The 72,089-nt window shown below is 38.4% G+C and overlaps 2 protein-coding genes and 1 long non-coding RNA gene across 4 annotated transcripts in view; 1 reads left to right on the forward strand and 2 right to left on the reverse strand.

Moving 5' to 3' along the window:
- Positions 1 to 2,288: 2,288 nt before the first annotated feature.
- LOC146655393 (uncharacterized) lies at positions 2,289 to 47,095 on the reverse strand. Of its 2 annotated transcripts, XR_014914299.1 has the most exons (6): positions 46,809 to 47,095; positions 36,393 to 36,564; positions 31,489 to 31,600; positions 29,513 to 29,655; positions 9,855 to 10,074; positions 2,289 to 6,248 (listed from the first exon to the last, which is right to left on the reverse strand). It is a non-coding gene; the product is annotated as an uncharacterized LOC146655393 (long non-coding RNA). The 2 variants fall into 2 exon arrangements; XR_014914298.1 differs by lacking the exon at positions 31,489 to 31,600.
- A 629-nt stretch (positions 47,096 to 47,724) lies between these two features.
- On the forward strand, positions 47,725 to 51,538 carry six2a (SIX homeobox 2a). The gene is made up of 2 exons (XM_085427700.1): positions 47,725 to 48,824; positions 50,230 to 51,538. The coding sequence occupies exons 1-2, from the start codon at positions 48,265 to 48,267 to the stop codon at positions 50,540 to 50,542; spliced, it is 873 nt and encodes a 290-aa protein (XP_085283826.1). The 5' UTR covers positions 47,725 to 48,264; the 3' UTR covers positions 50,543 to 51,538.
- Positions 51,539 to 69,937: 18,399 nt separating this feature from the next.
- Positions 69,938 to 72,089, reverse strand: part of six3a (SIX homeobox 3a) — a 3,121-nt gene continuing 969 nt past the window's right edge. The window contains exon 2 of the mRNA XM_085427558.1: positions 69,938 to 70,474. Within this exon, the coding sequence (XP_085283684.1) occupies positions 70,282 to 70,474 (193 nt within the window). The 3' untranslated portion in view covers positions 69,938 to 70,281. The remainder of the gene's footprint in view (positions 70,475 to 72,089) is intronic.

A 72,089-nucleotide genomic window follows, 5' to 3' on the forward strand; every position in this document is an offset into this window, starting at 1 on the left:
TGATAGTAGTCATACACAGTGATGCTTTTCTTTCAGTAAATACAAGAAATGTTGCACATCGTTTTCAAACGGTGGTGCAAAACAGCTATAGAGTCAACTAAAGGCTTGAAAACATTAATGTTCATAACTGCAAACCCGTGCAGGGAAATTAACAGATTAGAGGTATTATTCACTTGCATGTGCAAGTTTTGCATGAACTTGTTAGCAGCTAGCTCTTCAGCTACGTTTGCACTTGACCTGCAACTGACTATGTCACTGAACTTTGATGCTTTTCTAGTGCAACCAACTTGCAGTAGATGACTCTCTGTATAGCTAATAGCTATAGCTAATGAAACTACGTGTCTGGGTTTGCAGACAAATATTACCTTGTTTTGTTTTATGCGGTCATGATTATATTGCTGTATATGGATTATGTGAATGTGGGTGCTTAAATACTCTAAACCTTATGCAAGTATTTAGGTAAAGAACCATTTTAAACCTTGTTGATAAAGAATAATTTTTTTGTTGTTTCCAGAAAAATTACTGTAGTAGTTTTTGGTGGGAGGAGTTTCAGGTTTTGTCCTGTAGAGGGCAATAGGAATGTCTTGGGTGATTTGACCTTGCAGAGAAGGCCAACCAGGAAGAGTTAAAGAAATCTAACTAACTTACATGACATATTGTACCATTAATGACTGCTACTGAAGTACTATTATGCTGGTTATGTCTGATAAGCATTGTAACCATTGACAATTGAACTGACTGGGTGTTTGTGTAGCAAGTGTCTAACTACATTTCATCATAGCTTGCACATGTTTTGCGTATGTGTGGATCGATGTGGCAGAAGGTGATCTGGACAGTGTCCCAATGGTCAGAGAGGGATGTAAGTAATTACCAATTCTCCAAACACTACTTTGCTCTATTTAAACACATTACATGCCTCTCATGGTCACTGCAGACTGCTCTACTTTCACTACAACCTGTGAACAACTAACGCACACGAAAGGTGTAAAAGTTGAAAAAAATCAGAACTTTTGAAATGTAGGTCTGCTTTTTATATATCTATATCTATATCTATATATAGATATAGATCTATCTATCTATCTATCTATCTATCTATCTATCTATCTATCTATCTATCTATCTATCTATCTATCTATCTATCTATCTATCTATCTATCTATCTATCTATCTATCTGTTTCATCTGCAGTTGATGGTTTGAAGTTAAAATATTATACATATCTATCTATCTATCTATCTATCTATCTATCTATCTATCTATCTATCTATCTATCTATCTATCTATCTATCTATCTATCTATATATATATATATATATATATATATATAGTATATATATAGCAGTAGTTATATATATATATATATATATATATATATATATATATATATATATATATATATATATATATATATATATATATATATATATATATATATATAACTACTGTGTAAGAGTGTCCAAATAAGGAGGATAAGTGTCCTGTCCCCGTGCAGAGGGGAGTGATTCAATACTTTAACTGAGTGATTTCCTATATGGGTCCTTATTACAATAGTTTTGAAGGAGCCTGCTGCTGAAAACCCTCTGCTGTTTGAGCAGTACGTCATGACGAGGAAAGCAAGGTGTTGTCTATTTTGGTCAACAGTGTGGCCAACACCCTTTGCTCATTAAATAACTCTAAAGGCTCCAGGATAGTCCTCACACAACCTTCTTTCCGCTTTTCTGTCTTTCTAGTCTAATTTTCATATAGCTGAACCATATTAGAAATATTGATGTCTTGCTCACTTGCATTTGATATCATTATGATACCATACACATCATTCTGTTTGTTTTATGTTATAGTTTAAATTATCTTGCACTACAATGAGCTCAGAGAATTTGAGCTTTACACTAACTAGAGTGTATCTTTTAAGTGTTGTGATTAATGAATATTAATTATTTTACTACTTGATCTTATTTAGGAATTATTATTTTTTGCTAAATACAGTTCTGTAAAGATGCATGCTCCCTTCAAAGATCCATGTGGTACAAAATGGCAGAACTATGAGTGTTTGTATCACCACCAAACAGTAAAAATGATCTCCTTTGTTAAGCACATCTGAAATGTAATTTCACTTTTACAGCTTAGTTCATTCTTTACAAAAATAGCTTCTAATTTTTTTTATATTGTACAATATGAGAGTAATGGCTGTCATATGTCATAATTTTTTAAAGGGTTAACAATTACTAAGCAAAAATCAACTGGAAATTTTAAATTCGATTAATTTCAATATCTAGAATACAATAACTGAATGTTTATGAATTTTATATAGGCAGGTTTACTGATCTGAACAGGGAATGATCTTACTACATTTGACAATTTGTGATTTATGTCATACTGAAAGCACTAAAACCTCTAGAATTAAAAAATGTTTCCATTTGATTTATAGAAATTGATGTCAAAAAGAAATTTCAGTGCCATATATACTAAAATATGTGAAACAATAAAAAAATGCACCTAAACACCTTATTTAAAATCACAAAATACATAAGAATTTACATAATAAACAGTTTTAAAGGACAGATTAATGTAATGTAAATACTGCAAGAAAATAGATAATTCATGAGACTCTTAGATTAAAATCATATTACACACAGTAGTCCCAAAAATAAACAATTGTTTTGGAATTAAACAACAACAAACCAAACTTTCTGACCTCCATACTATTGCAGCTCTAAGCCTGCTGGTTCTTCCTGAAGACATACTTGGTATATCTTTATAACAAATTGCTGTTTACGCCCTATCTAGCATGTAGCCGAAGCCCCGATCAGGAATGCGGCAGATAGAATTCTTCCAAGATTCACGAATCTTCAGAGAGCAAAGGATCAAATCTTAGATTCTCAGATGTACATGTCAGGAACTGTCATCCGTGGAGTAGACATGTGGCAGCACAGCGTGAAAGCCTTGAGTCATCTGCAGCCTTCTATTTTAAGAGATGAGAACAAATGGATAAATGTGTATAATAAGTTGCAGAAAAATGAGATGAAATCGGCATCGGCTTAAGAATGCTTAACTGGCTGGAGGAATTAATCCATGACCACTTCACGAAAAAAGATTGCCAAAATTTACAGCCGAGAGCAGGTGAGTCACCCCAGTAAGATTATTATCATGAAATCAGTCTTTATCTTATTTCTTCTTTTGTTTCTGTTATTCTTTTGTGCTGTTTTAACATGATAATGTTTTACTCTGTTCTCTTCTTTACAACTTTTGCTTTTTTCGTGCAGTGACTTGAGCTGAAACTGCAGACATGGCTCACTCCTGACAAACACAGAGAGAGCATTAAAACATGCTTGGATTCCTTTCAGGAGGGTTATAACTAAGTGTTCAAACTAATGACAAAAGTTTTCTAGAGACAGTCATTATTACCAGAAGATAAACTGCAATACTTTTAGCAGTACCCTCAGGTCAACATTTGATTTATGACTAAACACCTGCAAAACTAATGACTCTTCAACCTCAGCTGTGGGGCTATGGTGTTTAGTAGTTGATTAAAAAATATTGAATCGACTATCAAATAAGCTAACACACTGAACTAAGAGTGTACGAGTTCATCTTCAACATGGGTGCTAAAATGTTTGCTTTTACCTCCAAAATAGTGTCTAAAAAATTTTATTTAATTATAAAGGGAAGTTTTAAACCTTCAGCCAACAACAGCAGGCTCATGTTTAATGAAATAAATATTTATTTTTCTAATATATGTAAGAAAATATTGTAAACAGTCATCAAAGGCGTCAAAGTTTAATCTGGTTAAATTTTGTAAAAAAAACAACAACAAAAAAACAGAGTTTGTGAACAAAAGCACAGGGCAACCTACACATGACATCTACAAGAACTGCTCTACCATGGAAACCCATGTCACGAAGTCCCACACTGTAAAACATCACATGGTCTGTCACTTTGTGAGTTCCTGTGGTTCCTAAATGCTTCCACTTTCCAATAATACCACTTACAGTTCATCATGAAATATCTAGAAGGGAAAAGATTATACAAACGTAGTTGGTGTACCAGTGGCATCCTTTTTGAGTATCATCCATTCTTTTACAAATGTTTGTTAAAGCAGACTGTGTGGCTTTTACTTTATGCAAATGTGGCAATGGAATTGAACTGAAAACACCTAGATAATTCAAAGGTGTGACCAAGTAATTTTGTCCATATAAATGGTAATGGTAAATGGCCTGTATTTATATAGCGCTTTACTAGTCCCTAAGGACCCCAAAGCACTTTACATATCCAGTCATCCACCCATTCACACACACATTCACACACTCACACACTCAAATGTTAAAGCCTATGGTGATCCATATGGTTGCAGCTGTAATTAGACTTAAAAAAATTGGTCCATTTCCAATAAAATTCATTTATTTTGAGCTGAATGTTGGTATAACATATGTACCAATGAACAAAGTTTAAATTAGTAGTATTTACAGTAAAATACTCTATCTACTAACCCCAGCCTATATATGATCTTCAGTGCTAATGCACACATCTTTTCTGAGTCTGGATCATTCAACTCAAAACATTTCCTTTCACCGGTGCCCATATTGCCATTACCATTGTCTCGGTTTGGAGTATTACATGACCAGGCTTGTATTCAGGAAGCAGACAAAATGTATAAAATATTGAGACATTTATTATGACACATCAGCTTGATATCAAGGACAAGTGGTGAACACTTATTACTGCTGGCAAGGTCATATAATTTTAAAGTTCTAAATTCACACAAAATTAAACAATAACTCTGCAGAAAAGGCTATATAGTTCTGCACAGTAATAAGCTAGACTGATCAGAAAACCTCACTCAACAGAATCAGAAAAAAGACAACCACTGCAATATTTCCCCTTAGTTGATGTCAAATCAGTGCTAAATTATGATATTTCACAATTAATTAATCAATAACAATAATATAAAAGCAGTGTCAGTATTGAGTGCTACTGTAGCCAGCATGGCAGCAGAACATTAGCTCAGGATTAGTGTTCACTGATTGGTTAGGCTTTGTTCTGTTCAATTGAGTTAACATCCATTCATCCAGTTGATCACGGTGGTAGTCAACAAGGCCCCTCTGCCATTCCATGAAGATCAAATGTTAAAGGTTTTCCATCCAGACTTCATGTTCATTCTAGTATATTATTTACATATGTACATTTATATACTCTGATTGCATTAAACATGTAAAAGGTGTTTTAAGAGTTTTATCTCTTATTGTCGTTGTGTTGTCACAGTTTCATTTTTGTTTGTCTGTTCAAGATCAGGCACGTAGTCTGTGGCAGACATATAAAACTGAATGTCTCCATTATACTCTATAAAAAACTGTTGCATGCAAACAAATGCAGAAGCAAAAACAAATGTACTAAATATGTAAAATTTGCGAGGGATGCCTCCAGCATCCTGGACAAGCAGTCATTTCCTGAAAATAACAAAAGGTTAGTTTGTGCATAGATATGAACAACAGCGTATAACTTATAACCTATAACGAGACCCTGATAAGGATAAGCGGAAGAGAATGGGTGGATGGACGTTTTTCATGGAATTTTCTTTTTTTTAATGGAAAAAAAAGAAAATTCCATTTGTTTTGTATACTCTGGTACTGATAGGAAGAAAGAAAAGAAAGATCAAAATGGCCTTCAAACAAATATATAATGTGAAACTCAATTTTTAATTTGTTATATTAGAAACACTGTAACTCTTATTGTCAATATTTAATAATTTGTGTTCAACTTTTTTACCCATTTTCTGGCTTTTTTTCTGTCACAACATGAAAAACCGAAGCTGTTTGTTTGAATTAAAAAATAAATAATCATTTATTGCTTCGATTCATAATTGTTTTGGTTTTTCTTTACACCAAAATACCACACAGAGGTGTATATTAAAAAAGTGTTAACTAGAGTTAATGTACATTCCAAGTTGCAATTTTTACTCCAACCGACATGCACATCATTTTTTAAATCCCTTCAGATATCATCGGTATAACTGTTGGCAGCAAAGTTGAGCTGCATTGCCCTAAAATGTTGCGCATGTATCATCACCTCCAGCGCGACAAGAAACAGCAGCTGGGGGTTGGAATGAAGGAGCTGACTGACTGATTGATAAGCAGACTGCATGCTGATGTGTTAGGCAAGAATGGCAGGGAATGTGTGCCACGCAAGCCGAAGGCCAAAAGGCAGACGCTGTGCTTCACCGTGCTGTCCTGCCCACGGCCTTGACAACTGATCTATCTGCAAAGAGAGAGAGAGAGGCTGATTAGCTTAAGAGGGCCTGAGGGTTTCATTACAATATCACAACAAACAATTATCATGTCTCTAAAGGGATAGAAACACATGTGCATACACACTAGTGGCCGCGCACACCAATGTTTTATGGCGAATATTGTAAATCAAACCTGGCTACGGTGTGGGAAAATTAAAAGGCATACTATCAGTATTTCAATTCTTTCAGTGTCAGTGCGTCACCCCATTTATATTTATTGATTTCATAACTTTGTTATTGTTTTGCTCTCAAGCAACAGGTGGTTTAAAAATCGTTGTAAATGTCAGAGCAGAAACCAAAACAGGTGAGAGGTTTCCTGGTCTTAACCTTTATATCCTGTTATTTTCACGGACTGTGTATAGCTCATTAAACCTGTGAATTTTATTGTTAGTGATAAAATATATTTAGCACCTTAAGCTCTGCTTTGCATTAACATTGAATTGACTTTGAGCGAGATTTACTATTAACTCATCGGATAAATTAATATATAAACATTTAAATTAAATGATAGGAATAAAAATCGAATTAGATTTTATTTAATTATCCACCATAAAGAAGCAAATGAAGCTCATGTAATTTTACCAGGCTATGGCCATTTAAAACTTACATTGTATACACTATTAAAGAGCTGAATGTGGAAAAAAGTGAGGCACTCTGGTTAGCAGCCTGTGGGGCTCAGACAAAGAGATGGTGTTGGGTTGCATTGCAGTGGCCTTTGCTCAATACTCACTGTGCACATAAATACACACACACGCACTGCAGTAACCTTCTGCACGGTCCCCAAGCAAAGGTTATGTCCCACACGCCACTTAAGTCTCATTTGTGGGAGCCAGACCAGAACAGCTCATTCATAAATTTATGTAGCTGATACAAACCTTCATAAATAACGTACTGAGTAATAAAACAATGTTGAGTGAGAATGTATTCTCACGTTACTATTTTTTCCCAAAGTATTTTAAAAGTAAAATGTTGCAGTGAGTGTTTTCTTTAAACAAGCAATGTTTAAATTTAACAGGAAATTAATGGGGGAAAAGTAGCTGCTGGTACAAAATCTGCTCAGAAGACGTGGAAGCCAACAAATGTCTACACTGTAAAACTGAAACAAAACTCCTGCCTTTTATTCCACCCCTCAATTCAGTAATGACACATAATCACCAGAATTGATGGCACACAGAATACATTTGTACCATCGTCAGTGTGTACTAATTATCCAGCTGACTAACAGCAGCCCAAATGTATTAAAGGTTAGTAACACACTCATTACTCGTCAACAATGTCCAGAGCTCTTGTCAGCCTGATGATTAATGACCATCTCACTTAGACAATATTGCTTTAGCATGATTTCTAATAGAGCAACTTGAACTGCCACCAACACATAGAACAAATTGGAGTATAATCTTTGGATAAAACACAGAGCATCGGCACTTTTGTTACATAAACTAAACTGCAGTGGACAAAACACAGACGCAGACAGACGAGCTTTGAGTGGGGGTGGTGGTGAATTATTGCCTGATATGTATGCCGTTTCATTTTTGGGGTATTCTTTTACTTATTGCATATTAGGAATTGGTTTTAGTTGCCTGTGAGATGATTTAAGCTGTAATTAAAATAAAATGCACCCCGACTTTGATTTGACACTAATACTTTGATTTTCTCTTGAATACATATATAAAATCATTGGAATATATTGATGATAATATGGCAATAAAATTTGTATTTTAGATATATGGTAAGGTTTCATACCAAAATATGTCAATTGAAAAAAAATAAGATCAAGACTATTCAATAATTTTATTTTATTTCTATATTTTGGGAGGGGGGAGAGTCCCGGTCAATTTAACTAACCACTTAAAAAGGGCACTGAAAATCCTGGGACTGTAGCTGACAAGAACTATCGGCATGATTATGAACACTGAAATAAAGTCTTTACAGTTACCGAGTTTTGAGGCTTATCTGGCCTCAACATATAGCACTCAAAAATCATTCGTTATTACTGATTCAAATATATGTATACATTTAATATTGGTGTTAGTGTCAATGCCTATGTATACATTCATGTAAAAGGTCTGAATCAATATGTGTGTGTGTTCTGCAGAAGTGTATGGTGTTAAAAGCGCCAGTTGGGGGGATCATAGCAGGGACTGCAGCATGCGGTCTTAATTCAATTTAAAGCTCTGTGTTTTGACAGGAGTTAAGAGTTAGATGTAGTGGCAAGAAAGCTCAGCAGTCTGCACTAAAAAGATCAAAAACACATACATTTACTCACGTATACATACAGGAATTCACTCAATGCATCACAGTTGAACTTGTATCTCACATTAAATCTGTTAAAATGTAATTTCATTAATTCCTTGCCATAAGAAGCCGTGAGATGTGTAGCATGAGTGTTGCATTATAGGTACATAATAAAAGTCTCCATTATTCTCATTGTATTATCAGTGTTGGTTTCATAACTCTGTAAGGATCTAATACTGCATAATTAAATAACTGTCAAATACTTATTCAGCTAATGAGCGCCTCGAGGAGTGAGCAGCGGTGTTGTCCACCATAAAAATGATGGCAATAAACGGTAATAAAAATACCACAAATTAATAAAGTCGAACCAGACAGCCACTCCGTCTCTCTGTCCTGATTACACATATCTTCACTGGGGTTTGTGTGTGTGTTTGTGTGCCTCTCACATGCCCGTGTGTGGGAATTTATGGGCCCCTGGAGAAAGTAAGCAATATGTTTGAGATTTGCATACGGCTGGAAGTAAAGTATATTCAAATTGTGTATATTATTAGTAATGTTCCCATAAGGCACAGGTAAATATAAGCCGTTCACCCTGTTGTGTGTGTGTGTGTATGTATGTTGGCATATCAGTCTAAAGCTACGTGCTGCTGTGTGTTTCTTTTTTTTTTGCAGCATGTTTGTGGTCAGATGCATGTTTGTATGTGTAGTGTCTTGGCTGTTTTTCCACAGGGCTACGTGGGTGTGCGTGGGTGTGCGTTTTTGTGTATTACAGATAGGAACACAGAAGGGAGCAAGAAAAAGATGGAGAGAGAGATGTGATTGCGGTATTCTGGTAGGTAGGTAGGTTATGGGGCCTATCTGTTTCACGTCTTCCCTTCCCATCGTCTGGTTTCCTGCCATTGATCAGAACAGCCCACCTCCTCCCCTTTTTTCTCCTCTCCCTCTGCACTGATGGACGGAGAGAAACCTGATCGCCAAGCAAGGAACTGGAGGTGGGTGGGGTGGGGGGACACAACAGCGAGGGAGCAAGGAGAAGAAAAGGGTGAAGGCATCAGTGCCGTCTGCAACCTCCTCTGTCAACCATGCAGAGAACCCTGCAAAGAGCCACATCATAAATGGAGTATCTTATTCTGCCCTAATCTAATTTCTCCATTCCTCTCGGCTTTACTGTAAAATGAAAAGATCATCTAACTCTGTGTGTGTGTGTGTCTGTGTGTGTGTGTAGACGAGACACAGTGAAACAACAGAGACCGAGCCAAGGAGATCGTTAGCGGAGAACTGAGAGTGAGGAAGAGAGCGTGTGTTTTCCATGGAACAGATGTTAGAGGAGTGTCACTCACTCGTATGGGGACCCCTCTTGCTGTAGCACCCTCAGAGCCATAACACAACCTCCCATCGTCCTCTGACACACAAATCTCCACTCACACATGTCCACATGCTGGGATTTTGAGTGGCAGTTTCGCTGTTGCTCTCGCATGCCGGGGGGGGTCATCACCTTTTCCATCTGTTCCTGATTGGCCCCCCGATGTGGAAAGTAGTCGCCTTACAAAGTCCTGTCCCCTGAACACAAAAAAGGAAGAAAAAAAAACGTGAGGTAGAAATCATTTTTTGAATTTTTTTAACCTTTTGAGGCAATTTAAAGTCTCCGAACGAAAATGTAAAACATTATATTGCAGAAACTCTACTTTGACATGAGCCAGAAGAGCTTACCCAGTGCAGGGGGAAAACCTGCCCGAGTAGACATCAGAAACAGTCTGAATTTGAAGAAATGGAAGGAGCAAGTAGATATAATCTGTCACCTGTCCCTCGCACGTGTAGTTCGACTCTCACAAATGATAGCAAGTGTCTACAGAAAAACAGAGCGAGTCCATCACCACTTTGACGAAACCAGAATTCTGTCACGCTAGGTATTTTGCACATAGGTTAGAAGTTATGTGTACGTGTTTCATTGTGTGTGATCACCTATTTTGCACCACATTCTTGCAGCAGTTATAAAAAATCTAAAGGACATCGGGCTACAGTGCTATACATCTATCAGACATACACCAACTCTTCTGAAACTAAATGTGAAGTTGTGGAAACAAGTTCTGTTTTCAGCTAAATAATAAAACCTATTTGATGGCATTACACTAAGAATATATATCACCCTAAAAATATCAAAAGGAATTTATTGCAATTGGAATATCAGTTGGATATGGAGGATGTCTACATTTTGTATTTACTTCCGAAGAAGTATCCCTTCAGGACAATGATGAACTTTTAATCTGATTCAGTGGCTTTTCATTTGGCTGATGAATATTAATGCCCAACTGTCTTGTTTATTGCCAGCTTCCCTTTGTAAGAAGAGCATTTAAAACTGTTAGAAGTGGTCTCGATTTCATATAATGCAGAAGTATTTATGATAGAATAATTGCTAGTACCAAAAAATTGTAATCTGAGAATTGTTAGGTGTTTGTTTTTCTTCAACAGACTCATGTTGCACACAGATTTAGAAATAACAAATTATTGCTTCTTATTAATTGATTAGGTAACATGTTGTTGTTTTGTATTCACTCAAATATAGCTGAGGATTTTTATATATTGATTCATGTTTTTAGATTTCTGCCCTCACACAGAGACTGCTTTTCCTTCATTTTATGGATTTCGTTCTCGTTCTGATCTCACAAGTCAGACTTCGGGTCAATACTGCAACCCGATAGGACCACACAGTCTGGTCCCTAAACCCCAGTAGGCTCCTACCTCCACTGTCACAGCATTACTGACAAATTATTCACCTCCGCAGTACAGTCACAGGGAATGATGGGGGGGAGGAAAAAAAGAGCAGACACGTTGATGAGGTTAAATTAAGCATGGTAATGCCTCTTTCCCATATCACATTTGCAGCTGGCGTATGTTTTAGAGATAAGAATTGTAGACTGTTGTCTGTGTTAAACGGCTGGGTAACCTTTAGTAGTTCCAAGAGCCATAACAAAACAATCTCAATGCAAGAAGTGTTTTGTTAAAGGTCTAGCTTTTAGTTTGTTGGCATCTACCTGGAACTGTTGTTGAAGTGCAGTGTGCTCTAAGTTTCAGTTCCTAGATCCGTGTTTTTAGAAGCCACTGATTCTGGTCACTGTTAGTGCCTTTAACACAGTTTCCTGGAAGACTGAAACAAGACTGTGGCCTGTCTATGTGTTTCTCTCTTAATATTTTGGAGGTTTAGTAATTCTCAAACAACCCCGATTCCCAACACCATCAAAAAAATAACTCGGTTCAGATACATATTTAACACACAGCGGCAGGAAATGTGGAAGAAAAGAAAAAACAGCTTAAAACAGTAAGAGTTCATTTTATCTACAGTGAAAATCTCCCGCAGATGTGTCCGCATTTATCAAACTGACTGATCTCCTCTGCTCGCCTGTACATCCTGCTGCGCTGCCATTGTGTTTCTGCTCTAAGACTTGGGAAACAGACACAGAGAGGCTTTTGGGAGGATTATTATGGGTTGAAGGAAAAACAGGCTGGTGGATGGAGAGAACTCACTAAAGTGGTGGGAGATGAGTGGTTGGACGGAAGCTGAAATGAGCTTTGTGTTAATCCAAGCAGGATGGGAGGATGGAGAAGATGAGCCGAGGTCTGTCTGCTTCCCTCAATTTAAATGACTGTATATGTATGTGTGTATAATAAAGGATCATCGAAGGTCACACCGTTATATACGGAAATTTGGTGACGCCTTCCTTTTACTAAGCTTTCTTTTAAAACCTCCCGTATTAGGATTAGAATTTGGTTTAAATAAATAAAAATGAAAAAGAAAATATTGCAGTCATCATCTCAGCTTTAAAAAACACAAAACAAAAGCTATCTGGTTTCACATTGCAGTGAAAGGAAAGCCACTGCTGAGGAAAATGACACCAGTCAATCTGAGAAGACTTATTTGTGAGCTATGATAAAAAGCAAGACTCGCATGCACAAATACATTTTCCTGAGGCATTTTGTGGCTCCTCCTTAGTAGTTTATTCCCAATCTGCTGTGCTAATAGAGTCAGAAAATGAATTTACTCCCAGTCACCAAAGCAGTTTTTAATAAAAGGCAAATTCCCTCTCTGCGAGAGTTATTGCCAGCAGTGTCCTTACCACCTCAGAGACCAGCAATTATACCCTAATGGCATTACACTGTCTCGCTAACAGTTATTAGCATTAAAACTTCTCATACAATATATGCAAAGTTATTATTTGCAATTCTTGAAATAAACAAATACATTGATATAATTTATGTATGTGTTATAGAGAAAATTCATATTATGCACAAGTTCTCCAAAGAAATAAAAGTTAAATATGAGGAAAGTGAGAACTCTACATGGTCAGAAACATGAAGCTGATTTATTTTAACCAATCTAATTTGCTTTAAATTAAACCCTTAACCCCTTGCCCATGTATTAACTGACTGTATAAATGGATTACAGTGTGTTAAAGCACCTACGCTGTGTTGGTCACTGCTGGAAACGGGCATTTTACTGTGTAAATAAATGATTTAATGCATTGAAACTTTTCCGTTAATTCACCCTGAGGAACTTCACAAAAAACTAAGGTTATGCAAAGGAAATTAGATGATTTCATTTTCCGTGCCTTGAGAGAAAAAAGCACCAGCTGTCGTATTTGTAGGAGTTAATAAATGTCATGGCCAGAAACTGAAGTTTATGCCCATGACCGGTGTACACACCCTGAGTGAAGCTGCTGTACGGCTGCAGAGAATATACTGTGCTTACTGTACTCTCAAGCCTTCCTGATGAACGTTATGCTCACTCTGAAAACTCTGCTGACTACTAAACAAGCTAGTTACACTTTCACCTCTGTATTCTACATAGAAATATTTTGTGACTATTTAAAATACCGCATGCATTTGTATAATATATATTTACTACACCTCTTATTACATGATGATCTAAAGCACCTCGATCCTAATGGTTTCATGTCTGAAAAAAATATTTTTCAAGCTTCTGTAACCATGTTGTGGGATATAAATGACATTTTTAAAAGTGGTAAATATTTAATTTGGCAAGTTCTTTATTGTACTAGATACACATTACACTTTTCTAACTATTAATGAGCCATTTTAGAATTGCTTAAATAAAGTAATTAATCTTGCGTTTATTAAATTCACCTACAGTGCATGATGTCATCCTTCCAATATTTAAATACAAAGTAAAAATGTATATGTCAGAACTACATATATGTCAGAACTTCCTTCAAACAAGGAAACACTCCAATCACTAATCTAATAAATACAACCTGCAATAAATCACTAATTATTTACAGAAGAGCCCTTTAACAGCTTTGGACTGTGCATCTCTCAGACCCACAGGTCCCCATTCTCCATACCCTCTGCGCTAATGCAGCACTAATGCAGTGAATGGGGGGCTTGTTTTTATTAGCCAGTGTCCCACTGTTTGGATAATCTCTCGATTTACCAAAGCCCCTCGTTGACAGCCCTCCTCGTTGAGTCCCGAGCCCCTGCAGGTGTCCAAACACCAGCTAATGGAGCCAGCACGCTCTTTAGGCAGAGAGATATATGGACTCCATTTTGTCAATGTAAGATTTTTCTCTGCTGGGCAGCATATGTGTCAAAGTCCCAGATTTATCATGGAGATAGCTTTGGCAACTCTCGTTCTGGCACAGACTCGGAAAGACACCATGTTAAATAAAATAATGTGCAAAAATAGGACACTCAAATGCTTCCGGCGAGTTCTTCTCCAACGCTAGCTGTCCAGCAATCAACACATGTCAAACATAATAGGCATCAGTTGTACTGTGTTTATAAATGCCATGTGACTACATATCTCGGCCAAAGAAGAAAACAAGAGCAACACTGCCACGTTACCTTTGATTCCACAGGAAATACACAACCTAAACCGCTGATGGTATTAAAGTGGGATTTGAACATTTGTTTATGGCGATTTCATCATGTCAGAAAAGCCCAAATAGAAATATTTAGCTGTAAATTTCTTTTTTTTTTTTGGTACTTTTTCCAATGACAGAGGAGTTGAAAGAGCTTTAAAGTCTTATAAACAGAAGGAAAAATGTTGCTTCAGGGAGTTTAAAAGATATGCATGAGCTTTGTAGAATAATAACTTTTTTTAAGTTCATCTTTTTAGGAATGCGCACTAGGCTTCTATAATTTTTTGCCACAGGTTGAACCTCCATCTATTAAATTCCATGAAGGCATTGGAAACTATCATTTTGATCTCGATTAATATTTCCTACTCTCATATTTGCAGAGCAGCAGAAACAGGGAATGCAATAAGAGAGTTGTGTATATGATGGTTTTTCATGTCAACCCATCAGAATGGATGATGACTTCACACCAAGCCGGGTAGGGTGATGACGGGATAGACCCTAATGTAGACAGCCATAAACACAGCAAGCCATCTCTAATCCTGAGAGGCTCCTTTGTGTACCTCACACTGCACAAACTGTTTTGATGAATCTCCCGACCCCTGACCCTCCGATGACGGATGACGCTCTGAGGGGAAATGTAACCAGAAGGCAGCAGATCACCCCGGCCATCCTGTTTGGGAAATGAAATGCACTGTTGCTTCATCATCCAGAGTTTTTACTCTACACGCTGTGGAGAGAGGCATGAATGCAGTATAGATTTAGTTTCGCTTGCATTAACGTGAATTACAATTGTTGTAATTTACAGGATAACTCACTTTTTCCATTCTGTTTACATTTATATAAACTGTATCTTGAATATTTTACTCAAATTATTTACTTGACGTAACCGAACGGGCTGAAAAATGCACTTCAGAATAAAAACTGATCCGGTTCGGTATTGAAGTGGTTTAACATCTGGGGCCCAGACACAATCACTTGTCATGAAGTCTAAACTACATTTCTACCACATCATACAAAGGCTCCCACAGGATTAAACTGTGCATCAGTCATAGCTTGTTAAACTCAGTATTATCGATGACATGTTGACAATAGCTAATAACAGCTTAATAAATGTCATTACATTGAAAGAGTATATGTTGAAATAGGTAAATTGTTTAATTTGTTGTGTTTGTGATTTGTCTTTCCAAATCAAATTATTATTAGTTTTAAATTACGAAATAATGCTTTGATGATTATTTGCAAGAGTAATATTTACGCGTTTTAGATGCAGTTTAAACAGAATGAACTGTACTGTTTTCGCGGACATGAAAATCAACACAAGGGCACTCTTAACACACACACAGCGCACAGATCCACAAACACACACACACAGGTCATGTCTCCTCGCACAGAGCCTGTTTGTAAGAGAAACGCATTTGTGAACCTGACAGTGGAAAATCTGAGCTGCTCCTTCAGCCTCCGTTTGGTCTTGGCGTTTTGATTTGTTTGACAGGGAAGAAAATTATAACAGCAGGGGGAAAGAAATTTGAAAATATGACTGGTAATACTTTCAAAACACAGATATTTTCCCTGCTGTCTTCACAGAATCCATAGTGGGAGTCTGCATGTGTCTGTGTGCTTGGACCGTTTGGGCTTGTACTCTGCTCTTGTGTTTGTATGCTTGTTTACATATACTGTGCATGTGCGCACACATGTGTGCACTTCAGGATGCAACGCTACAACAATGAATCATCTTTACTGATGACATGGTACGCTAATCGTTTGTCTATATATTGCAGGTTTGTTTCCATATCTCAAGGGTTTCTTGCGGTCTCCTCAACATTTCTCTGACTCGATTCCATGATCTTCATTTCATTCATGTATTTATTTATCCAGTTTGCTTTATTGCTTTGATTCTCTGAGCCCGGGGTTATTTTGTTTTAATGAACGCGTTATACTTCTCCTTTGTTAGACTCAGTAACTGAACTTTTCAGAGTAAACTTTTCTCATTGGATCTGATGGTTCAGTTGAGGAGAGCAAACAGACTGTTCTTTGATTATTCATAAATATGGCATATTCACCAAGAAAATGACCCAGGGAGTAAACTGAGAAAATTACACCGCAAAGAGAAAAAAAGTCGACTTTGTCAGCGTAACATCTTTGCATCCCGATTTCAGACCATGTTCCTCCACTGTTTATATTGCTAAACATTATTACTTTTCACTTTGGGAAAACACCTCATGCTGCCAAAACAACACTTTATGCTACTGTTGACCTCTTGACCCTTCAGCCTTATCCTAACCACAGCCACGTTCCCACTCTCTAATAAACTCAGCAGCCACTTAAATACAGCCATGCCTGAAAAACTGCATAATAATATTTTCTATTGATTATTAATGTAACTCTACAATTTAGTGTGCCACAGTTGAAGCTGTTGATAAGACAGAAAGCTGAATATTGTTTTAGGGTAAAATGAGAAGAGCTACGGTTTAGCTGTGTTTGTGTTTAAATCCAGACTAATCACTCATCAGCTCCTGTGTATGTGCTACAGCTACTGTGCACATAACAACTCACCTCCCCAGAGAATGCAAGATACCGCCATCATCAAAAATCTGTCTAATTGGCTTCCAGCATTAATACAATGGCCACTGTCACCAACCAGTAGCAGACTAAATGTAATTTTGCTATTTGCTGAGGTAAAACTGCTGCCCTGTTTCAAAGTAAATCTTTTTTTGATACAAAACTGTTCAGTATATATATTTTTTTTCAAGTCGACCTGTTGTTTTTGCCCTTACGGTGTATTTCACACACTTACTGAGTGGACCTAATCCTTATTGGATGAGGCATGCAGCATAGCTAATATATCAGACAAGCTTGTGGTGCAGCAAGTCGCACAGATTAAATGACTTCAGTGTTTGGGTTGCGAGGGCTGAGTGTTGGTCATCGGTCCATGCCAGAAATGAACCTAAATCATTCAGAGGCAAAAAACAGACACAGAAAACACTGATGCTATTGTGCGGTGTGTGCAAACCTAGTAAAGCTGTTAGTGAAGTGGAGAAAGGCAGTAAGGAAAGAAGAGGAAGACAGATGAAGCAACTGAAATAGCAGAGACTAAAAAGTGAAGAAGGAAAAAAGTGATAATTAAATGAAAACAAAGGAGGTGTGAACTTAATCCAAGAAAGACAAAGAAGGACATAAATGATAGAAGAAGAACAGGATAAAAAGAGAAACAGGAGGAAAGTGAGGGAGTTTTAGGAGAATCAATGCAGCGTCTCTCCACTGGGACCGAGCTAACAGCACAGCAGACCGTGGATCTCAGGTGTCCAGTCGATGGCTGATGCATTAGGCTGCTGATACCCGCTGCTTTGGGTTCAAACACACATTTTCTTAATACAACATGAGCCCATTTCCCCCCCTCATTAATCATGTAACCTGATTAGGGCTAGAGGTCTGGCCCGTACTGAACCCTTCTCCACTCGCCGCCTTTCATTTTGTCAGGCACACACATGTGAGAATATACATGTGTGTTTATGCAGAGATATTAACCCATGGTTTCCCATATGTTTAAAGGAGGACGTGTCAGTGCAATCAAACTAAAGCTTATGCATATGTCTTTATACACTCACACAGTTCTATACATAAGGTTTAGTAAACTGGGACTGTTGCCTTTGTTGCTGTATTTACCGAAATTGTCCTTTCAAATAGACATTTATTTAGCAATGATCCATCTGTATCAAAAATCAGTATTAAAAGTATAATAATTTCTTCTTAAAACAGCTGGAGAATATCATTTTTAGTAAAGTTTTATCAAACTTGAGCAAACTATTGGTTACATCAGTGAGGAGCAATTTTCAGAAAAGTTAATTATACTTTTCCTAATTCTTTTGTACTATTTTATAAACTAGGTCAAAGTACCATCACATAGATACACTAAACATTGAACTGGGGTGAGACAGCACTGGGAGGCTATAGGAGAGTGGGGAAAAATGTTCCATACCTTTATAAAAACTTTAAAAAAAATGTAGACCTAAGAGTATTATGATTATGACTAATTTAAACCGCGCATCAGGGTGAAGAGTGTGAAAGATAGGCTGACAGATAGAGTTAAACCTAATACCACTGAACTGAATGCCTCTCTGGTATTCATCAACATATGACCGGTCTAATCATTGATTGGCTCAGGTTCATTGCCATGCAGTAGAAGTGAACTGTGACAGATAACCCAACGCACTTTAATTCTAGAGAAGGGTCACATAATGGTGTTCTGTCGTTTGGCCCGCATAACCTAAAACCAAAGCAAATTTTCCCCTTTTTTTCATTTTCTTATAAAGATCCGTAAGACATGTATTTAGTGACAGTAAATATTCGCACGATTCTTATTCTTTCGCCTTGCTCACCTAATGTTTGTTGTGTCTTGTTCTTACCAAGTCAGATGCTCGCAAATACAGAGACTGTTTGGGGAAAAGCTACCAGACCTTCATTTTAATTTGATTCAAGTATGCACACAAGCAACAGTCACTGGACTGTTCATGTAGATTCTTTTTTTCCCCACCTTGACTATTTCAGATGAAAAGACATGACAGATGTTCCATAACTGCTTTTGATTGCTGTACAGTTTGTCCACTTAAACTTTCTTTGACTTCAGTTTGTTTATAGACACATCAAATTAACACACACACACACTTACACATATATTTACCACTGTATATCTGGCAGTGCTCAGTGTAGAGTTCATTTTCTTCTGCCTACTTACACTTCTTCTGCCAGAAGCTCCTGTTTGTATAAATTCTGATTAAAATGTGTATTTAAATATTTAAAGACAAAAACATTTTGATTTCATTTTTGTTCATTTATCCCACCCCAAAGTATTATCAAAGTATTGTGTTTTATTATGTGTGTGTACTTTCAAAAGCCCTTTACTCAGTTACCATTAACATTTAAAGATTTGTTTTACAACTCGTGATTTTACATACATTATACATATGATTTGCATATATATCAGAAGCGTCAGAAGCTAAACAGTTTGGATAAGTGGATTAAGATTGCCTGTTCACCGCACCTAAACGAATGGCATTGCAAATCATGTGTGCATATGTAGGTCTGTATAACCTCCTAGATTAATGACTTACGTCACTAAGTTTAAGGTAAATAGACCGATACTTATCTAGTTCCTTTCAGCTTTACTTGAGGACTCAAAGCACTTTCTTATTATAATCTTCATTCACCTATTCACACACACATTCATTTTTTTCTGCGTCTAAGCACTTTTAACTCGCTTGTGAGCCACAGCCACATTATGGAGGCACTGAATGTATTAGTTGTCTCCAACACTGTTACTGTGTTTATGGACTGTGTAAAGTTAATGTATTAACATCCACTCAGTTTATAGACAAAAAAGACTTTATCTATGAAACCTAAAATAGTTTATTAAATTGGATAATATTTCATGTTCAAAATTACATTTTACAGCTGGAATATGAAAACCTGAGAATTATGAGTTTTTTTTAAAGGTATAAATAATTTGAGAGTAGAAAAAAGGTATAACTGTAATATAATTATTGCAAATATGTTTACCAACAAATAGGTACAATTACATTTATTCTAACACTCTCAAAAATCAAACAAGTATATTTTTTAGCATTTAATAATAAACATCACTTTTATGTAAGTACATGTGACTAAATTAACTTTCACGACAGTCGTTTTTGGATTTCTGGCTGTTACCAGATTCTCTATTGAAGGTACAAATTTTGTGTTTGATGGTACTGTGATTAGTTTCTCACTTTAGATTAATATATATATATATATCTTAATAATAATAACAATAATCAGAAGCTGGGATTTAAATTGCAACTTGTCTTTAGTGTCTGATTCCATTCAGAAAAACACTTTCAGGGCTGTTTGAGTCCTGGAAGGACTTTCTTAAGTTTGAGTTTCTTAAGGAAAGTAAGGATAACATCAAGTTTGTTCTAAGAGAGGAAACACCATAGACTCATTTGATGTTTTTACTTTGCTACCAGGGTGACATAGTTGCATCGATGACTACAGGAGTATCCATCTAACTAAAACACTCCAAATCAGAGATCACAAGGTAAGATCTAGATCATAAGGTATTGTAATCTACCCACAAGTACTCAAATTTTGTCTAATAGGACCGATGAGATCGTGCAGTAAGCAAATATTTTTAGTTTTAATACAAGAAAATGCTAACAGTTTTTAGTAACCCTTACAATCCACTGTACACTTAAAGACTGGGAATTAATTATACTTCTAGAGCTAAATGTCTGTTTTTCTATTCCTGCATTCAGAAGTGCTTGAAAATGCCAATAAAATATAAATCTTTCTGATAATACTTCCCTGGTTAAAACCCTGATAAACGATCCGTGTCCGCTGCTTTTTTTTATCTTAATTATAATCACACCAGCATCATCTTGGTGAAGTAGCAGCGATCTACCAGTCTTAGTGTGAGTGCACAGGAAGCTTCATCAGTAACAGAAAAATAAAAGCATAACATGCTTTTATTTTTATTCTTTTTAACATGTCTCTCTGCAGGTGTATGTTTGTGTGCTGACAGAGCTGGAGGGTAATAGAAGACCAGGTCAGTCTGGGTTTACATCCCTGACACACTGCCACAGATACCCCCACTGCGTCTGTCACTCAGCTTATGCACACATAAACCTAGACAGTAACATACAAACACACATGTGTACATGAAAACATGAAGAATTTTAAGTGTGCAATGAGTATAGTCGGTAAAAACAAAATATTTATCAGAAAATTGTTTTGGACTCTAAATTACTTTAAAAACCTTTAAATGAATTCAACCTTTTCTAACTTAACAGCTTTACTGAGTTTGCGGATTATTATTAATAACTTGTGGGATCTTTGAGAAGTAGATACACTTTGAAATCCCATGAAATTCATATCCATAGATATATGATCTGTGTAAAATAAACATTGTAGACAATGTAGACAATGTTTATTTTAGCAGACGTATTATCATGTAAATTACCTGACTTATTTGTTATTGTGAAGTGTCTTTTTCTTAGCCAAAAAATTAATTTCACCAAAAATTGCTCACACCACCTGTTTTATTACAAGAAATTACAGTCCACATTTTCATTCAAAAGAAGATTAAATTAAAAAAAAAAAAAGTTTATTAACATGTTATTCTCAGATGTATGAAATCTTTTCAACAATGTTACAACTATAAAACTAAAAGAGTAACTTAGAATACCACAGTTTTGTTACTTAAGATTGCCAACCTACAATTCTACAGTGCTATTATGAAGTTCTCTCTCTCCAAGCATTCCTGGAGAAACTCTATCACTATAACCACTCCTCATGTCAAGTAGATCTTCCATTTTACTCTATAAGAGATCGATCAAACATTTAGCATTTTTGGCATTTTATCATATTCTCTTTAAGACAGATAAACAGAAGATGGATGGATGGATGGATGGATGGGATAAGTTTAGATCTTCAAAGATCACATCCCAATTCTCAAAGATTACATATGAACGATACACAGACAAGGCCACATTACACAGTATTTTTGGACAGTCTCTAAGTTATAGCTTTGTGACTGTTTTAGTGAGACTGACCAATAATTATTGCTTAGCATTATATTTTGCATGCAATGCAAGAGGTTCCGTTCTTATCTCTCAAACAAATATATGCAAATAGCATTCCTAAAATTTACTGTCTCAGTGAAATAAAAAGTAATGCTCTGTCTTAAATTGTTTTTTTCTGTATCTGCATGTTTTCACTGTGACCTTCATAAACGCTTTCCTGATGACTTTGAGTGGCAACAGGCTAAGCAGGTTATTCTAGTTATTCTACTGATCAGAAACACATTTAAGGTACTCCTGGGGGATCATGAAATGTTCCCAGGCCAGACAAGGTATATAATCTCTCCAGCAGGTTCTGGATCTACTTTCAGGTAAAGGGAAGCAACCAGGATGCATCCAAACCAGATGCACAACCTTTCCTTTAAACACGGAAGAGCAGCAGCTCTACTTCTAGCTCCTCACTCTATCTCTAAGGCTGAGCCCAGCCACCCTAGAGAAGAAACTCAGGCACTTGTCTGAATTCTTTGGTTATTGCCCATATCTCATGAACATATGTGAGGGTAGGAAAATAGGTGAACCAGCAAAATGAAAGTTTGTTGCTGACACCATATAAATTTGCCAGTCAATACAACATTCACTCCATATAGAGAATTATATTGTGGTTGTTTGCCGATGAGTGTGCAGTTTCACCCCTCGCTCATCACATCCATTTTCAAAATACCAAAATGGTGCTGGGCTTGTTATGGAGCTTCACAAAAATGTCTCGGTGGCTAAGTCCATCTTTTATACTGTCTATAGTTACAAACGTTGGTGGGGTCTCATATATCATATGTTGACATAAAGTAACTTCCTCATGAAACAAGAACAGCTTTCATTGCTATGCTGATGACACACAACTAAATCCACCAGCAGTCTGATATGCTTAGAGCTATGTAACAGACACCAAATGTTGATTGCCTTGAAACTCATAAAGCTCACAGATGCATCACTAGATTTGTCAGAATTTAATCCTGAATTTGATAACCTGGTTCCTCCATTAAGTCTAATGGAGTAAAGACAGGGCAGAAAATTTAAATCTGCGATATGTGTATGCCAGAGAGTTATCATTCAGCTAACACAATGCCAGAGATTCAAGACACCCATCTGAACAAATGCATTGGATGCACTTATGGTAAACTCTTTATTATGTTCTACTTCTATGTGAAAACATACATGTAACACTGTAGCGCAGAAAAAGATACATTTGGCTCCTTCCTTACTTTCCTACATTCCTAAATGGTTGTCACACCAGATGGATTTGCATGTTTTATTTGTCCTTCTGGACACAACCCTCCTATTAATTGACCTTAGGACTGGCACTAGTAGTACACCAGCATGAGGGAAAATCAGGTGATAAAGAAAGCAAAAAGCCATCAGCCATCAACCGTCCTGACCACATTTTGTCATGTGAGTTCAGGTTGCGGCTACCTTGCACCACAGTGTAGAACCAATAGATACTGAAAACCTTTCAGACAGGGGTTATTTAGATTATTTTTCTATGATTACTGGTTTTAAAACACTTGATCTTGAATTTGATCTTGTTATTCTATTTATTTAATAATAATTATTTAATTTTTGATTTTTTTTTACCTCATTGTTTATTGATCTGTGCCTCAACACACAACAGTGTTTGTGATTAGTGTTTGAAGACTTTAAGTTGTGCGAGTTTGTGGGGGGAACTGGCTTTGTGGCTTCTCCTGAACCAGGGATCTTTCATTGGAAGGTAAATGTGATAATCAGGGCAGATACGCTAAAGATACTGAGTCTATAGTTTAAAAAAACAACAACAATTGACCACAGTACAATGTAAGATGACAAAAAAAGCGTTTCCTTGTTGCTGAAACTGGTTATTTCCTCACCAAAAAGAAATGCATATATATATAGATGTATATCATTAGTCCATCAGTAATGAAAGCACCACTACACACTGCATGCATACTGCGCTAACCCAGAGCCTTCATCTAATGAGGCCCCATGGTCTCCAGATCAATAAAGTGTTAAGAGGCCCTTTGAAAATAACATTGTAGTGTTAAGTTGGTCTGTCAAGCATACAATCCACAAGCTGGGCAGCAGCACTTCAACTTAAGAGCTGCCATCTTGTTAACATGGATTTACTCATCACTAGTTTCAAATGGACTAAGGGCATTGCCCAACCTTCTACTCACATAGCATAGTAAATAGTAATGTACACACGCAAATGGAAATAATTATGCACGAATCTTAATTACTGTCACGAACCTTTAGTTGTATAAATAACTATTTGGCCGAAACTACAGATCACTGAAAGTGAATAATGGTCCTTGTAATTTAAACCACATACCGACACAGAGGTGGCCCATAACAATGGTGTAATTTTACATACTATGGTATCTCTGGCCTAAAATAATACTTGCTTTGGACACAAATGTTTAAGACTGAACGGTTGACAGTACATTAAAATGTGTAATATAAATTTAAGAAAACAATAACGCGTTGAAAAATGCAGAATGGAAATCACCCTCTTTTATTGACTGAACTGGACCTCCTTTCCCACCTTCACCATAGCCAACTCCATCTTTCCAAAGAGTCACTGTTAGCCTCACTCTGTCTCCCACCCACAGCCTAGCAACACACATACACACACAACGTAAGTTTGAGGGCGAGCTAGCGAATTCCTGAGGGCTATCCGGTTTCGGGTTGCCTTGGCAACCAAGCACGGAGGCAGATCCATTAATCATTGAGAGCAGTTCACTCCAGAGTGGAGGTCAGACTGATTGCTGTGGATTGGGTATCATCCCAAAACACACATACACGCATACACACACACTTACAAACATACACATGGACCTTGATTTAAATGAGAAAAGATTGGTCTTCCAACTTTACCTATTTTCTGCCATAAAGTATGCAATCCCTAAACCACACACATGAAAAAGACACACCTATATACAGTATTAGAATGCAAACACAAACCTAATATACAGCTAAAACTGTCAGGGAAGCAATTCCATACTGTATCCTTGAATTCTTTCTTCCTTGGCCCTGTTTCCTAAAAGACTCGACATACAAACTCACATGTACACGCACAAAACAATCACTCCCTCCAGTGTTGTCTAGGCATCAAGACGGTGGCGTCCATCGTGGTGTCATGTGACGTGGTTACATGGAGCCGAGTGGATTAAGAGATTGGAGCGCCGCATTTATTTTTCAGGGACTCGGCTGAAACATTAGACCTGCACAGGTGTCTAGGAAAACTGAGAGAGCAAAGACAGAGAGAGAGAGAGAGAGAAGCATAGAGAGGAGTGGAAAGACACAACAAGGAGCAGAGGAGAAAAAGCAACATAAACACACTTTTTACCACTAAATATCATATTTATGTGTCCACATCTTCTATTCTGTTTTCATAAACCTATGTTTTCTAGTAGTATCTTGTAGTAAACAGTTTTTTTATACATTATCATAAATTCACTGTATTGGGGATGCAACAAACAACGGGAGGGATACCACGCATCAGTACTTCAGTATATTGCAAAAGCTCAGCTGTTTTTCTCATTAGCATTAAATAGTAGTTGAAACACTGGACAAAGGTATTGGTCCACCTACACATCACAATTACAGGAGCTGGTCAGCAATAGAAATCCATGCCATGAAGCTGCTAGCGGGGAAGTTTTGTGCTGATGTTAATGCCAGAGGAGGTTTGGAGTTCTGCAGTTATTGAGTCTGCAAAATGTTGGCAACTTTAACGCACTATGCGCTTCAGCACTCGGTGACCCCGCTCTGTAACTTTACATGATCTGCTCCTCGTGGCTGTGGTTCCCAAACACTTCAACTTTGCAATAATATCCCTTACAACCGATCATGGTATATGTAGGAGACAAGAAATTTGAATGGTTGCATTCCATTGCTACCATACTTGAATTCAGTGAGCTTTGTCCAACAACCTATTCTTTCACTTTTATATACTTGTCCACATATGTCCTGTGAACACTTTAGTATGTAGGTAATGTCACAAAAATGTGGAAAATGCAAAATATATGTTTAAATAGTTTGCCTTTCCTTGCACTGTTGTTTTAACTCACTTTCTTGTAAAACAGAGATGCAAATGCCAAAGTAAAGAAATAAGAAGGTAGACAGAGAAATGCATTTTCCCCATTTGTTCAGTCTAGGTTTCATTTATTCTCTTCACCAATTGAATGCATCTGCTACCAATCAATTTTACTGAGTAACCTCTATTAAAGGCCAACTATCACTATATAGCAAATACTACAGGCACAGATGGTCAGTGGTGTGCCCATGATCACACAATACATAGACCTCATGCTATTTTATTCACTCACTCACACACACTATCTCCAATGCAGTTTGCCCAGTGAGATTTATGGTGTCCTGGGAAACGTGATGTAGACGGCTACAAATCAGCATGACTATGAAATAGAGAGCCACATGAACACATACACACACACACACATATTCAAGTGCACACACCAAATCTAAGCACATTTGTGTCACACACAGAAACGCAGGCACAGCCGTGACTCATGTGAGCATGCATACACTTTCAAACATACACATAGACACACACACATAGGCACGAGCACATGAACACATGAAATATAGGTACAGCCACTGCACCACTGAACCGACTCCCAAAGGTGCCCACTAAATTTACTGGCTCCTCTAGCCACTTCAAAAGCTCTCCATAACTTAGAGGCCAGACGATTTTATTGTTTCATGGAAGAAAGGACGGTGAAAAAAAAGAAGCAAAGGAGAGCGAAGGAGTGAAAGATAGATGTACTGGGAAAAAATTAAATCCTCCTTTGTTTCAGACAATTAAAATTCCTCTGGTTCTAAGTCATGTGGACCCACAAATACAGAGCGTACATGTTGCCACACCCTTACACATTTGCGCCAAAGCAAAAAATTTGTTAATTCCATCCTTAATGTCTTTAACTCTTCATCAGTAATGCACATATGCACACATGGAATGGCTGTAGCTCAGGCGGTAGTGCAGGTCACCTACTAATCAGACAGTTGGTGGTTCGTTCCCTGTCTGCTCCAGTGCATGCCAAATATCCTTGAACAAGATGCTAACCCCAAGTTGCTCTCTGATGGACGAATGTGTGTGAATGTTAGTTAGAAAGAGCCTAGAAGGAAAGTAAATGAGGCAAGTTGACTATGAGAACCAGTCCATTTAGCAATAGAAGACTGAGCATTTTAATTCTCCCCTTTTCCATCTGTACCTGTCTCCATCTTTTTTTCTGCACGTGAACCTCCCTGTGAGTTATGATCAGTGAAGCCAGTTAGACCTAATGATGTAGACACTCCAGGTTATGGGGCAAAGAGCTGGTAGCAGAACTTGTTAATGGCCATTTTAGTAGTAACACTTGCCTTGCGGCACTGCACTAATGATAAGCAAAGGTGATAAGTGGTTGAGTGATCCTGCCATAGGCCTCATTTAAGAATTCAAATCAGTTAATAACGTGGTCGCTATAAAGTGATGATTTAAGTTTGTTTTTTTTAATAGTTGAAGTTACAGTAACAATTAGGGTTTATAGCAGTATGGAAAAACATCTTACTGAAGTGATGACAGGGCTTGTGCATGGAAATTGCATGGTTTTGTGTCTGGTTTTGATTTGTGCTCAAATGTCAGCTCTACTGCTAAAAAGTCACAGCATGTGTCATTTGCACTTCATCTTCTTTACGTAGTTCTTGTTCCATAACATTTATCAGTAATCAAACACTTTTGCTCTTCAGCCATTCATGTCAACTGTAAACCCTCGATGCACACACTCACAGTATTGGGTAAGATGAGACTTTGTATTTAGCAAACTGAGCTTCCTGGCAGGTGGTCCACCAAATGTTATCTTTTTAACCTGTGTCCTCGTACATGCACATGCAACACACAAGAGCCTATTTGCTAAATGAGCACAGGTGATCACGAAAGGATAAGGAGGCCTCTGACAGAAGGACAAGGATTTACTCACTAAATCAGCCCAAACAGAACAAAGACACGAAACAGGGAGATCATATTGAAGTTGCACTGAAATATACTAGAGCTCTTCGTGCATGCTCTTCCAATACTTGCTAATTACATTGCTTCTAAGCAACTTTATATGCATGCGTTTATCTTTCCGTGTGTGCAAACCATGTCGAATAATAGACTAGTACCATCTGCTGCTTGATGGCTCAGGCAAAATTCTCAGCATGCAGTTGGTGGTCCCCGCTTTAGCCACCCCACAGATTATCTATCAGTGTTTGCATCTCCATGTACATATATGTGTATCTCTGTGTGTGTTTAGCTGCTTCATGTATGCATGTGTTCTTGTGTGCACACTGCAGCCCACCAAGTCAGAACACCCAGATGGAATGAGGGATCAAATTCTTGATTAAAAATGGCAGAGGGAGTTCTGAATTTTTCTGTGTGTGTCTGTGTGCCTTGTGTGCCGTGTGCATATGCTGTGTGACACATATACCCTCTCCCACATGTTTTGTGCCTGCTCACACACTGAGTTAGGTAAAGTTGATAAATTCCAGATATCCTTGCCGCCCTCTCACAAACTCAGCTTTGCATCGATGGAAATAGAAATGCGGACTTATTCTATGCAATTAACCTTTAATTAAGCAGGAAAGGCAGCAAAGAGCCACAGAGGAACAATACACTGTCTGTTCATTTATTGGAGTGTTACGGCCCCAGAGTCTCACCCAATACTCAATAGAGCATGTTCAAATTAGGAAATAATTCCTGCTTATGAGCTTTATGGAGGTTTGCCAACAAAAATGATCAGCATTCGTCATGAAAGCTGTTAAATACAGTAAACATGACTTTGCTTAAAATATATTTTTCATATGGCTTGATGAAACACATAATAAATAAAACAGTTAGCCTTCTAAAAATAATATTTTTGTCCTTCTAGTATAGCTAATGGTGATATTATATCCAATAACTGACCAGCTGCCACATCAAAGACAAATTAAAAAAAGAGAGATACAGAAGAAATCCTAAATTGAAATTGATGTAAAATTCCACAGCAGCAAAGGTGGAAAATAGTACAGCTTTCAGAGTATGTAATGTAATGATGAACTTGCCTGTGTAAACGCTCTGCCCATGTGTGATCTATTTTTGAGACAGAGCCTTACAAATCAAATTAAGTATGCCAGAGACACCTCATGCTTTCCTTTTTTTGGGATTTCTTCAAAATCAACTGGTCTCTGATCTGAAGGCTGATCTGAAGCACTGAAACTGGATTTTTTACAGCAGGTAGCAAGGAGAGATGATTTGCTCTTTTCCTGTCAGATATATCTTTGCCCTGTACTGCCCCGCAGATCACTGCACACACTCCTTTGACTATTTATGGCAGCAGTTAACTCTCAGTGCTCTGGTAAAGAGCTTCAGCAGCAGGTGAAGTCAAAGATATAGCAGAGAACCATATCCCGGGCCTGACACGATACTACAACGCATAAACTCACGCAGATGAAAAATTGCAGCGAGCAAACTCACCAGGGTTAAAGATTAAAATGTGTGTTTTTGTGTGTGTTTTAGAGCTAGTAGTGTGATACCAGATTGATTCCAGACTGGTGTTTCTGTGGTTTTTGGAAAGGTAATACCCTCTGCCCTCTTTTTGCTGTAGCGCTGCTGTTGCACAGCCTCTATCCATTCAGCTGATGGATGTCGCCCAAGAGACTCGCAAACGAAGTGCAACCTGCAACATCAGGAGAGAAGATGCCACAAAAGAAGAGGGAAGAAGGTAAAAGAGGACAAAGGAAGAACAGAAACGAGATCTCAAGTCAACAAAACATAGTGTTATTAAGACGGTACAATCATCCACTTCTGTAGCGCTCTATTCTACTTTATTCTATTCTGTTCTTTTTGTGAGACACAGCTTAGTGTCCATTTTCTCTTCCTCATTCCAACAGAAGGATTGATCCCTCAGGCCATAGACCGTTTCAAAATGGGCTTTATTATAGCACACCGTTTCTTTTGATTACAGGAAGGTCTCACTTTACCCCACCACTCCATAGCTGTGTGTATTGTATTACCCACTGTTCTGCCCGTGCATGTGTGTCAATATACATGTGTATGCAGATATGTTAGTGCTTTTTATTTGGGCTCCAGATTAAGGCCTCTTATTGCCTGGGTTCTGCTGCATGAGTCATTTATTTCAACGTAATATTTAGAGCAGTTTTTGCCTCGCATGGTTAAAAAACATTGATGTGAAGCTTGCTCTTGTATTGATTTATTTCCAATTATTTCCAAGTAATCTCCCCTTTGCTCTGTTTTGACTCTCTGGCCACGTGCTGGATTTGTGCTGGGCTTAAAAAAGCATTTCAGGCTGATTAATGATATATACAGTATTTAAAAATATCCTTTATTTTTAAATACATGACCACGCTGGTTTATCTAAAAAAGCAGTAAGCAAAGCACGTAAAGTAAAGTAAGAGGTCCAAAAGTGGTCATAAAAGACGCTGAACATCTTTCACATCCATTTCCAAATGGATATCACAACCACATTTGGAAAGAATAACTAAGAAGTTTCAAATAGAGTTGCATAGTGTTTAATAAATTGAATCTGACTGGCCAATAAAATCCTGCCGTCTGCTCAGAAGGGGTCATTAAAAGGTCAAGGGCCTAGCCCCTGATCCAGACAGACAGCCTCGATTCCGTGTTTTCCGCAAAACACAAATGGGTGAAATTCATACTTCAGCAATGTCAACTTCCCTCTGCAGCGCTGTCACTTACAGCACAGGCCTTGGAGAGCACAGAGAGCGAGTGAGAGAGAGAAGATATATCCTGTATCATTTCCTGTTCTGCCAAGCGATGTCTTTCTGACCTTGTTCATGATATGCCTCCACGCTTCTCAGTATACTCCTTCCTGGCGCTTTTATATGTGAATCTGTCTCTCTGTCTGTCTGTCTGTCTTTCTTGCTGATCCGCTTTTTATCTGTCTGTCTGCGTCTTGCTCTTGACTCTACCTGTTTCTCCCTCTACCTTCCTGTCTCTCTTCGTCTACACACGGTTTGCAGCTGGCAATATAAGGTGCACACTGCAGGACGAGGAGGGTATATTTGCTTCTTTTCATTCCAGGCATCACGCCAGATGCCGCCTCTCCCTCTACACCCATTTTTGACCACATGGTCAAGAGGGAGTGTTTTCTGTTGCTTTTGGACTGCACTTTCAAAAAGCCTTTCCCTCGCCCTGTCTGTCTTCCCTACACGTCTGACGAAAACTCAGACTCCTTTTTTCCAACCAGAAGTGCTAGTTCTGGCATCGTGAGCAGCTCTCTGCAACCCCAACCCCAATGTGCTTGCACACACACACACGCGTGTGTACGCTAACCACACCTCAAGCCCTTCACTAAAACACCAAATATCTAATTTTTCGAGCAGGAGCATGGAGGAGAGAGATGGAAAAAAAGAGATACAGCATATTTATGAAAACAAACTGGACTGATGCTTTGACAAGTGCAGTTTAGATTGTGGGTATATACCAACAGGAAAGGTGAGAAGCAGGTAAATGTAAACGTTCATTATATTACCATCGACTGCTGGGCCTCTGATGTACGATCCCAGCTTTCTTAAAAGCTCTCCTCTGACCAAAGTCTAGCTTCTTCTAATTCCACCCAGAGCTCTGGGAATTTATTAAATTACCTAAAATGATCACATAAGAAAAAGAGCTTTAGAATTTGCTGAGGTGCACAGGATAAGCTTTCAGACCTATCTATAGAATCTCTTTAATTCCCCAAAAGTGTGTGTGTTTTAAAATGTCAAAGTGCCTCAGTGCAGCTTCTTTTTTGCTGAGTCCATTAAAATTTCCCACATCCTTCTTTTGCAAAACACAAAAATTGTTCGATATTGATGGAGTTAGCCAGTGTACACAGAGGTACTCACTCTGGGAATAATTTATTCATTTTTATGTCTTTCAAATTCCTTCTTTTTGTAACACTTATAGGCAGATTTATTATAGTCATTACAGAATTATTATATGTGTATTTCTTTGACTTTGCTACAATATAACAAAATTTATTAAATGACAATAAACCGGTGCAATAATTTGTAAACAATTTCAAGCCTTTACACAATTAAATGTAGTATAAAGACAATATAAAAAAGGTAAAAAATGTTAATGTTGAATTTGGCATCTGCATGTTTTGCACTGATTTCTTCCATTGTTTCTTTAAATAACACTGCAAGAGCTGTTAAAATGTTTGTGATTTTTTAAAAATTGCAAACAGCCTGATGCAACATTTCAGTCGCCCAACGGTTTATCATCTCCTCCTTTGTCATCTGTTTTCATAATGCACAAATCATTTTCAATGGGGTACAATTCTGGACCAGTTTAGGCAGGCCAGTTTAGCATTTGGACCTTTTCCTGCTGGGCCATGCTGCTGTAATATATTTAGAATGAGCATTATCTTGGTAAAATAAACCAGTTCTTCTCTCAGTGATATATAGCTCCAGAACCTGTTTATATTCCTCAGCATTAATGGCGCCTTCGTAGATGTGCAGGTTACCTATGCCATGAGCATTAATGCACCCTCATACAATCACAGATTCTGGCTTTTTAAATTGTGTGCTAATAACAAGCCAGATGGTTCTTCTCTCCACGTTAGTCTGGAGGATGAGGTGTCTAGAAAAGAATTGTGATTCATAAGACCACAGGACAGTTTCCACTCTGCCTCAGTCCATGCAAAATAAGCTTGGGCCCAGAGAAGGCAGCAATGTTTCTGGATCTTGTTTGTACCAGTTTAGTTTTGTCTTTGTATGATAGAGTTTTGACTTACATTTGTAGATGCAGAAATAAACTGTATTCACTGACAGTGGTTTTTAAAACAGGTCCTGAGCCTATGCAATAATTTCCACTGTAGTCTGTTTCAAATACAATGGTGCCTGAGGGCCATGCGGCCATTCTGTATTAGTTTTCAGCTTGTATAGAGTCTTCTCTGGGATAACAATACTTTAATGATAATATTTACTGATAATGATAAAATCACAAAAATCTGAATGTTGACTTTGTGAATTCTTACAGTCTCCCAAAAAGTGGTAATCCTTCCACAACGTTTTAAGAGACTCCACTTCTCTAATATTTTCTGTTGTTGTCCGGCACAACTATTTGAAAGGTTGTTCATTAAATTAATGATTATATCCTTGCCTTTTAAAGAAAAACATTTCTCAGTTTCAGCATTTAATATTTTGTGTTTCTACTGTTTAAAATTAAAATATAGGGCTTAAATAATTGTATAGCTTTTTCCCATCTATTTTTCCAAACAACTTTGTAAATAATTATCGATATATATATTTAAGAATTGAGACAAATCCTTTGAATAATTTATTTTGTGTTTGCTTGTTGCTTTAATGAAATCTGACTTTGATAATTTACCTTAATGAGTATCTTTCACCATTATAAGACCTGTTATAAGCATGGAGACATCAGCCAGACAGCTGCAGATGCACGCTCAAACTCACACACATGCACACACACACACACACACACACACACACACACACACACACACACACACACACACACACACACACACACACACACACACACACACACACACACACAGAGGACTGTGTTAATGAGAGTGTACTCTCCTTCTGTTTCACTCTTTCTCACCCCATCAGGGAATATAAAGTTTAACAAGCGTTTTGCTATCAGTGACCCTGAGGAGGAAATGCACTCACCACCGAGAAATACTACTAATTACCCCAAACTCCGTGGGTGTCTCTGCTGCTGTGAGTTTTGCATGTGCGTGCAAGAAGAAAGCTTCAAGAAAGTTTCAAACAGGGTTTGTGTAGTAGGAGGTGGTGTTTTAGTTGTGTGTCTGTGTGCCTGTGTGTGGTGGTGGTTGGGGGGGGGTTAGGTAGTAGTTAGGTTTTAGATGGGTAGGTGGAGGCTAATTTATGTCAGCACTATAGCGAGCTCCAAGATTTATTGATGGTAAGGCAATACAGGGAGATCTGCTTCTTCAAAAATGCTCTGCAGCTCCCTCCTGCTCTACACACATAACTTAATGCCCTCCACCTTCCACCTCCCACCTCCTATTATACAACATGTCTGTCTTTCACACCGAAGCCGACTGTAATTGTAGAGGCCGTACTGTTGCTGTGCTGACGCAAAGGACATATGGTCCTGAAAGAAACCATTAGAAGTATTGGGGGGTGGTGCTTGAATTCTGTCTCAGTCTTACACTCACTCACGCACACACAGAGATGCACACGATTCCAGTGTGTATGACCCATTCCATGTTTTCCCCATCCATATAAAATGACAGAATTCTTTAAATTTGTGGTGAGATTAGAGCAAAAAAAGTTGTCCTTTGGAGGTAAAGGGAATTTACCAGCTGAGACTGGACAATAATTTGCAAATGGGAGAGGTGGGAGTATTAACACAAGGAAGGAAATGCCCTGTAAATTGTTGGGAGTGATGTCTGTTTCTCAGTATCAAAACTCCATGGGTGTATTTTTTGTACTTCTCTATAACATTTATACTGTTATTTATGTGCAGACTTTAGTAGGGTAGATATGTGTTGGTATGCCATTTACAATCATCTGTTTCATGACTTTTAGTAAGATGTTTGAGTTTCTGAGTTCTTTAAGACTTTAACATTTTGTCGTTCGTTATCACTTCCAGCCTGAATGGAAACACTTTGAAATGACCTTAATTCCTAAATTGTTAAATTCATAATTAAACTGTATTTAATAGTTGTTACTGTTAACAAATAATGAAGTGATAATAATTTTATCAACTGGTTATTAGAATGTTACAAAGTTGTCACTTGTGTTTACATCTGTAAAAAGAAGTTTGGGGTGAATCACATGTAGATTGTTGTTTATTTTTTTATTTCCCTCACTTTTGTTTACTTTTACTCGAGGTTCCGTGAGGTTTTGAGACCACGTTTGTTTAGGCGTAGGAAAAGATTGTGATTTGGATAAAAATACTGTCAGCTGGAAATAACACTAGTCTGGCTATTGCCATGTCGCAGAACCAATGCTAAATTACAGGCAGTACTGGCAGTATTTGAAGCTCTAGGTATGAGAACTGGCTCGCTGATCAGTAATGAAATATTTGCTATTAAATGGTAATAACATGTGGTGATCATTAAAAACGCATAACTGAGAATATAAAATGTTGATACTAGTAAAGTGTATTTGTTATAGCTGTGGTAATAAAACATTATAATCCATAAATTATTATTTTATTACACAAACTGATGATATAGATAAACATGCATTATAAACTAATGATATAAATAAAAATCATTCAAAAAGAAGCAAAATAAAAATTTATTAAAGTACAATTAACTATTATCTGGACTTTATAAGCAGAGGTTGTGATCAAGTGTTACCTCAAAAGGTATTCCTGTTAGCTATAATAGCTTGGACACATGTGTCCATGGGTATCTCTTTTGTTGATGTCAAGCAGAAGGAACTTCAAAGTCATGTTCTAGTATGTTCAGTATTTTTATATGCAGGCCTGGGTTCTCTCCCAGTCGAGGTCGTTTCAAAAGAGCTGAAGGCTTATAAAAGCCATGTTAGGGTTATTATGTACATCCTATCTGCCTCAGCCTTCACTGACCCACGCACACACACACAAACTGTGTGTACGTGTTTTTGTGTGTGTGTGTGGTCATTAGGCAGAGCTACAGTGGAATCCGTTTACTCTCATAATTTTGCTGTTCGTTTTTGTGAGCCTGAGAGGAGGAACGAACATCCTGAGTTTATTGGCCATTAGAGAGCTCTAGATGTGTGTGTGCATGTAAGATTGTGTTGGTGTGTTGAAGTGTGTGTGTGTATGTGTGTGTGTGTGTCTGTGTGTGCGTGTGTGTGTGTGTGTGTGTCAGGAGAGCCAGTTTGTTTGGCTAAGTGAGGCAATTTTGGTCTTTAAGTATCTCATGTCACTTCCCCTGAAACAGGGGCAAGTGATACAAGTGCTCCATTCTTAGCATCACAACACACACAACCACTTGCATGGACACTTACACACATTTCACTCACACTATTCGGGCTCCATTTTGACTGGAATATTTGTTCTTGGACATTATTTTCAGACTGTAAATTTGTATTTCAATAATGTTGTTGAAACTACTCTAAGTAGTAAAACAAAAAGCAATTTGTGATTTTACAATATGAGGCTTTAGCCCTCTAGAGTTATTTACTTTATGTATGAGCCTCTAATTATTTTTCTTCTGCTACAGTTGGGTCACATACTCTTCTTTTGTGTGCATGCCCTTGTCTTTCAAAGCCTAATGTAAGCAAATTAAAAGGACTTATGACTGATGTAATTGAAAACAAAGCACTTGATCCCCAAAACAGATTCACTGACATGCTTAGAAAAAAACCTATAAACCTCAAACATGTGCTCCAGTACATCACTGAAGGAAATGTACGTATGCCTGTCAAATGCAGCATAATTCCTTAAAGTCCAGTAAGATGTTACCTGATTGGCTCTTCAGGGTGGTCCTCTGATTAACCCGACTAGCTGGGAAGCAGACGGCTTTGATCTATGATTGGAGAGGTCACTCGCTGAGGTCAGCCAGCGTCCGCAGTGGATCTTAGGAGGCCAGTGATGAAGTTTTTGAGGAGCAGCTTTCCAAAATGAGACGTGACACCTAATTTCACATAAAAAAGAAAGAAAAAAAGTTAGCAGCATGCATGAGAGTGAACTCATACTGACTTGCATTGAAGTTAACAGCTCACCGCAGTCCTTGACTTAAAAAATCAGTTTCTTCATGCAATCAGATGTTTTTTGACAAGCTTTAAAATGAACACCCTTTTAAATTAGATGGATGATTGGGTGATATAGTGTGTGTGAAATCCTTACATATTGTTATGTTTATGGCAAATACGATATGTGATCAAACTAATGTTTAGTGGAATCACCTGTGCTCCAAACTGCATGACGTATGTTTGCTACAGTATTCTCACAGCAATGTGTGAAATTATTTGGACAAGTAACTTGTGCTGAGCAACAATATGGCATAATAATGTAGCCATGAACTACATCACCAAAGATTGAAACCAAAAGCGGAAAAAGTTGATTGCAAGGTTAGTCTGGACTTAGACTGACAATCAGTTGATCACCTACAACAGATCGTTTTATAGCTCTGATTTCCTCTTGTTTATTTTTGTCTGTTTTATTATGTTTTTAAATCAGCGTTTAGCGAAAACAAGGCATTTGTAGGCCTTTCATTTTTCCTGAACTAATAACAGTACACACAAATCAATTAGTTATTATTATTTTCCAACTTGGTAAAATAGCTTTAGGTTGGATATCAGTCTGTAAATTAGTATCACACACTCTCTTAATCTATCCTTTCTGTGTCGTTGCTTTTTCCTTCCCCACTGCTTCTTTGTCACCGCTGTAACTTTTCATCCCCTCTGTTGAGTCAGAGGAAGATGAACTCTGAGCAGCTGTGTTACTCCCTGCCTAAGTGAGTTATGGCAAGCTGCTGTCCTCTTGGCTTTTATTGATAATATTACACTGGCTGATGTAAATATGACTCCGCCTCCACCCTCTGTCATCCTAATGCAAACCTGGAGCTCGCATCTGTGCTTGTGTGTGCGTGTGGAGGTGAATGAATTTAACGTCTGCTCGTCTATAACGCGCGAACGAGTAAGGAAGTCAGGCCCCAGTTCACTGTGTATTAGTGTTTGTGTACAAGTGTTTGTGTGAGTGTGTGTGTCGCAATCGCTTCCTCACCCCAGGACACTCCTTCCCCAGGTAGAAGCACAACGTCAGGCTTCATGCAGTTTGCCGGAAATATCGAGCTGAGACTCGACATGATAAACAGCACAGAGCATTGAGCTGGCTAAAAGAATATCCTGCCTTCATGCGTGTATATATTTTTTATCTGTCCATGCTGGGCTGCTGTGACTTCCCGCTGTGCTGTAAATAATATGTCTTTTCACAGGTGGATGTCTCCATGCGATGCACACTCGGGAACAGGACTGGATTTTACTGCCACATGTGATTTTATAGCTGTCATTTCTCTTTATTCCTTTTTTTTTTTTGCTTGAATTAGACATTCATCATTGTTGCTCTAGAAAAACAAATGTGAAAATGATCAAAGTGCACTAAAACACAACTGCAAGAAAAGACGCACACGTTTGAGACACCAGCTGCATGGCATGCACTCATTAGGTTTTTGCTGCCCTGACCTCAAGGTGTAAATTCTACATTAATGCCTCATCTATTAGTTAAACCAAACTCTGAAGGACACACACAACACAGGCAGACACACACATCCTTTACATCCACGCACACACACCAGTACACATATCACACATACACGTGCATATTCAGAAAAGCACACGGAGAGCCGTGCAGCAGCTGTCCACCACCCACACACTCCAACCATGCCACCGCCTCTCCACACACACACCAACACAATCAAGCCCACTGTACCACATTCACTGCATTCTACCATTCCTCTTACACAGACAGGCAGGAAGCAAATGTGTCATTTATTAGAGCCTGTTTCCAATCTGTGCTGATGATGAATATCTCCGATCTCCCCATGCTGCTCCTGAATATTCTGAGACAAAGGCCTCTTATGAAATTATACTGTCATTAGGATGACTGCTCTGATTAGATATTGAGACTGGATTAGCCATCTGCTTGGCTCTTTGGCAGAGGAATGATTTGATCTGAAATAATTACCATTTATTCCTTCATGAGAACACACAGAAGGTTTTAGTTTCAAAACACGATAGGCCATGTTTATCTTGAGCGGCAAAGAATTTCCTTATGTGGAGGAATTCTTTAAAATGGGGTCCTGTGCTGTTTATATATCCTGTTTAAACTTTAACTGGATTTTTAAGGTGAATGTAAAAGGCGCACTTTCAACTACTTCTCAGATCTTAATTATTTAGAGATATTTTTATGATTTTCACAAAAATATTTAGCCTGCCATACATATTAAGGAAACGAGACAGCCCACTATTTTGAACCCGCATAACCAAGTTTAAATTTTAGATTTTTAATACCTCTTACAGTAAAAGCTTGTTTCCGTACGACAGGCAGCATTAAGGAATGGAGATTGTTGAGGGCAGTGTGCTGGTATCAGTAGTTGCCACTGTGGAATGGACATATGTAGCAATTTATCACTTGTCTCTCAGCACATGCGTGGGTGGCCCCGCAGCGGGTATTATTGCAATTTAGGAGCAATTGACAGTAATCCCCCTCTTGCTTATGTGAAAGCTCATCATCCCTTCACCGTCCAGCAGCCGCATCTTCACTAGAACGGACCTCCAGAGCTGATATACGTCGTAGCTCGTGTTCTGTATCATTATCTGCTCGTCTCGCTCTTTATCGGGGTGGTCTGTAGAGGCACGTCAGAGAATAATACACTCGATGAAAAAAACGTGCAGATCCACTAATGGCAACTTAGTCGTACGTGTACTTAAGTCATGAGCTCTACTGTATTGACTAATATATGGAAACCATTAGTAATAAGAATAAGCAACCTGATCATGAAATCCTAAATAGCTTCACAGTAGGTTGGTGTATAGCAAACTCAAATACAGTAATGGCCTCTTTTCTCCTCTGAGCTACGGAAGAATTTACCTAAAGTTTGATTTTGGGGCAAATCTAAACATACTGCAGTGGCTTATGGTGGCGAAAAGAGTTGGCCCACAAAATAAACTCTCAGTTCAGCGGGCAGTTCCCTCACCTCCGAGAAATCACTAAAGAACAAGATACTTAAATAAGTTTTGTGTGAGTGGCAGTTGGAGTCAGATTCAGTTAGCGAGTAGTGAGCGTCTGAGTGAACTCAGCCTGCTGCTCGGCCGCCGCGCTGTATTTACTGCTTTGTTGTTTTTTCATCCAGGAAGTATGAGGTGTGGCTACTATATAGAAATCAGGGTGAGAAGGTCACAGTGACATTGGCCTCAAAACACAGAACAGGAAGAACAGGAAGATCTTCATCTAGCCGTAATTTTGCTAAGGCTGCAGATAATACAGGGAATGTAAAACTGTATGTTTAGAAATATATATTTGCAAATGAACATTTAAGTCGAAAGATTATGTAAAGAAATGGCTTAAATCTGATCTAGTCCCACACAGCTATAGCCCCTAAACACAGTACAATATTCTAAGACTGTGATTTTTGAAGAATTGCAAATGCCATTAAAAACATCTTTAGCAGATTGTAGACTTAAAGGAGCTGAAAAGTTTATGGTCCAGAGAGAAAATACATATGAAGATAATTCAGAATATAAGTCTTTGCTTTTAGTACCTATATTGTATGCACCGATTCAAGAGACATTTTTGAACTGAGAAATCTAATAATGTTACAGCTGTGCAAATCCAGATTTAATTTGAACTAAAGTTTTAGAAAGTAAGACGTTGAATTAGGGGCATAAACAGGAACACTATAAGCAATATTGTGTAATGATGTATGAGGCAGTTCCTCAGCTTAGGCCCCATCTTTTCTTTTCTTTCTTTTTTTTTGAATAGCTGCGGTTTCCATATGCTCCAATTGAGTATAATTGTTAGTTTCCTGGACGAAGGTTTGCAGGCATTTAATGTACCCCGCAGGCAGGATTAAAAAGCTATCACGAAATCTAATGCTTCCATATAAAAACAAATGAGTGGCACACTGTGCACACTTCTATTTACAAAGTAAACACTTGCCTTCATCTCCACAATATCTCATGTTATCCTCAATAGTGAGCAGAATGCAACAAAAGGTTTGATGGATGGCTTGAATCATAGTCCGAGAAGTCATTTAGATGATGAAAGTAGACACATTTAATGGGCTCTTTTGAAGGATTCAGATTTACTGAATGCATGAAAAAAAGATAAAAAAAACTACACTGCAAAGACAAGGCAACAGCACCACAATGTTATCCAAAGGATACGCTTCTCTTTCTGGGGTGATCTGACCAGTGATGACACCATGAATAAGTCCCCAAATGAGGTTTGTGTTTTGTGAAAACAACAACCAGATGTCTGAGAGAATTTATCTTTCTTTGTGCATGTTTGCATTCTTATTATCATTATCCATGGTTACAGCATTGCTCTTGGGAATGTTGTTATGGTTATTTAGTACATCACTTTGGTTCAAAATGAAATATCTCAGTCACTGAATTGCCAACTTTTTTTCATTTGTTACAGCTATCCATGGTGTCGAGAAGGTGAAACTGACTTGACTTTAGGTATTTCTCTGTCTGTCTCTTACAGATTTGGTATGTAGAGATAAAAGTCTCAAGGTATACTGGATAGATTTCCATGAAACTTGGCAGATTTACTGTGCCCAGAGGATAAGTCCTATTGACTTTGCTTATCTTTCGAATCTTTAGAAGGAAATGAACAGGTGTGGCTAAGGACCTTAAAAATAGCCCCATTCATTTTAGGTAACCCAGCACTTGTGTTTTTTGTGACTTATTTGAAATCTCAATGAAATTAAGTACTTTTTGAAATGAAATTTATCCTCAAGTTGTGCATTTCCCACAACAAATGTTAAAATACGAACTGTGAAAATTATGGGCTATTGAGTGGCACCAGATTGTATACGATTATTAGCATTAATCCTGCTAAACAAGACAATGATGGATTTGCTTCTTCGAGAATGTTGCAATGCTGGCATTAGCATTTAGTATCTAAGCGCAAATGCAACTGAGGTTTGTAGAAAAAATAAAATAAGTAAACTTTTCAAGCCAGTGTATCAGAACACAGTTAAACAAAGCACCAATCACATTAAAAAGTCATTGTCTGTCATCTCCATGCAATAAAATACACAGTGTGGCGTGATATAACAAGACATTTCTCTCTGGTACAGTATCAGTACAACCACTGACTCTATCATGGAAGTATTTACTGCCCATATGGCCAGTGACATGGGGTCAGGCCTTGTGTTTCAACTAAAACCACGAAGTGCTGTAAAAAACCCTACATACAGGAATGGATACAAATTCAAGCATTAGCACATTGCTAATTACTCCAGTTGCTTTTAATAAATTCTTTCCTGACATACGAGTTCCAGCACTGTAAAAAAAGGAAGAATGTTGCATGAGGAAAAAACATTAAGGAAATTCTGCAGACTTTCGCCATAAGTAGAAAGCTTAAATACAATTGTAAGAACTCAAAGATTCACACAGGAATCTTACAGTCTCCCAGGTTCAACCCAAAGAGAAAACTCAGTTTATGAATTCACATATTTTCTTGAACAAAAATAGAAACCTGGCCATCCAAGCTATCTTTACTGAAAGACTTAACAAGCAGACAGGACTGTAAAACCTGCAGAGAGCTATAGAGATTTCTGTGGGTAATTTGAAATGTTGTTTTGTGTGTTACTGCTTCCAGTTTCCAAAATAAGCTCTGACCTTATTCACACTGAAATAACATTTGTGGTATCACATTCAAGTCCCCTTTATATTTATTTTAGGGGTGGAGCAAAATCTTCCCTCCTATTTCTTGGCAAAAGAGGTATTTGTGTTCTGCTGCAAATATTACATGATCAGAAGCATTTGGTTATCATGATCCAATTATACCGCCCAGCATTCTGTCTACTTTGATGCAGAGCAGACCAAAGTTTATCTGATCCTACATATTGGTCCCATGGTGGTTTCTTAGTTGCTTGGTGTAACAAAATACTGCAAAGGAGCGAGTTAATTTCTTGCTAGGTTTGCAATTTATTGTTAACAACCAGCATCACAAGATGCACCAACTATGCATGAAAGTTCATATCAACTGTAGGTTTTAAGATTAAACAAAAAGTTTACTCTAAAAAGGCTTTTTTATTAGTCTTATCCAATGTAGGCAAAATAAAAACAAGAAAAGAAATAAAATCCTTACTTCATAGTAATGCCTTTAAAAGACGAGGCTGCATACTTTGCCCTAGTTTCCAAATTATGTATGATGATAACTATTAGTTCCACACAGGAGCGTGTTTGCAGTCATTTAAAACAAGCCCACAGCGCTGATATAAATCAGTGTATGTATGAAGCTGGTATACCTGCATGTCTGCACACTGCCAGTTTGACAAGAAACAGATCTGAGGGGATTTCACCATAAAGGCAGGGAACCATGAAATATCTGAGAAGTGCTGGAACCGCTCTCCTCTCCAAATTATAGCCAAATACAGTCTTATTGGTTGAGGGGAAAAGCCTTGGCAGTGCATAAAGAGCTCAGTGTGTGGCTGAAGTGACCATGCAACTCCTGAAAATAAACAGGAATCAAATGGAGTGATTGATCGAATAAATTACTTTCAGCAGCAACCAACTCTCTTTCTCTCACACACAGACACACACAAAACAGATGCATATATACAAACTCTGTTAACCAGCTTTGCAGAAAAACACACACTTGTAGGGATTTGCTCCAGTATTCAGACCAGCTCCAGTTTTGGTATAGGCATGTTACAGAGCAGTGTGGTGGTGGTGAGGGGACAGTGGGGTGTTAGGTGATTAATATGGTACATCAAACTGTATGAGGCACAGAATGATTTTAATTGTAGGAATTTTTGTTTTGTTTTGTTTTGTTTTGTTTTGTTTTGTTTTGTTTTGTTTTGTTTTGTTTTGTTTTGTTTTTCACGAACTATCTTGGTCGAGTACGACCTCTTGATTATTTTATGTGAGATCCAGGAAGGTAATCAATTGACAATATGGCAGACTTGTTGAATACTCAAAGCATTTTTTAGCCCATGGTTGATTACAATAATACCTTGATGTCTCAAAAGCTTTTACAACCTAAACAAAGCAAAATAATTAAGACCGAATCTTTTGCTTTTAGTTAACATTTATAGTTATTTATACTGCTGTCATAATAAATTCATAGAGGCCTACTATAGCTTGCGCTTCAAGTAAAAAAAGAAGGTGCTTGAGAAAATCTTTCCTATCTGATTTTGTTTATGCTGCTATGTGTGTGTGCACTCTGTGATGAATATCAACTGAAGGTGATGCTTGACTCACCTTTTAACTGCCATTTAAATTGCCAGGCCCGTATAGTGCAGGGAGGGCCTGAAATGTAAACCGTCCAATCTGATGAACCTGCCAACCGGTCAGAGCCTTTCATGAGATGAACACAGGAACCCCACACAAGCAAATTCACCCACCCCTCTCTGCCCCGCCCCTCAATGACGACCCCCTCCTTGTTGCTTGCATGTGTGGTTTAGTGAAATCTCCTCCTTGTGCTATAGGATAGCCCTAGCCTCTAGGGTAACAAGATAGATGTAAACAACCAATTATTGGATAGGCCCTCATTCACATCCCCTTAACCAGTATAGACACAGAGGTTCTGGCTTTAATAATTTCTTTCCCTCTATCTAACATTTGGATGTCTTTCCCAAAAAACTGATACTTATCAAGCTTGTGTTGTGCTTGTCTCAGGTCAGTGTATTCAGCAGCAGTCTTACCCAATCCAAGCCACATCCTATTCCTGTATACGTTAACACAGTCTATACAACACACGCACACACACACATGCATACATCTTGCAATAATCAGCTCAATTAGAGGAGGTCGTGGTGGAGAGTGGCTGAGGTGAGCAGTGGGAGGCTGTGAAAATAGGGGGTTGGCTATTAGGAGAAACATGATCTCTATTCATCAGCAGCTGTAATAATTACCATTTCAGAAACAGATCCTTCTGATCAAACTGATCCCTGGAAACAAGTGGTTTACAAACACTGCCAAGAGCCAGACATTGGACCCCTGTCACTGCCAATATATAGACACAGATCTGACCTGGCCAATCCCACTGCGATGAAGATACTTTGTATATGCAGTCATATTGTCAGTGCTTGTTTAACTCTACTCTGATTTGGCTATGGACATTTCTAATCGTTAACCTATCAAATGCACAGTGAATAAGATGTAACAGGCATTTTCAAAAATAACAAATATCAGTGTGAGCAGGAGCATGTCAAAAATACAAGTGGGACAGTTAGATTATCTGAAAGAATTTTATGTCAAAGATCTGATACCATGTAAACTTATTTTGACAGAGATGGGAAATTAGACTGAATACCTGTAAGAAGGTATGATCATATGAGAGTAACACAAAGACTTATGATGAACTGAACTGAACAGGTGCTCACATGTAGCCTCAGACCTTATTCTCGTTAAATCTTCAGTGCTGAAGTTTAAGCTGAGATCAAGACATTTGAGCAAAAAAAAAAAACAACAAAAAAAGCGAGAGAAAGAGAAAATAAAAAGAGTTCAATAGGGAGCATCATCAGTCTGTAAGGACAAGCGAACAAATTATTTAGCCTCATCACAAATATTTGAGTGTACAGAGTAACTTCTTTGGATTGCTGCCGGTGTAATCGCAGCAGCACATTCGCCACTGGGAGAACCTCGATCATCAAACTCGATTACGGGGCATTTGGGTGTTTGCGTTAGATGAGTTGAGATGATAAGCTTTATCTGAAATCGGTTTAAAATTTCATATCAGTCAAATTTTGTTTACAGGCCTCACAATGATTTTTATTAATAGTCTGAATTAAAAGTGCAAGCGCAGGGTGAAGTTAAAATATATATATAAATATAATTATAATTTAAATATAATATATGTAAACTATTATTATTATTATTATTATTATTATTATTATCGGTGCTGTGCTTTTGGAAACCGAATTTCCCAGAGGAACCCACCCGAGGGATTAATAAAGTTTTATCTTATCTTATCGTATCTTATCTTATCTTATTATTATTATTATTATTATTATTATTATTATAAGTTTAAATTGCCCTTTTAATTTTCTCACTATCCAGGCGAGCCAGGTCGGTGCCGGTCCCCTGACGATTACCGTCAGTCAGCCTAATGCCGTAATACTCTGAGAACTGGGCTTCAGGCGAAACCAAAGTCAATTTATTAAACTGAGGGAGGACACAGGGCGGAAACAGGAATGAGGTTTCTCTTACAGGAGCCTTCGTCTGTGGTGATGAACCAATTTCACAATTACACTATTAATTTAATAATTTATTAATTTAATTTAAAAAAAAGAGAAAATAACAGAAAAACAGCAGCGACTGCGATGCCTCACTGCCTTAGCGAGAAATATTGACAATGGATTGGATGGATGGTGGACTGTGGATTGGGTAACTTACTTAAATGATTTCGACCGACAATACCATTTTAATTTTACATGCCTGCGATTTAAGGTAGCTGCTGTAATTTATTTGCAACCTTTCCAAAATTCTAAAATTCAAGTAAGCCTATGACGAAACTGCTCCTATTAAATCATATTAACAACAACATATAATAATAATAATAATAATAATAATAATAATAATAATAATAATCTCTCCGAGCTTTTTAGTTCTACACTGATAATATATGATGAGGACATGAGGATGATGATGATGGTGTGTGTGTGTGTGTGTGTGTGTGTGTGTGTGTGTGTGTGTGTGTGTGTGTGTGTGTGTGTGTGTGTGAAGTGATGTGACACCGAGTGTGGGTGTACTTGACAATCGTATCTCTAATGAAGCGGTCCCATGGTGAGGCGATAGAAATCTACCAACTGGTCAATCTTTGGTTCAGCAGTCAGTAACACGCACGCATTCCCTCGTGTACCTGAGTCCAACTACAAACCTGAGTTTTTGCGCACATCGGGCTGCTCCCGGTTTCTTTTAGGTCGCCCTACCATTTCAACAAGTACCTCACATCACTCACTTCTCCTCAGTTAACTATAAAGCCTCCTCTCCTTTTACCCTTAAACACCTTTCACTTTCACATAAGCTCCCCTCCTTACAGCCATACTCTCAAAAAAAAAAAATGTAATCGTCATATTAAAATGATTACTTAGGTCTTGTCTTCAGATCTCATATGTCAGTCCTTGAGATAATTTACTCGCTGATGCGCTAAACCTCGTGAGTCAGATGACTGAAATACGGACGAAAATATTTGTCTCACCGGTGTGCTGATTGAAGCCGTTTTTCTTCTTCGATGTCGCCTGCCAGACTTTCCTTCTTCTCCGCTCTTTGTCCCGCACACTCCACTGCGCACACGACCACCTTATTTCCCCATGAAGCGGCTGCACACCTTGAGATTGTTTGCCAATCTGTGCGCTCCTGCAGCTGCTTCCTCGCCACTCATTTAGATATTCATAATCTTTGTCATCACATGCATAATCCAGTTCAGCTCAACACATACTTCGCAAAACAATTAAAAGATTTCTTTAGTTGCTATTAATATAGAAATTTCACGTTTATTTAGGTCTAAAACTGATACGACGTATTTGAGAGTATGACAAAGTCTACTTGTTTAACAAATAACTTTTTAAACTTTATTCTAACGTCTTTTTGTTATTTTAAATACCTCTCTATAGAATACCGGTTTGTGAATATTATAATTAACAAATCGGGTGATGGTTCACTGCACTCCCACATCAGCACCTTAGAGTTTAAGTCTCGTTTCAATCCTCGGAAGCAGAAATAGTCTGACTCACTTTTGGTCATATTTATATTTTTTCGTTTACTCGAAGAAAAATATACTTTATAAAAAAGTGGCAGCATTTTTTTTCAAACCCGTCTAACAATCTGTCACTTGTTGACAGTTATTTCACGTCTTTGGAATAATGAAGACACTAACTTTAAAGTTCCAAGCATTAAGGAGATCTTGATTGATTTGTGAGAGCTGCCAGGGACATGAAGACAAACTGCAGCAGGCTCCGTGCACTCTGGCGCCATCCTTCCCCGGGCTGTGGGATCAACGCCGCTCTTCTCATCCACGCTCCTCACAGCTTTACGCTCTTTGGCTGCCTGAGGTGTCTGTCAACGTGAAGGGGAAGAAAAAAGTGTTTTAGAAGGAAAAATCTGAGCAATTCTTCTATTGGTAGGCGGGCTGGTCGTGAAGGGAACAATCAGGTTGATTTTGCCAGGGAGCCACCTCAAAGCATATCGGGTTACTTTGAGTGACAGCGTAACCATGGCAAATAATTTGACTAAGGCTATTGTCTTATCCTCACCATCCGTGGGTCAGATAACCGACCAATCAGAGTTCATATAATCGCTTGTCTTGCCAGCTTAGAATAATATTATTAAAACGAGCCAGCGAGCCCGGTCTCCGGGAGTAGTTTATGTTGAAACGGCATAGAAAAGGTGGAGGACGGTGGAAGGAGTAGCAACTTTCTTTCTTAGCAACTTTATGGAGAATAGTCGCCTGGGGTTTCGCATGGCTGAACGGACTTGAGCTTATTCCATAATACGCAGTTGGACTTTGCCTAACCTTGGGCACTTTTACGTTTTAGGTAACTCTTTTGGGGACTTTTTGACGCTTATGGACTTAATGCGTTTTGATTTAATGAGACACTGAGAGGAGAGACGTGGAAGTAAGGTACAATATAATCTGTATTGGTTTACTTGTCGCCATGTCCATGCTTCCGACGTTTGGTTTTACGCAAGAACAAGTGGCTTGTGTCTGCGAAGTCCTCCAGCAAGGGGGGAACATCGAGCGTCTTGGGCGCTTTCTGTGGTCCCTCCCGGCGTGCGAGCACCTCCACAAAAATGAGAGTGTTCTCAAAGCGAAAGCCGTAGTTGCTTTTCATCGGGGGAACTTCCGAGAGCTCTACAAGATCCTGGAGAGCCACCAGTTTTCGCCGCACAACCACCCGAAGCTGCAACAGCTGTGGCTCAAAGCGCACTACATCGAGGCAGAGAAGCTGAGAGGCCGTCCGCTCGGCGCCGTAGGGAAGTACCGCGTCCGGAGAAAGTTCCCCCTGCCCCGCTCTATCTGGGACGGAGAGGAGACGAGCTATTGCTTCAAAGAGAAGAGCAGGAGTATCCTCCGAGAGTGGTACACCCACAACCCTTATCCATCCCCACGGGAGAAAAGAGAGCTGGCCGAGGCCACGGGACTCACGACCACGCAAGTCAGCAACTGGTTCAAAAACCGACGGCAGAGAGATCGAGCGGCTGAGGCAAAGGAAAGGTAGGAGTATATTTACTTCTTAAAACAGACGCTAATCTCAGATTAGATTATCTTATTTTTTTTTTTATCATTGTCACATCAAGCAAAACATAGGAGGTAGTTCCAAACTGTTGCTGAGTCACGGACTGCCACTGCTGACTCTGTATGCAAAAATAAATTTCTGACCTACATCTGGAAATTTATTTAACGTAGATAGCATGGACATATTCTCAGATCTTATTCAATCGCCACAAATTAAAGTTACACTGTGTGTATTTCTGTGATAACTGTATAAGCCCCTATTAAAAGTTGAAACGCACGAAATGAAAGACGTGTTGTCAGGTAAATTACAAGGTTATAAAAGTTGCTTTTACCCCACTTTTATGTTTTAGTAACCACACTGATTATAACATGAAACTTGACTTTCACGTTAAGATCAGAGAAGAAATATATGCAGACTACTGTGAATCACAGACACTGGATGAACACATGGTATATGCAAGGAAACATATCAGAACACGTATGAAAGATGTTTTGCGGTGTAATTGATGTGGCTTGTTGTCTGGTCTTCATATCAGCCAGGCTGACATTTCATTATGAGTCGTTTGCACATTTCAGAGTTTGGAAATTATACAGCCAGGCATGTAGAGAGGTGCGGGAGATGTGTTTTTGTCAGGTGTTCACTGGGTCGGTGTCTTCTTTCACCCCCTGGCCACTAATTTGGGCTGAAAGCTCCACGTAAATCATGTCTTCCCACTGAGAAAAGCCTCACAGCAAACCTATGAACTATGCCATACGCAGTACGCACGCGTTTCAGAATGATTAGGCCTGTCATTTATTTAGAGCTGTGGACAAGCTCTCCTCGAGTGGCCGAGGACTTCCTCAGGTTGAGCTTCTCCACGGGTCACTATGGTTAAATTAACTTGCTCTAAAAGTTTCATGCAAGTTCAGTAGTCAGATGGATTTATTATCTTCCAGTCACTCTCTACTAATGATATTTAATATAGCGCTTCTGTAGTGAATTGACCCTCTAATTATTTTTGCTGGCTAAGTGATTGCATCTGGGCACACGTGCCTCAACGTATTCTCGTGTGAACATTAATAAATAACCAGACTAAGAACTGATACATTAATGAGATTATTATGGCTGTTGTAAAAGTGTCACAACCCAATAAATATTCTAGTAAACACAACAGAATTGTGTGTGCCACTTTAATTCAAGTGTGTGTTCATGTTCATATTTTTAATGCAATCTTAAACATGTTAAGCTACAATTAGCTGGTGTCTTTGTTCCTGTAGGTTTTACTCCGAGATATGAAAATTTCAGTTCACCTAAATCTTCCTGGTTGTTATGCACTTTTTCGCAGATGTGCTGTAATTCCGCATTTGTACCAAACTGATGTGTGACTTTGGTTTCTGTTCGCAGAGAAAACAACGAGAACTCCAACGGCAACAGTCACAACCCATTGACTTCTTCTATTAATGGAAATAAAACTATTTTGGGGAGCTCGGACGACGATAAAACACCTTCTGGGACTCCGGATCATACGTCTCCGAGTCCGGCTCAGCTCCTCGGCGCAAACCCCGGTTTACCGTCCCTGCATGGCCTTGCGCCCCCGCCGGGACCCAGCGCAATCCCGGTACCCAGCGGCCCAGACTCGATGCACCATCACCACTCATTGCATCATGACACCATACTGAACCCTATGTCTTCTAATCTAGTGGACCTCGGCTCTTAAAAGCCGTCACTGAATGGAGCGCCATTTTTTGGGGAAAATAATTTACGAGGTGGTGTGAGTTAAGCTTCAAGCACTTGCGGCACGGTGCAAGGCAGACAGACTGGAACACTGCGAAAACAGCCACCGTAACAAATCATTTAGTCTCATATTCAACCTTTAAAATCTTTTTCAACAAGTGGAGAGAGGAAAACCTGCCAGTGAGCGCAACACCTCCTCTTATCCCCAAACTGAACGAGCCCTTGTTTCGGGGATTTTCTAGAATCAAGAGTTCAGAGCAGAGCACTTAAGAACTTTCCAAATATACTTAAACAGGACCCTACCGAACTTTTCCCCCCCGTTAATTCGCTTGAGGAAAATATAATTTGGAAAAAGTAAGTAAAAGTAGTAGTTTTTTGAGATGGCTTGTTTTGCTGCAGGGCTGGGGATAAAAAATTGATAAAAAGAAAGAACAGAAGAAAAGAAGGAAGAAAGAAAGAAAACTTTACCGGAATGTAAAAACGTAATATGTTATATTGTTGAAAACAATAACAATAAAGTGTCTTAATTCTTGTTACTATTAGCCTACAGTTGTTATTTTAGGGGTTTAGATTAACCTTTATCACCAGACTCTATGGGCACAAAGTTACGTGTACCCATCGCCTTTCTGTTTACATGGGGTTTTTAAAGAGAGCCATAAACGGTTATTTTTGTTTGTTTGTTTGTTTGTTTGTTTGTTTGTCTGGGGGAGGGTGGGCTGATGGAGTATGCCAGTTAAACGTGTCTCATAGGGGCTGTGATAAGATAAAATATTCTAACCCCTTGATATTATTGTTATAATTATTTGCATTTTAATTTGGGGAGAGACTGCATGTAAACTCTGCGATAAATGATGAAACATAAAACGATTCACCTATAGTTTCATATACCCTTTACAATAAAAAAAAAAAAAAGAAACACGTGGAATAAAGTCGAGAATTTCTTTGATTCTGAATGATTCTTGACATTTTCTTGGCATTTTTTTTTTGTCTCTTACGGGTCACCTCCTTATAATATTATAAAACCATATAAGCTGGAGGACAAAATATATAAAACGTATTTTAGAGAATCTGCACGTAAACGTCGATATTTACAGTGTTACAGAAATATTGCTTGAACGATAGTATTTAGGATTTATGATCATTTGTAGTTTCAGTTGAGGATACTTAGATATTTTTCCCTTCAGCTCATTTATGTCATTTTAAATGCAGAACAACGCACAAACCATGTATTCAGCCTTATTTCCTCAGGCTTTTTAAATGTGCTCTGAGCCACCACTTCCCAACGTTAGGAAAATACATGATCAGATATTACTGAAAATCAAAAGCTGTTAGCCTCTGACACATATATCTCCTGCAAGAAGACAGACAGATAGATAGATAGATAGATAGATAGATAGATAGATAGATAGGTTTTTCAATTTTAAGGACATGAGGTCAAAGTTCATCCAAGTGATTATTGCCGATTTTTTGTTTCTTTTTAAGAAAAGCTCCGCACGCAGTCCAATGTTTTGTAAAAACATCACTCGAAGCATGTGGCATGTGGCCATGGCAGGCAAAGCTGGGCGAAATTTAGCAGTGCTTCTCCAACTGGGAACCCTGACGTTCGAGTGATGACACCTTATCTTTCCGCGCTCAGTCCGGGAGAACAAAAGTACCGTAGTGTTTGGAGTAGGAAAAAAACAGAACTGGAAACGACCGCTGAAAGAAGACACTTTGTTTGAACAGCTTCAGCCGCGCAACACCTCCAGCCTCCCTCCCGCCCCCTCCTCCCCTCTGCTGCAGAATAAACCTAAAAAAACATCTTTTCTGCCTTTCATATTTCCATCATAAGGCTTTAGTACCTCCCCTATTTCAGGTTTCGACAGGCCGGCGCGTGCTCGGTGTATTTTCTGGTGTCTTCTGTATCTTCATATCAGAATATAACAGTAGCTTATAGTTTCATAATTTTCTTACATATTGCATGTTTATATTGATAAATGTTACACATTATGCATGATATACTATAATATTATTTTACAATATTACTCGCATTTTAAAAACAAAAAACGATGCCAGCATATAGTTAATTGTTAAGTGGGTGTTTTGGTTCACATGTTAATGGGTTGCAAACATTTTTTTTAATATTTGAAACAAGGGCGAAACACTCTTTTATTCGTTAATAAGTTATCCTGTAGACCCAGGTGGCTCTAATGGGAGTGCAAATATGAGAAGTGCTCTCAGAGAGTGCGCGAACTGTCTGTAGATGTGAAATATCGGTCACAGCTTCCTGGGAACAGCTTCCTGCGCCTGAAGGTCAATTACATATTCAACACAAAGCCCACAGGTTGTAATTAACAAGGATTTAAGTACACATGGGTCTATTCACAACAAGCCCAAAACAGCGGCTTTTGAGGAGACATAACACTGAATGTTTGGCCTTTCACCAAACCAACCCTACAACCCTACAAAGAGCTGTGATTTTCGTCTCCTCGTTCTTTCACTCTCTTGTTTCCCATAAGGCTTGAAATGTGAACTTGAACTGGTATTATAAGTGCGCCATGTGTGCCCGGAAAGTGGAGGCTATTAAACTTTTTTTTTTTTGTTTGGATGTTTTTTTTTGGTTTTTTTTAAACAGAAGATGAAAAATCTGCCAGCATTGAAGAAAACGCCTAACGAGGCGCACTGACGTGATTCTGCTAGGCTGGCTTATGGGGGTAAAGACCCACCAAAGCAACAGATGAGGGAGGAAAAACTGTTCGACAGATGTATCTTGTCCTGGTTTCTTCATCTGTAGGGTATTTAATCGCCTGTCAATTCACCATGTAAACAACGCCGTAAAATAGAAGCGAATGCCACTTTGCCCCAAGACCAAAATCCTGAAACAATCAGGAGAGAATGCTGAGTCCTGGCCTCGTAAAGATCACATCCATGCAATTTCACAGCAAAATGCATGTACTAAGCAGAGCTGTTCTGACCTAAGATCAGTTTTAGCTGTTATTATTGCATCTCCGCACTGTCATTAGCGCAAAAGGCATTTTACACACGCGTTTTGCCCGATTTAGTGAATGGTAGGGTGGTGATTTTTATTCATTCTGTTTGGTTTTCTCGATTAAAACAAGAAGCAAAAACAGAAAAGCCAAAATACGGACTCTTTGGTGTTAAAAACATCAGACTTTGTATTAAACATTAAATACTTAGTAGTGATTATTTATTTATTATAATCATTGTTTATATGTTTATATACTTTTGGACTCTTTTCCACAACTTTCACTAACTGTGCGACATAAAACAGCACTGATTTTTTTTTTCAATTTTCGAATGAAACAGTCTGATTTGAAAGTTTCTCAGCTGTTAAACTAAAATTGAAAAAGTTATTTTCTCTTTCTAAAGATTGATTTATCAGCTCTGTATTCGAGCCGTCCTTTACTCATAATATCACAAAAACAAGTAACGGCGCAAAAAACAACGCGTTACCCTATTAATCTATAAGCACTGATTGTTATTGATGCTGTCACACTCTTTAAAGTACCTAAGAGTTTCATTAAAAATCTATCATCTCCACGTGTAGATTTTTATGTTTATCTATTATTTTATAGTGCAGATTAGGAGGATACATTTCCATTACATTTTCAGCAATCTGAGAAGAAACGCTGTCGTCATTTAGGACTTTGAGTGACGATTTCTTTCATCATCGACTGAGATTTTGTAATGAAATATCCTTCAGATAAACACGCGATAAAGATGTTCTGCTCGTGTATTAGCAAACTATTGAGAAGATAAAACCGCTGAATTATTATTGTATGAGTTATAATTAAATACTGCGAAAATGTATTTTGTTACTATAAAAACAGAAGCTTTAAGATTTAGATTTTTGTTCCGCATTTCTGTCTCTTCTCTGTGGATGAGTTAATCAAACCTATTTAATCCACATACTTCACCAAATCTGAATATAAAAGGTTTCTTTCAATACACATTTAATCCGGAACCTTTTGTTAAGTGATGTTAACACACTTAATAGAAATGTCAGCTACAGAAACGGTGGTTATAATGTGACACGTTATTGGCCCCAGTGGGGAAATTGTCTTTTGACTTAGACCCCCTTCAGGGAGGTCAGAGGTCAAACTTTTATGGCAGCGGCCTCAGAGCTGGAAGGGATTCACTGTTGTTGCTCAAGGAAACTTCAGCAGAGCAGATAGGCTTAGACTCAGGTCCTCTGAGTCATGAGCACTTTTAAAATGACCCTCAAAATAATTACGGACAAAATGTGCAGCAAATGATGACTCTTTGATTTTGTTGGCAATTTGAAAGGTTTTGTGTGGCCATGAGGAAGACAAAATACAGAACTAATATATTGAAACAAAGGATCGCATTAATGTAACCAGTTAATAATTCACCCCACTTGTTGACTGCAACGGTTGGTAGCTGTCCTAACAAGTGTGTTAGACAGCTGGGTTTTACATTACTGATACACTGCCACTGTAATGTGGAGTCTAAATCAGACAGCAGAAAAAAATATCAATTGCATACACAATTACATCTTTCTTCTCATATGCACAGAAACAAGAAAAAAAAAGTTAAATCTTTATTTAAGCATCCATATGTTTTGAATGAAGTCATAATCATTAAAAGTTATTATTACATTTTGCATACAGGTCTGAATTCTTTTCAGGGTCTAGTCTTTTTGATTGAGTTTAGTATATATATTTTTAGTGGATACATAGTGTACACCATATGGTTCACATCTAACAAGTAAATGATCCCTTTATTGATCCTGAGGAGACACAAATCCCTCGGTGGTTACATCAGGAAGGACATCCTAAGTAAAAATCTGTCAAATAAAATATACTGCACTACCTGCTGAGGTGGCTCTTTCTGAATAGGACAAGAGCCGAAAGTAACTTTACTGGATCTAAACTGTCAGACTCAGTTAATAGTTAGCGAAGAGGACATACTCTTCCCTCTCTTCTTGTTATAGTTGACATCAGACTGTTCATCAGTGCACACAAAAGAGTCACGTGAAATGGGAAGAACATATTTCAGAATGAAATTCCTCTTTCATAATTTGAAAACCACCTTTAAAAAATGAATGCAAACATGTGTCACTGTCAGGAAGAGGAGAAGCTGGAAAAAAAAATGAAAAATAGAAACATTATCCTTCACCTTTGATAAGTTTTACCAAACGATTTTGTGTTTTTAAGTATAAATATAATGCATGGCCTGAATATTATTTGTATGCATTTAAAAATGATATGGATGTCAACATAAATCATTCTCAAAGAAATCTTTGTTATTTTATGAAAATATTTTTAAATTGCGTAACTGGTATTATATTTAAAATAAATCTACAATGTTTTATGAATGAGGGAAGTTTTGGCCTTCTTTTAACTATAACATTGATATTGATAGAATCTGAGATACTTACTGGCATAAATTTTTTTTAGAATACTTGCCCAGGTCGGACACAGAGATTAAAGTTCATCGTCAGTGTGGTGGTGGTTTGTATAAAAACGTCCTCCTTCTTCATTGCTTACCCAAAATAAACATAGCTAGTTGCAACAAAATCAAAATGCAAAGATTCTAACTATTTCTGATGTTGGTAATGATTAATATGTAGGAGCAAAAAAATGCAATACATATTTGGGATTATAATTAGTTTGGCTGAATAAATTATTTTGTGTTGTGAAACTATAACTTCTAAAATACTGAAAAGCATATTTGGACTTTGGAATAAATGCTGAATACTGAATAAATACTAGTAAAAAAAACCATCAACATTGATAGAGTGAGACCATTTGATATACTTTGTTTTAGAATGCATCTTTATGTTTTGTTTAGCTATTTTTCTCTTTTAGTTTACAGCACTTTGAGCTCAATCGCAGTGTTAACATTATTGATGAACCCATTGATTTCACCTTCTCCTCGGCCATTATGCATTTTTGGTGTATCAGGTGTGTCCCATAAAACAGGATAAAACTGTAGGGGGTCTGGCGAGTGAGGAGGAGGAGGGGGGCGGCGGGGTGCGCGGTGTTTAGTTACGGTCAAAAACGAGAAAGAGAGAGACATGGCGAGGGGAGTACGAGCATTAATGCACTCCCTGTGTGCTGGACGTGTACTATTACAAAACACACGCTCTCACACACACATAAGCACACTGCGGGTGCCTTTTGCTCAAGTAAAAGGTCACCTGGCAGACCGAGTCCTGACTTCCATCCTGAGACCTGAGACAAGGAGAGGCATATCAGGAAATAAAGTTCAGTTAGAGGAAACCACTACACTTTTTCACTTCAGTAACACACAATTAAACGGTACAAAGTGAAAACAGGAACACTATACCTTAAATCCCCTTTTCAGCACTTCCAAAAGATATACAGTACAATGGGTTTTAAAGCACTACAGGATTCCTGTTTAATGTAGATTTCTAAGAAAGCATATAGGCAATATTTCACTATGTTGTTAATTATGTTGTTGATTATTGTGCAATTACACACGAGTCACCACTAATGCATTAAGTAATATGTCATAAACCAGTTATGCACAGAGGACATGATTTAAAGAGTTGGTTTGAAAACTAAAAGAACTTATTTTAGGAGGTTTCAGTCTCTTTGTTTCACTGAGACGGAGGAAACGGTTGTAGTACTAATGTATATGAGTGTGCACACTACAGGGTTAAAGAAGGCTCACCTGGGCTTTTTGCCCCTACTGTAAATTCCAAGATAGAGGACAGACACAGGCTATTCTGATCGCATTAGGTTCACTCCGATAGTTTTTCCAGCTATTGTCACTTGACACCATTCCATTAAATCTGTCCAGCTAAAAGATTAACAGCACCATTCTTTATGCTTTCACTGGGTGTTCACTCTGAACGCCAAAGGGCAGGTTAAATCATGCACAAGATTTTCATAGTGTGCTGTGTTTTACGTTCAGCCTATCTAGCCTTTTTACTTGATGTTATATCAGCTAGCAGTGCACGGTGACACAGATAAATTATAGTAAAACAAGTTCATTAATCACAGCCCAGCTTTTCTGTTTTGTTAGTAGTAACCAGCTTGTATTATGATCAAACCTGTGTGTGTCTTTTTTAGTCCAGTAATAATTAAATGGTACTTTTATTCATTATTCATTTAAATTTAAAATACATTTACATTTGTGAGATGAGAACTTCTGTGGGTAGATGCAGGCTATGCTGCCGAGTCCATTAGTACACTCTGACTTTAGATAGCCGTTCTTATCATTATGATGCACATGATCACTAAATTTTAATGGTACAAAGTTGAAGACTTTCTTATACATTGCTTTGCATACGTTACTTTATGTAACTGTTATGAATGGCCAAGACATCAGTATAGGACAAATTCTGCATATTATTCTAGTGTATTCAGTCTCATCTGACAGCTAACCGTAAGACAACTGCCATTCTGAGAGAACTTTGTATCAACTTAAATAAATGATCTGACTTCGGTAGCTTTGAACTTTACCAGCATGAATGTGGGTTGCACATATAAGATAATCTGCCTGACAAGATAGTCTGGCACTCTCTCCAATTTTTAAAAGTAAAAATTATTGTTAGTTTTCTTTTTGTTGGTGTATTTTAACTGAATTTTGTACATTGCCCAATTTGCTGTAATTTGAATCATGTTTTCCTGAATATTGCACAGAAAAGGATGACAACTAACACAAAAATGAGTGAGTGAAAGAAGTGAAGATGGGTCTTGACACAGGAACAATGTTATGCTTTGTTCAAAAAACTATTTGTTGCTTTAAGGGATTAAAGGTTGTGCAACTTATTCACATCCTGCTCAGAGTCTGTCTGTTCCAAGTCAGGAGCAGGAACTTCCTTCTAATTTCGATCAGTCAGTATTAGTGTTGATTGTGCACACTAGACCTGTATGTCTAAGTGTGTACAGTGCAGGTTTGTCTGTTTCCAATGAAACGCAGTAACGGGTTCAACCTGCCAGACTGTTGACTCACCTTACAGTATGCATGAACATGCTTTGATGTTGGCACTGTGCAGAAATATGAAGGAACTTTTCAGAAACTGCTAAAAACAATTTGCATATGAGTAATGGTGCACAGTACATTATAGCATGTAATTTGCAGGTTATAGTTTTAATATTAGTTGCTCTTACTTCATATCATTTCTGTAAATGTAACCACAAACTTAAGCATGGTTACAAAGAAGAGAGAAACAAGAAAAAACAAAAGACAGCTTGTTGCTTCTAATATGCTTTCCATGCACCAGAGAAGGAGAGCTTCTCAAAGTTTCACTAAAACACTCATTGCCACGGATTCACTCCACTCAGTACTGTGCAGATTTGTCGGAAGAGTAACAAAACCTCAGAACAGAAGTGATGAAGGGTAACTATTTGGCTCTCTTCAAAATTTAGGGGAAACGACTGGAGCAAAAGGCCTGGAAATCATGACCGCTGCTGCCACCTAGCGATCAGTATGTGTAACCGCATACTGATCAACATAATAGACCATAAAACCAGTGCGCAAACTGGATACTCCAGCAGATGGGCTGAAGCGCAATAAGCAGGTAAAAGCATAACAGCAAAATGAGGAGTACTGGGTACTTCTAACAAAGTACCTATATAATAATAACTAACAGTTAGGTGAAAACTGTGAAAACAATGACACGTCTTCATCAAGGTCGACAGGTGAAATCATTCATGCACCCATCTGTGTTTGCACAGACTAGGAAAAGTAAGTATCGTTTGTCCTATTTTGCATAACTGTCAAACACACAGGAAACCAAAAGTTGCATGAGCAAACATTAAGACAAACATGAGTAAGACAGCATGAATGACCAACAGTAGTTTTACAATGATACCTGTAGTTAACTACACATTTCAATAATATGTTTGTTTGTGGCTATATTGAACTTTTTTAAAATATATTTTCAAGCATGCTATGCGGCTAAATATGTAACTAGAGCCCAAGTATGACGTTTACTTTTAGGTTAAGTTAAACAGATTGAGCTCATGGGCGTGGTGTCTTACTGCTGCACAGAGATACACTGTTTTGTGATAACTTAGAGTTATTTTGAAACATGGGCAATGTAATAGTAAGGGGTGATGCTTCACAATGACAGGCACATTTTGACTGGTAGAACAATGGTTTTCAAACCCACATGTCTGTACAAAAAACGGAGGAAGACATAGAACTACAGCTTTCTGATTCTCTATCCAGCCTTCCCCTTGTTTCTCATCTCTCCACTCTCTTCCCCATCTGCCCAGTTCTTCCTAATAACTTACACTAGACTGGTCCCCGAGCTGTGGACTCATCTTGTTGTGATTTTTTCCCTCACCCACAGCAGTGGCAGCTGCTTGAAGTCGTTTTTGCTTTGTTGCCGTTAACTTGCTGCTTGATTAGCTCCTCCGCTGCACATCAAACGTCCCTGGGTTTCAGCCAAAGCAATTTTGTAGTGCGAAATGCAGAAAACATGCCACGGGTATAATTTCACTACACAATAAGAGGTAGACGTAGATGGGGGGTATGTGTCAGTGACCTTAAAGCTTCTGTATACATCATTTGTAATTTATTGCACACTTGACTTGACACACACACACGTGTAACTACTGGAATGGATCTGGAAGCCATGAATGCCATTAGCAGCTTGAATAGGCCGCAAGAAATGCTGCATGTGCTTTAAAGTAAATGCATAAAGTTCGATGGTGGAAAGCTTTACATGTGATACATTTTTAGTGAAAGTATGCTGGATCATTTAATACCTTTTGTTTCCATCCCATGGTTTATCTACAATTGTCATCTCATGAATAAAAGGAGTGAGCTCATGATGACACCTTGTGGTTAAAGTTGGCATCTCGTAGCAATTCATTTTCTGCATAATGACTCCTATCCATACAACAGCTAATCTGGAGCATCTCATTCCTATCTTATTCCCACAGGTCCATTTAAACTCAAACCAGGAAAGGGAAACAGGACATCCTACTGTAGATATTACCATGTGATTACATGGTACATGGATGCCAATTAACAATTGCAGCAACGGCCATAAACTTTGGCTTTATAAGATCACAAACTGACTCTAATATTGCTATTTGCAAAATATATTGATTGAACCCATCCTGCCAATACATTAACGCCCATAATAAAATCTGGTTTCATGGCAATTTGATCTTAAGATAAAAAAAAAAAAATACACTTCCACTTCCTTACACACAACCAAAGGAAAGAACAGTTTATGTGACAAAATAAACATATAACACTTTAAATGTTTTCGGAAGTATTTTTCCTGTTTGTTCGTTTTTGTCAGGGGTATGATAGTCAGCTGAATGGAAATCTGACTGCTACAAGACATGCGCCAGTGTTGCATGCTGAAGTAGAAAAGATCATGCAGCTGCCTTATAAAGCTATTCCCAGGCAAAGAATCCCTCCAGGCAACTTCATGAATGTTCCCAGTAATGCAAATGGAAGCAGTTTAGAGTTTTCACTCCACGAATGTTTTTTCTGGTGGATGAATCACTAGATGGCAGTATAACATAATGAGACAGCTAGCAAGTATATAAAGTTACAAGACGCTGATGCACTCATAGAAGATGGTGTGTATATATATATTTTTTTTTCTCACTCATTCACATTTGAATGAATGAATGAATGAATGTGAGGAAGTGCTATCTTAATCCCAGAGCAAACACTATCAAACATCTCACTCATCTCTCCTCCCTGGGGGGTAACCAATATGCTAGAGAGGATTACATCAGGGAAATCAGAAGAGTGCACATTTGCGCATCGCCCACTGACACTGTCACACCAAGAACAGACACCACTGGGTTAAGCCAATTGACCATTTACATGGCTCTCAGCCTCTCCCTTTGGCCTCACTCGATTTTCTCCAACTGTTCACGTTCAGTTCTGATGCTGTTTGCAAATGTGTGTGTGTGTGTGTGTGTGTGTGTGTGTGTGTGTGTGTGTGTGTGTGTGTGTGTGTGTGTGTGTGTGTGTGTGTGTGCATAAAAGCAGTCAGAGAGAAGATACGGAAACTAAAGGTAAATATTTGATGATGGAGTAAAGAAGAGAGCATATTGCTATATCTGTTGACAGATCAATACCCAGTCAGTTTAAATAGTTTTTTGAATGAATGATTTTGGTTCATTCTTTAGCTGAACCAAAATCACTGAATTTCCTTAAAAATGTGAACTTGTGAAGGGTTTTTGCTGTTTCGAACTGTAACTGCTCCTGCTTCATCCACCTCCACAGACGTACATTAGGTCTCTGAGCTCTGAACACTTGGCCATGTTTTCTTTCTCCTCTCTGTCTCTTATGGGAGCTATGCAGCTGCTGTTGCTTGATGAACTGGACTGAGTGAAGGGAGTGCAGAGGACAAGGCCGGTGTATGCATCAATAATGCATGTGTTTTGGAGGCCACCTCAGGACAGAGGCCGTTTTTAAAAAGGGCGCTTTAAAGGTGCTCCACAACCGAGTCCTGTACAGGAAGTTATTAAAAATAGAAAAAGTGGTTAAACAAAACAGCCAGCTTCAGCTGAGGGCCTCTACCACATGAGCCAGTTATTAACAACCAAGGTTCATGTTACACGAACATCTTAACTAAATGCTCTCTTAGATGATAAACTGTGAAGGATAAATTTGAAACAGGAATTTAAATGAAATTTCTTTTCTCCTTTTTTGTTTTTGTTTTTGTTTGCAGATGCTTAAGCTCCCCCCCATCTGTACCAAGTAATACCTTTCAGCTGGAATCCTAATGTGTGTTACAGAAGGTGGAAAGTGTAAAATGATAAGTATACATGCAGTCATGCAGTATGTAGTTATATTTGAATACAGAATGTAGTTTTGTTTGTTTGCCTAAATTTATGTATGTTACATTTTTTTAATTCACATTTCAATTAATATTCTATGGACTCTCTGATATAGACAAAGTACATGCTCTTAAAAGGTACATTTAAAGTTGACTGATCCAAAGTGCATTTTTTACTCCAGGCTCTATTTGCTAATATGTCTATAAATGTTGGATGTATCGCCATCTAACTGGTTGAACTATAAATCAACTCTAGTGACCCCAGATAAAGGTTGCTTATACACTAACGTCAACTTGAAATCCAGCCGAAACCGCTTTAGGATATATGAGTGAGTGCAAAATGGGAAAGTGAAAGTGATCGCTTATGGCATGCAACATGGTGGGATGCACTTCTCCTCTTGCAAGGATTTAATGGCAGATTCAGGCCTGGTTGCCATAAGCATTTCACTGTCCCTTTACAGTGAACCCTTCTCTGTTGCATACTTTCTGTCCCCCCCCCCCCCCCCCCCCCCCCCCCACCACCACCACCAGCACCTCCTGCTCTCCACAATAGGGGAGTTAAACTCTAAAAGGCCTCGCTCCAGCGGACACCATTATTCTCCCCTCTCTGTGACCATCACTACCAGTTCCCCTATTTCTCACAGACTGGTCAGTCATTTGGCTCCTTGCCAGTCTCTGTAAAATTCTGGGTATCAGTTTTGAAAAATTAACTAGGGATTGGTGATTCCATTACAGTCCCTGGCATCTGAATCCTTGAGCATTAAATGCAGTGTTCCAACATTGTTTGACTTTCATGCTATTAAACTTTAAAGACTGCATCCTGTACAGTGTATATACACTATGTGTGGGGATGATGTGACTTCACTGGCCTGCAGGGATGTTCATGCCTACCATGACATCAACTAGAGCACAAGGAAGGTGCACTGATGGGGCAGTTTGCCTTTCTGATGTATACTGATAATAAAATTGTTGTAACAAGAGACATCTTGTTACAAAAATTCCAACACAACTTTTACATCAACAATTAAGACATAAAGCACTGCAGCAGTTGTGATAAACTTTGTTTAAATTCAAGAGAACCTTGAATTTTGGTGCCTTTTTTCTTCTTCTTTGGAGGTGCTTGACAAAAAGGTAACCAAAGCTTGGGGTTATTTTTTTATTTTATTTCACACGATTCCTCTAGATGGCAGTCAAGGAACACGTTTGGCCCTCCGCTCAGCTCTTCCTGGCCACCGCTTTCCACTCACAGTATGGACTTTTCCTCTGGTCGGCTGTTTGAGAGGGGGTCGTTGGCATCCAGGGTAAACCTTTCCAAAGCTTTGTAAATGGAGGTTAAATTGATAAGGACACCCAGGCATCAGTCAATCCCCGACCTTTTGTTCGGTACATGGGCACAAAAAGGAGGCGTGTCACCGGGCAAGCTTTACTAAAGCTGATGCTTTTATCGTATTTCACATATTAGTCACATATGCTAATCATTTATTGCTCAGTATATATTTGTATAACTATAGCCTCTTTGCGCAGACTCTTGTGAGCTGATGTCTCTGTTTCAAAAGCAGATATAGGTTATATAGGACACGGCATAGTCGGGTCAGCGTTACCATTTTATTCTTTTAGCTTTATTTCGTCAGAAATACCCCAAACACTTTGAGCTCATCAGAGTAGACCCAGCATCTTTAACTTAGATATCAGCTTTTAGATATACAGTGTCCCTTTGACTAAATTGCTTTCTCGTCATTGCTGGTTTTGGAGCACTAAACAAAAACACATGCCAGAATTGTTTTTGTTTTGATTAGCTTTTGAGAGATGTGCGTCAAAAAGACAAACCGTTTAGTTTAGCCTATGATGTAAAGTGCCTTGTGTGGCATTAGGCCGAAATAGAACCTCGTTTACGGTTAAAAGGGACAGATATTTTTTTCATGCATTGCCATCCCAAAACCTTAGTGGTTAAAGAAAAGGTTGGGAGTGTCGGCCTATGAAGTGTCTAAGCACAGCGGAACCGGGTGTCTGTGTCCAGGTTCATTCAGTGCTTTCAGCGGCCGACCAGTGGGCAGGAGCTCCAGCTGACAGACAATAGCCTTCAGCATCAGACCAGGGAACAATCACCAATTCATGGAAGGAAGGGGGTGGGGGGGAGTAAAGAGGGATGTGTCACCGAAATGTACCAAGACCGAGAGTACATACGGGAGGGAGTGTGTTTCACAAGTTTCTTGCGAAAAAATAAATAAAACTAAAAATCCAGTATTATCATTATTATGATTTTAACCAAGCACGAATGAGGGGCAATTTAACCCTTCGGTGTGCTGAAAGACAAAATAAACCAACTCACCCCCTCTTTAATTTGTGGCACATGATGTGTATAATGTCTGTACGTTCACGGCGCATTTCCCATTGCATGCATCAGTGCCGTGTCGTACCATGCTAAGAAGGCCTGAGAACGGCGGTAGAAAACACAGGTGCTGGGGCTCCATTTAAGCTGCTCAGCCCTCTGTCCACTCGGTGTGCACAAGCCGAGAGATCACAGCCTGCACCCAGCGCCCCCACCCCAACACGCACATACAAACAGCTCCATACGTGCCGGGCGTATGTACACGCGCGAGAGGAGTGGGATGGGGTGGGGGGGGGGGCTCATATTCGCTTGAGTAAGCTAGATTTGGGTTGCTGTCATGTTATGCTTGTTTTAAAAAGATGAGGCTTGTGCTATAGAAGCCTACACTAATAAGCATTAGACTGGAGTATTTCTTGACACCCTCTCGCCTCACATGCACACTCACTCCTCCCAACCTGACTGTGAAAGAGAGAGTATGAGCCCATCTGCCCCCCAGTAGCCTTCAAATTTAAAAAAAGAAAAGAAAAGAAAGAAAGGGGTGGGGAACCTTTTATCATTTCTTCTACCTTGTGTGACCTCCAATTTACAATTTAATGCTCAAAAACTTTTTTCCTTTTAATGTTGCTCTCAATTAAAAAGTGTGTGCGTGTAATAAATGACTTGCATGAAGGAAACTGTGTGTGTGTGTGTGTGTGTGTGTGTGTGTGTGTGTGTGTGTGTGTGTGTGTGTGTGTGTGTGTGTGTGTGTGTGTGTGTAATGAGGTTTGGGGGGTCGATCAGTTTGCAACAAGCAGCAGGTGCATGGCGCCGGCATTAGTGAAATCAGCACAATTTACGTGCACAGACGCATTTTATCAAAACTACACCATATCAAAATGTCTCGTCAGACCTGCCTGCTTTTAACCACGCAAAATTATAAAACCATCGATCTCATTCACCTATAACCTAATAGCAATACAACTGAATTAGCTGGGGGGTTTTTTTTTTAATTACTTCTTATCTATCATAACACATTTGTTAATGCTTACATGTATAGGTATTTCTTGTAATCTGTCTATTAAAATGTTTGGAAGGATAGTTGTGTTGAACTGTGATGGTAAGGTGAAAAAACAACGTGTAATCAATGCAGACTCAAAGCATTTGGCCTCTGCAGAGATGGCTAATTGCAGCTAATATTTCACATAAAGACCCGGAAAAAAAGAGAACAGTAGTTCCCCGTCTAAAACACTGAATGGCAGGTCACGGTCATACAACTATAAATTACCACTCGGTCAAGAGGAATGCTGGGAGCCCTGCTTCTTACCTACTGAAGAAAGGAGGCACAGAAAGTTTAGTCCAAAGGCCCCGTTCATTCCTGCACTGACAGCCGTGCGGCTGAGGCTATAGGAAAACTGGTGCTCTTTGGCTGCTGCATGAATACACACCAATAGAAAAGTTGTGTTCAGTTAACCGGTGAAATCCGAGAAAAAACGGGGCAGGGCAAGTATTTCTCACCGCCAACTCCGGTCTAATAGCCCCCTCCTTCCTCTGGTCCCCTATAGTTGCGTTGACAGTGTCTGCATTAACTTCTTTGTACACGATGTTATAGTTGAGAACGAAGGGAAAGTTCAACTCTGACCTCTAAGCGGATCATCGCGACGCAAACAACCATCAGTTCAAACACGAATCAATTGTATTTTGTTCAGAAGAGAACCCGCTTTGCTTCTCTCCCTGTAAAGGCACTTCAAATCTGGAAGCGATCAAAAAAATAATCGTCTTTACGTTGTCGACTTTCATGCCAATCTTTTCTATTTCCTTTTTTTTGACAGACGCAGTATTTTTCCCCACATAAATGCAAATCGACTCCAGGAAGCGAAAAGAAAGGGTGAAAAAACATGTGAATCCCCATTGTTGCCGCACTTGTCTCACATTCTCGTTTACTCTCATGTAAGTATCACACACAGAGATTACTCCTCGTTAAGTTCTTTTGTCTTGTGATCCATATTTGAGTTGACAGATCACGAACAAGAGCTCCCCCACTGTTAATGACCCCAGTGAGCAACAGATAGACTCGCACTTCCAGATCTTTTTCTTTCTTTCTTTTTTTTTCCTGCCGCTCCTCTGGCCTACATATGTTTGCAGCTAGAACAATTCTGTATCTGTTTACATGGCTCTCATTTACATTGTTTAACATGCTCTAATGGAAAACTCACTGAGATTTAATTAATATTGACTTGTTTGTCTGTTGCTCCTATAACACTATACCGTTCAATTATGATGATAGGGCTCTAACACACGATTTGCTGGAGTATTTACTGCAAAGCCTTATAAATATTCTCGTGGTGATTAAAACTGCAAGTATAAGGGCTACGAAGGAGTGTAACCGGCGACTGTAAAGTTTGCATCCTTAGCTCACTTAAAAAAAGAAAAAAAACTACTTCAAAAAACGCTTGTATTTCTTTTTAAGTAAGTTAAGTTTATGTGCATAAAACAGCGTTTTCCAGGGCCGTGGGTTTAATGAACGTAATTTTGCGCAAATGAAGCCCATTCATCGCTTGTTTTATATTCATGTGTCCCTATCTGTGGCTCCATCTCTCAGATACAGCCCTAATCCTCGTGTCCTCCTTTGCCGATAAAAATGCTCTTCAGTTTACGATTAATTTAATCTCAATCATAGCCGGGACTTGTCGCAGCCAATAAAACTTGTGGAGTGCGTAAATGGAGAGGCGGGGGGTGCGTGATAAGGTCTGGTGGAGCGGCGGTGCCATGTCCCCACGGTGCTCTTGATAGGGCCTATCTGTCTCTTGCAGGCCGATTTAAGAACCGGAATGGGTTTAAAATATGATACAGATTTACTTCATCTACGATCGACTGCCAGTGAGTGCGGCTGGAGATGCTTTGTTTTAGCCAAGCGGGGAACTGAGCCTTGCGTTTGTCTGCGTCATGTCCTCGGTTACTTCAGGATCACAGACCTATTGAGTCGAATGGCGGAGGCTTTTGACACTACACTTGTTTTAGGTCCTGCTTGGTTTCTGTCTGGTGGGGACTTTTGCAGGTAGATAGCTTTATGTGGTCACTTCATCCAGTGGTCTGATTACATTTACTCAGTGTGTAAAAAACAAAACAAAAAACAACATAACATAGCCCATAACTTTTTTCAAGCCAAATTTCACATTTAGTGGAGAGAATTTCATTAAGTCCAACAAATATCTCAAAAAACTGCTTTTATGATTTTTACAATCCCCTTGTCATTGCTTTTCTAAATAAAGTCATTAGAAAAACACATTGAAGTAGTTCCATTGGGAGCGTTTGTGGTGTCTTGGTCTGTATTCAAAATTTAAATACCTCCTCACATTTTCCGTGGGCACACTCATGATCATTTGTATATAGGCTTTCACTTTTTCTTTTCTTCTTCTTCTTCTTTTTTTTCTTTCTTTCTTTCTTTCTTTCTTTCTTTCTTTCTTTCTTTCTTTCTTTCTTTCTTTCTTTCTTTCTTTCTTTCTTTTTTTTTTTTTTTACAAAAAAAGTAATAAAAAGGAAAGAAATAAAATATCCTGGTAGTGATCTGCGAATCATCTGTAACACCACAGGTAATAACGGGTGCTGGAAAAAGGAAACTTTAGTTCTCTTTTTAAAATCAGACAGAAATCTGTCATGATTAAATAAATGGAAGTTTACACTGCTGGAGTCCTCTTCGCAGGTTTTATGCCAGTGTTCAGTTTCTGAAAGTCCTGCGGTTTCTCCGTACCAAACAGTGGCTACTGTCCTACTTTCTGTTACTAAAGACACCACCGCAGCACTCACAGACTCGATTCGTATCACAGAGTTGCGTGTAGCACATTTACATGGGGAGAGCCCGAGCGCTGCTTCTAGGAAACAAATCTCTGAGAAAGTGTTTCCACCAAAACTGCAGTTCGTGCAACAGTGTCCTGTGGCAAATCTACTCTAGTCTGCAGAATAATTGGTTGGGGATTTGGATGCAAAGGGACTGCAGGAGAGAAAGCCTTTTTTTGGAGGGGGAAATGGTTCTCGTCCGAGGAAGAAAAGCTCTTTTCAGGGGCCACAATGGGAGATTGGGACAGGGGAGGAGTCCCATCGTGATTAGCCCATTTAATGGCGCGTTTACTTAATTTCTGTATTCACTAGCAACGGTAAACAAAAGGGGAAATGGCACTCACATTTTTAAGTGCTGCATGACGTTGACATTTGCCAGAATTTGGAGACTGAGGCAGTCATATAGGCGATTTTGCCTGCATCATATACGTTTGAGCCAGGGGTGTAATCATAAAATAAAGCAGACGTCTTCTTTTGGAAAATAAAATTACAAACTTAAAAATGAATTACAGCGTTGTGCCGCTTTTGTCGCTGCACACGACCAAGCTGTCTACGCCAAGACGATATAAATAATGAAATCCTGAGTTAACGCTGTACTTGAAATGAAATCAAACTAATTTTAGGTGAGACCAGCCCCCTGACTGAATAACCTGCTCCGAGGCTGGATAAGCCACGATGAGCATTAATGCTTCCACAATCCAATAATGATCCAATATGAACATGTGTTTAGCCACTTATCACTGTCCTTATCCGTAATCGGATGGAAATACAGACATCAACATGCAACGAGGTATAGCAAAATGAATAATGCGTTTGATCTTTAGAATCGTAACTACAAGACACATAATAACTACGCGATGAAAGGGAAATGACATTGGCAAATGCAAATAAGCGCTCAGAGTGACCCCGGTGGACGGAAGAGTATATATATGTTTTTGGTTTTGTTTCTGTTTCAGTTTTTTTGCCATTAACAACCCACCCATAATCAAAGAAAACCAACAAAAACGCCTACAGCACTTCAGTTTTAAGTTTTGACAAATATTTTATGTAGGAACACCAAGTCAAGAAAAGTGAGGAAGGGATAGAAAAGAGGATGACACGGGGGAGAGCAATAATTATGTACAAGCATATTTCTACACGTATATTACAGACCGGGAGAATGATCGCATTATTTGAGATATACATAATTCAATATAAAATTTCGAAAATAAAATTCTGATACAGTCATAAACGGTTCTGTTCGACATTTTTTGACCATGTACCCCACAGGCAGTGACAGAAGTGTATTAAAAAAAGGTGCTTACGACTTAAAATGATTGTCTGATGAACACAAAGTAAAAACAGGATTGCATCTTGTCTGCATGGCGGCTGCTTCACCGTCATATCATCATCATCACTTGGACTAGAACCGGAGATGGGAAAAGGTGCGACGAAAACACCAAGACGATCTGTTTTATTCCCTCTGATCGATGTTCCTGATGGAAAATCTTGCATTCAGGATTATTTCCCTGATTACAAAATCAAAAATAAAATAAAATAAAATAAAAAAAAACCATCATGCAAGTAGTCTAGTAGTATGGTGGTGGTGGTGGTGTGGGGGGATGAAGAGGAGGGGGAGGCGTGGGTCCTTTGAAAGCGCTTTTTAATAAAAAAAATAAAATAAAAAAAAAAAACCGACGTGCTTTTAACTCTTTTTATTTTAATATTTATATCAATCGGTCCTTTTTTCATCCGCGATATTTCATAGTCTTTTTTCTTCCTCTCAGGTCCATTTTCCCTGTAAATATTTCTCTTTTTGTTTGTTTTTGTGTTTTTTTTCTCCGTATCATACATCGCACTCCGAGTCACTGGATGTGACGGACAGGATGGACGTCCCAGTATCAACTCTCTCTGTCATACTGGAAACGCTGGTGGTGGGACTTGCCGCGGTTGAAGGCGACTCTGCCGAGCTGTGAGGGGTTAGACCGGCCTCTGAGAGGGACCTCATACCGGCTGGTCCTATTGCTTGGTGTTGGAGCCTGGAGAAGAAAAGAAACGAGGAGGGGGGAAAAGAGAAAAAATGAGAGAAATGGCAATTAGACCTGAGAATGTCCCCCTTCCCCTCCTCCTCCTGCAAAATAGGGGTTCAAACTCGCCTTTCTTTCCCCCTGCCGGCCCCAGGCATGCATGCGTGCTTTTATCAAATAGCCAGCTTTCAGGGGACAAAACACATCACTATTTAGACTACCAAATGTTGGATGAAATGTACTAGGGCTGTGTTGTTGTTGTTGTTTTTTAACTTAATTTTTTTTCTTAGAGATCAACGTCCTAGTCAACACTTTGGAATATAACTGATCCATGTTGCCAGTGCAGGGAAGCTTCAAATCCAACTTGCTGTCTTTGATATAGGCATTTTGAAGACATTTTCCATTTGGAAATCTGTGTTACTGCTCTGAGTTTGTTCAGCGTTTATTATTATTTCTTCATTCTGCACACGTGTATTCATGCTCATCAACAGGACTTTGCACGCCTAAAACCCCAAAATAATTATATATCATTGTTTGAAATAAAATATGGGTATTCTCACAACGACAAACTGCCGTGAGCCTTTGGCACAGATGTGTTTTAGTCTGATGGTAGGGGACGTGTATGAATGAGTGACGTCGAGATCCAGGTTACTCCAATCATCCTAAATGTTTATCTCCAATCCACTCATGATAATAACGCCATCGCGTGGGGATAATGTCAGCCTGGAAATATATCTATTCATTTAGCAAAAATATTAGAGTACTGTTCATATGGCTTAGTGCTCTCCAAAGTATTTTCTAATCAATTATGGCATTTCAGTGGAATGATACCACACTTAATGTTATGAATACAGCCCATGTCTTCAGATGTTTTTCTCTACGCATGCTCAGATATCAATAATATCGTTATTATCCTTTGAGATAGTCGTTGAGTTCAACAACACTAAGCAACATTTGATGTTAAAACGCTTAATGCTTGCATTAAGAACTTAAATTGGCCAATACACATAAATAAATAAATACATTTACTAAATTTAACAATTTAATATGTGTTTAAATGTAAAGATAAGACGATTTAACTTTAGAATAATTATTATTTTAAAAAAAAAACTAAACACTGTCCTGTTTTTATTTCAGCTGATTGAAATAATTCACTAGGTTGTTTACAATTTTACAAGCGAAATAGTTGTAAAATTAAACAAATCCTGCAGCGGATGGTTTTTCTAAATATAAATTCAATAATCTTCATATGTTGCAAGAATGCTTCGCCTCTTGTAAAAATATAAACAAGGAGTTTCTGTTTAAAAAGAACTCGGCTCAATTATCTCTTATCAAGATTGACAACAAATGTAGTTTGTGTTTGTATTATTTTATTAGTCAGTTTTTTAAAATTCCAAACTTTAGATTAATTGTATTTTTCATTCTTAAATACAATTTGCATTCAATTTAAAATACATTAAAAATGATCAATCTGCAAAAAATGTTTAAAAGCTAATTTTTAATAATAATAGTGAAGTTTTTATGCTTAGGAGAACTCTGGAGATCTACAAAAGGAATATTTTCGACGTTTATCCGGGTTTGATAACAAAATGTCGCCGCAGCGCAGTCCCTCCACCTGACAGCCAGA

Source organism: Rhamphochromis longiceps, linkage group LG13 (assembly GCF_057381845.1).
Source record: "Rhamphochromis longiceps isolate RC_006_pf linkage group LG13, R_longiceps_female_GT1.1, whole genome shotgun sequence".
Lineage (NCBI taxonomy): Eukaryota > Metazoa > Chordata > Actinopteri > Cichliformes > Cichlidae > Rhamphochromis > Rhamphochromis longiceps.

Excerpts from the sequence above, each read along its gene's own strand:
- six2a (XM_085427700.1), top strand. The coding sequence starts at position 48,265 with ATGTCCATGCTTCCGACGTTTGGTTTTACGCAAGAACAAGTGGCTTGT. Across the intron at positions 48,825-50,229 it reads GCGGCTGAGGCAAAGGAAAG|AGAAAACAACGAGAACTCCA; the intron begins GTAGGAGTATAT and ends TTCTGTTCGCAG.